Below are 59959 nucleotides of genomic sequence, written 5' to 3'. Positions count from 1 at the left end.
TTTTTTTTTTCTTTTTACAAGGTGTCATATTCTAGACTAATCCTTGGGTCTGTGATCCGGCCCCTCTTCACACAGTCCGGTTAATCGCAGGATGTGCCTCCAACTGGCCAGGGTCCGAGCGCTCCCCACCTGGTCTGACAAAGTGCCATGCAAGCCAATCCAAGTTGCACCTTGCCTTCCAAGAATAATCCTTGCCTTCCAAGTTCCCACTTGCCTTCCAAGAATAAATCCTTGCCTTCCAAATGTTCCCTTGCCTTCCAAGAATAAATTCTTGCCTTCCAAGAGCCCCATGTTTCGAACTCACGACCTCTGCTCTGCCAGATTTGACAGCGTCCGTCCTTTGCTAGTGGAGAAGTGCCCTGGGGGCTTAAATGCCAATCTTAACATTACTTAATGTTGGGATAGACATTGTAACTCTTAGTCTAACCAGTTTGCAACTATTTGGCAGAATTTATTCATAGGTGCATCGTATTTGCATTTAAAATCCGATATATTAAATTTGTGCAAAATGCTTACCATTTTGTTTGCTTAATTTTAGGCATGAGTGGCAATCTGAGATTCCATAGACTTCCAAAAATAATACAATGCATTTAGGCTATACAGTTGAATTGTAGGTCTTGACAGTTTTTAACTGACTTTCTTGACAGTATGGCATCTGTGTATTAAACTAGACCAATCCTAGCCAATTAATCGGACACATAATTTTCCGGTTTACATGAACAACATTCTTTAAAAAATATAACATATATTGAACATAACAGATTATGTTAAATATTGTTCGTCTACACAAGCATCATCTATATTTAACATGTCATTAATGTTATCTTCCATCTCATTGTCAAAACTAATGACAATAATATTAGATGGTGGGACGTTTGGAATGTAGTCATCATCACCTGAATTGTATTCATAAGGTAGCATATAGGCAAACATGTTATCAACTTCCACGTTCAACAAGGGAGAGGATGGGAAGGAAACCTCTTTCAAGTCCAGGAAATGAACCGGTGAAAAGATATCCTCCGATTACTAGGTTGATCCACATCATCATCGCCTGAATCAATTACAGTGTTGAACAAATTGGGATTCAAGAAGGATATGGTGATACTCTTAAGTCTTGTATGCAAACTGTGCATTTAGGCGAAGTGTAAAAGTATGATAGAAGTTATAGGCTCATGATAAAAGATTAAAATCTCAAATCTGTTTTAATGTATTATAGTACACAATTGTTTGCACTTATTGTGTTACATTTATCAACTTTTTTGTCAATTTCATTAATCATACATTCATTTGGTGCAACCTTTTATCGACATATTTTAGTAATTCATTTTCGTTAGTCGTTATCAACTTGTTCTTTCGACCCCTTAAGATCTGAATGTCTAGAATATAGCTAGATTCACCCCAAGTCTTTCATATGAAATTATTGATCGCTGACCACATTTTCGTAGACGATATAGTTTTCCGAAAAATTACATTTTTATCCTGTACCTTTTTTATGGTCGCTTGGTTCGTCGAAGTTATGATCAAGATCATGTCTTAATCAACTCGTCGAATGTCTTGCATATGTCTGTTTCAATCCAAAAATGGATCATTGTAGTTTATAGACAGCTGTTTTTTTTTTTTTTAAGAAAGCGACATAAAATTTCATTAAATCCCCCACCCCATCCAAAAAAATAAAATAAAATAAAATAATAAAAAAATAATTCTTAATCAGATTATTGTACGTTAGGCTATAAATATGAAGTAACATTTAAAGTACACATGTTAAGAAAAAGTAATGAAGAGTCAAGTGCCTCGTTCAAGATCTTCTTGTGCAGCCTGCAAGGCCTTAAAGAGAAGATGCGCCACAAATTGCCTGTTTGCTCCGTATTTTCGTAAGGACGAGCCAAAGAAGTTCGCCAAAGTACACAAGGTGTTCGGAGCCAGCAACATTAGCAAGATCCTTAATGAGGTGTCAGACGAGCAACGTGAGGATACAGTGAATTCGCTTGTGTATGAGGCTGAGGTGAGGCTGAGAGACCCCATTTATGGTTGCATTGGGGCTATAGCTTCTCTGGAGAAGAAGATGGTTGAACTAGAGCATGATCTGATGCTTGCTCGAGCTCGTCTTGCATTTTGTGTTAATCAGCGCACGTCATTTTTGAATGAGCATGAGAATATGGCCCCTTGGATTCATGATACTCCTGAGAGTGGTATAGTGGAGGCCTTCAACCAGGATCTATTTTCCTTTAATCAATTTAGCCATCTTCCATTTCTTTAACTCTCTCTCTCTCTCTCTCTCTCTCTCTCTCTCTCCCCCCATATTTTATGTTTCCATGACATAAATTTAATATTTAATGGAGGTCATTTGGATCAAAGTGAAACTTCATTTAATTGTGCCTGCAAAATGGTATGGTGGCCTTCAACCAGGATCTATTTTCCTTTAATCAATTTAGCCATCTTCCATTTCTTTAACTCTCTCTCTCTCTCTCTCTCCCACCCCCCATATTTTATGTTTCCATGACATAAATTTAATATTTAATGGAGGTCATTTGGATCAAAGTGAAACTTCATTTAATTGTGCCTGCAAAATGGTTTATGTGAATATCAACCCACAGTTGCTTTTTTTTTACTTCTTATGGTAGTCATAGAGTTTTTTCTTTCTTGAACATGATCAGATCAGATTTTCTTAGTTTTCTTCTTCCCTAGCTTTGTTTCCATAGGGCTCCAGAGCAGGGAAGGGAGACTTGATTTTTAAGACCCCGAAGAATTTCTAGTACCTGGGATTAGACAGCATCAAGCACATAAAGAGGTGTGTGATATATGTCGACTATCATGTCTAGTACGGCATTCCAAACCTATTTCATATGATTCCCGGATTCAACAATCAATGAAAACAATTTTCATTATATTTGCATAATAGAGTACACATTACCGAATTAGTCGATAAGTGGATTCATCGTGAAAATTTTGAGACCTGACCGAATCGTATCCATGGTCACTGATAAGACCAGATTAATTTTTCACAATCTTAATTATTTTGGCCCACTGTAAAATGTAATGTTAACTGTCACATACTAATGGAATGCCTTTTAGCTTAGGCATGTGAAAGTTTATCAAAATGGGGGTAAGACAATCATATTGTTTGCAACTTTGCATTGATTACAAGTCAATCACTAGATAAAGCACATTTTCCACTACGAATTCGAACAAGCAACCGAGAAAGTTGATATGCAATAAATCATTGGATGGTTGTTTCTGCGGCTTCACAAATAGAAAACTCGCAACTGAATTTGGGCTTTAGAGGTCGAAAAATCCATTCTTTGTAAGATATGTAATACGATCAAAACACTGTACATTATCTAAATCGCTATGCATTCTCAACTCATTTTGTAGGAAATACTATGAACAGATCTTGGCAGCATAACCCTGTGCAGAGAACACAAAATAGGCAAAAATACATAAACCAAACCAAGAAACTAGCTCAGAACCACACAACCCTGTTTTTGAAATTAAGATCAGAACCTGATTGCTCTGATTCAACATAATACTATTGACTTTCCTTCACAAGTCCTCGTAATAGCTAATGCCCCAGACGATGTTTCCATTGCCTAATTTCAATACAGAAAAGCATCCAAAGCATCAATGAACACCTAAAACAAAGGAACCCCGGCACTGATTTGTGTTTTAGTTCCAAGATGGGACCATAGCAAGATCGTATTAATAATCGAATTCACAGATTGTAGTCAAACGAATCACGGGCGCAAAAATCTTCTGACAAATTCCAGATATTAAGAATAACTCCCAATTCTACTGTATCTTTGGGCAATATTTACTGGTTCAATCTCATCCTTTCTGAGGCAATTATACACATGATTGCTAGACTTCAGGTAACTGAATTAATTGTTCCAATGGTAACTGAACTTAGGTCCATGTCTTTAATTGGTCACTGAAATTTAAAATGTCGAATTTTGCTCACTGAACTTAGGTACATATTTTTAATTGCTCACTAAAGTTTTAAATGTTGAATTTTGACCACTGAACTTTAGAAAATATTGTACGTTACTCACTATTATTAATGTTAAACATTGAAAAATATCGAGTTTACAGTGAGTAATTGTAACGCCCTGACTTGCATGGAGGGAAACGTCACTCAAATCATTGTACCTTAGCATTGGACTTAGAAATTATTTAAAATAATAATTTAATTAATTACTCCTTTAACGGAAACGTAAACATTTAGTTTTAAAAAAATTTCCTTAAGAACCATATTTTTCCTAACATGCAGTTTAGTATAAAATTATAAAATAAACTTGTTTGCATAGTTATCAATGTCAAAATTTCATAAAATTTTAAGGAAAAATAGGGACCATCTTATAATATAACATATTCAAAATTTGGCTTCCGTCAGTAACATATAAGGCGTTAAAATATTTCCCAAAATCCCGCTAACACTAATTAAACAAAGCTGTTTTCCTTTTCTATCTCGTAGGGTAAGTGTCAATAAATTTGTTCGTATAGCTATTGACCTTGAAACTTCATCAAATTTTAATATGAAGTAGTAAACTCCTTATAATATGACATAATCAAAAATTCGCTTCCATCGGCATCATATGAGGTATTAAAATATTTCTCAAAACCCAACAACGACCCGGTTGAAAGGTAAATCGGTGCAGTTCACTTAAAATGACATGTAAATTCCACGGACATCAAAACCACGTGATTTTAAATTTATTCAGTAGTTAATCCATGAAACTATCAAATCCAATTGGTTTCATTGAAATTCCAAGTAACGGTCGAGTTAGGAAATTTTGAAGTCAAGGCAGAAGCTGGGAATACGACGACTCTACCTAGTGCAGTTTACTTTATACAACATATAAAATTCTACCAATATCGGATTGACATGATTCTAAGTTCATTCAATAGCTAACTTATGAGACTATCCAACGCAACTAGTTTTGTATAAAAACACCAAGTAACGAAGGAGTTATTAATTTTTAAAAATGAGGCAAAATTTGAATTTTTTTTAAGAGACTGCAAAACTTTAAATCGCTAACATATACTTTTTTTTGTAAACAGTGGTTTGTAAATTTATTCCTATGACACATGTCTATGTTCAAAGATAAATTCATTCATAAAGAATGTTAGTAGAATAGATCCGCACAAAACATCCATAGAAATCTAATTTAAAGAAAACGTAAACATTTCATAATCAACTAAAGATATTAAACCACCGGCTTCTCCATGACATGTCGTATCATCTTTTACCATCATCCATGCCCCAAAAAAAATCTATTCAACCTGTAGGAAGAGAATTAACACATAAATTTGAAACTCAATAGATATCATTAGTGCATTTCATTGTCAAATTAGAAATTTCAAACTATAGATTCATATCATCGAACGTAGATGAGTTTATAACAAAATCCAATTACTATAGCATTATCATAACACGTAGAGCCGTAGAATGATTATTCAAAGTGTTGTAGTGCAGAAGCACTGTACCCGGAGGTCCCATTTCATTCAATCATTTATCGAAAATCATAATTTGAAACGAAGTAAACACTTGCACCTCTACCTACCTTGAATTTTCTTGGATGTCAAAGAACAAAATGTGTAGAAAGCCTTTCTTTTTCTCACCCTTGTTATTCTCTTAGTTTAAATTGACATGAAATATATTTTTTTGAGAGAAAATGAGATGAGATTCGGATTAGAAGATGGGTGTTGTGAAAAAGTGACTTCCACTTCTTGTAACCTTTCTTTTTAATGAAAAACTAAGTGGGGGAGTTGTTTTATCATTAATTTATTAAATTTGATTTTTTAACTAAGAATTTGAAGAGTCTCTAAGCCATAAAAAATAATTCATGTAAAATTTTTATAAAAACATCTACATGGTAATTCGAACATGGGTTGCCTATATGAAATTCTATGTAGATGACCATTGTGGCAATCCAGTTATTCAGTAAATATTTGTAATCAAATTGTCTATATTGCGCAGTCTTTATCCTGGTACGGATCTTATCAATAGCTTCAACTGTTCTTTCATTGATCTCTAGTCCCAAAACTCTCTTTTCTCCAACTTCATCTCAATGAACAGGTGATCTACACCTTCTACCATAGAGAGTTTCATACGGTGTCATTCCAATAGTTGCTTGGAAACTATTATTATATGCAAATTCCACTAAAGGTAGATACGATTCACAACTACCTCCTAGATCCAGAACACAGGCCCTTAGTATATATTTCAAAGTTTGAATGGTCCTTTCAAATTGACCATCAGATTAAGGGTAATATGCTGTATTGAAATTCAATTTCGTTCTCATAGCTTCTTGTAAACTGTTCCAAAACTTTGACGTAAATCTCGGATCCCTATCAGACACAATGGACATAGGGACACCATGCAATCTTACAACTCTCTAATGTACAACTGCGCCAACTGATTTAGACTAAACGTCATTTTTACAAAAAGAACGCGAGCTGACTTTGTTAGATGATCCACTATTGCCCATATAGCATTGTGTCCTCTTGCTAACTTTGGAAATCTTACCACACAGTCCATTGCGATATTTTCCCACTTCCATTCAGGTATGTCCAATGGATTTAATAATCTTGCTGATCTTTGATGTTCTGTTCTAACTTGTTGGCACACTACGCATTTTTCGACAAATGAGCTTATACTTCTTTTCACGTTCCTCCACCAAAATGTATATCGGAAGTCTCGATACATTTTCGTACCACCAGGTTGTGGGGTGTACGGGGTGCAATGAGCCTCCTCCAATATCTCTTTCCTTAAAACTTCATCCTTAGGTACACAAATTTTTCCTTTAAATATTAGTGCTTGATCAGAAGCTATTTCAAAATCCTTTCTCTTACTAGGACCAATCTCGTTCTTGATCTTCTGCAAAAATGGGTCTTTACCTTGTGCTTCTATGATCCAATCTGTAAGAGTGGGTCGAACTATCAAAGTTGCTAAATGAGCAGTGACTTGTTCTAGTGTGGTAATCACTTTAATTCGCAAATTTTCCAAGTCTTTGATCAACTCCATTGGAATAGTAGGTAATGATGCCAACTCTCCCATCGACTTTCTGCTTAGAGCATCAGCATCAACATTAGCCCTACGAAGATGGCAATGAATAGTGATTACATAATCATTTACTAGCTCCAACCATCATCTCTATCTCATATTCAATTCCTTTTGTGTAAAAAAATATTTGAGACTCTTATGATCCATGTAAATGTCACACTTCCCTTCATATAAGTAATGGCGCCATATTTTTAATGCATGAACCACCGCTGCAATTCTAAATCATGTGTTGGGTAGTTCTGCTCATGTTGTTTCAATTGTCTTCACGCATAGGCAATTACTTTTCCATGCTGCATCAGTATACATCCCAAACCGTGTTTGGATGCATCACTATATGTAACAAATCCTTCTGAACCTTCAGATATTGTTAATTCACGTGCTGTAATCAATCATTGTTTTAGCTCTTGAAAGTTTTGCTCACATTTATCTGTCCATTGAAACTTTATTCATTTCCTTGTCAATTGTGCCATTAGTCCAGCTATTTTGGAAAATCTTTCTATAAATCTCCGATAGTATCCAGTCAATCCCAGAAAACTTTGAACTTCACCAGCATTAGTCGATGTCTTCCAATTAGTTACCGCTTCAACCTTTATTGGATCTACTTCAATTCCTTGGGCAGTAACTACATGACTGAGGAATCCAACTTGTTCGTGCCAAAATTCACACGTTTTAAATTTGGCATATAATTTTTCCTTACGCAATGTTTCTAACGCTATTCTAAGATGCTCTTCATGTTGATCTTTACTCTTTGAGTAAATTAGAATGTCATCAATGAAGACTATAACAAATTTATCCAAATACTGATAAAATACTCTATTCATTAGAACCATAAATACTGTCGAAGCATTTGTCAATCCGAATGGCATAACTGTGATCTCGTAATGTCCATAACGAGTTCTGAAAGATATCTTAGGTATATCACTTTCCTTAACCTTCAACTGATGATATTCAGATCGTAAATCGATCTTGGAAAATATCTTAGCCCCTTTTAATTTGATCAAACAAATCCTCAATTCTCGAGAGAGGATACATATTCTTGATGGTCAAACGGTTCAACTCCTGATAGTCAATACACATCTGTATACTTCCATCTCTCTTCTTTACAAACAATACTGGTGTGCCCCATGGTGATACACTTGGTCGAATAAAGCCAATGTCTAACAGTTCTTGTAACTAGATTTTCAGCTCCTGAAGTTCTTTTGGGGCCATTTGTATGGAGCTTTAGATACTGGTGCCGCTCCAGGAACCAAATCTATTGTGAATTCCACTTGTCTATCTGGTGGGATACTATGTAGATCTTCTGAAAACACATCTATAAATTCTTGTACCACTGGTACATCCTCAATCTTTATCGTTGCAAGTTTTTCTCCAAAGATATTAACTAGATATCCTTGAGATGTTTCATTTCTCAACATTTTTTCAGCTTGTAAGACTAATACTAGTTGGAGGTGGGGTTTGATCTTTATTCCAAGGAAAGAAAATTGTTCCTCTCCTGATTTCTGAAAAGACACTTCTCTTTCTCTACAACGAATGGTTGCATAATTATATCCTAACCAATCTATGCCCAAAATCACATCAAAATCTTTCATCTCTATCATATACAAATTTGCTTCAAATGTTCTTCTCTCAATTTTAAGATTCATCGACCTAGCGATCTGATCTGTGTTCAATGTTCTACCTGAGGGAATGCTAACTTCTAATATACTCTTTGACTTATCACAATTAATACTAGATTTAGCAATAAAATATGTTGATACAAAATCATGATTAGCTCCTGAATTAAACAGTACACAAGCAGGTGTATCAAATATCAATAATATACCTTCTATCACATTTGAGTTCTCCTCTGCATCCTTCTGAGTCATTATAAACACTCGTGCTTTCCCTTTCTTGTTCTGATCATTGTTATCATCATTCTTCTGAGCAAATATAGGGCAATCCTTAGCAATATGTCCTGGCTTACCACACCGAAAATAGGCATTCTTTTCATATAAGCATTCCCCACGATGAGGCTTACCACACTTGAGACATGGCGCTACTGCAGCTACTATATCCTTACTAGCCCTAGGTTCGGTATTAGCCTTCTTATTCTGCCATTTGCCTTTTCCTTTGGCTTGACCATTCCATTTTCTTTTTCCAATATGTCCTTTGTCCTCTTGGTTGTGCAATTGATAGTGTTACTATGCATTTGCCTCCTGATACCAAATAGCGTGAGCTCGTTCCAGCATCTCACTGTATGATGTGAAACAATGTGACATAAGAATCATGCTTAGATCTGGGTTTAAATTTGCTTAAACCTTCAAGTCTTCTTAATTTTCATGCCCACCAGGTGTGGAACATACCTTGAGAGTTGGTCAAATTTTCGCTCATAATCAATCAGAACATATTACCTTGCTTGAGCTGAAGGAATTCATTCTCCTTAAAATCCCTTAGAGACTAAGGAAAATACTTGTCCATCACTTCTTCCTTGAATTGTTCCCAAGTTAACGCCAATTGCTGCCCTGGAGTCCTAGTTCAGGACATCGAATCCTACCAATGACTTGCATCACCAGTAAACATAAACTCCGCATACTAGACCTTTTGGGCATCAGTTCGATGTAATTCCAACCCAAAGTCATCATCATGCTCCCATTCGGGATCTTCCTCTAGGTCTGATTCAAACGGAGGTTCGGGCTCGGGCTCAACCTCATCATTGGACTCAATTACTATCTCTGATTGAGGTTCTAAGCTCTCACTCCTTTTGTCTAGAAGGATCTGACAATATCTACCAAATTCAATAGTATTTGGGTGCTCTTGAGGGTTACTTTCTAGCATCTCATCCCTGACCATGACTCTCATATTTTCCCATTGAGGAGGAAGTGAGTGTATGAGGTTAGTCATAGCCTCGATATGCGTGATCTCCAGTCCCGCATCTACTGCTACCATACATCTCTCGTAAATGTCATGTACGTGTTCAACAAATGGAAGAGACGGGTCAGTCACATAGTTCTCATAGAACTGAATAATGGACCTACGGTTTAACGCTGCTCTACAAACTGTGGCCTTTCTAGCGGTCTGATAAATGTCTGTCACATAAGTGTCCAATTATGTTTTATCTCTGTTAGTGATATCAACTTATAAATTATGCTCTTGAGGTTTTAATATAATGAGCAATCATCATTTCTTCTTGTATATTTAAACAAAATATAACTTACATAACATATTTAATTCTTAACATCAAAAGTATTTTTCATAGATTCAAGCTTAAATGACTTATAAAAGATGCTCAAAAAATAAAGTGAAACATAATATTTTATTCCATACCTTGGGTTCGTCGGATGAGTTCAACTGATGGATGTAAGATGTCATGGAGTGTCTTAAATGTTTCATTTTTCTTATTTCATAAATAAGATGTACTAAGTCTACAAAATCAATTAAACTCATGCTCTGATATCACGTTGTAATGCCCCGACCCGCATGGAGGGAAACACCACCCAAACCATTGTACCATAGCGTTGGACTTAGAAATTATTTAAAATAATAATTTAATTAATTACTCCTTTAACGGAAACATAAACATTTAGTTTTAAAAAAAAATTCCTTAAGAGCTATATTTTTCCTAACATGCAGTTTACTATAAAATTATAAAATAAGCTTGTTTGCATAGTTATCAATGTCAAAATTTCATAAAATTTTAAGGAAAAGTAGGGACCATCTTATAATATAACATATCCAAAATTTGGCTTCCGTCGGTAACATATAAGGCGTTAAAATATTTCCCAAAATCCTGTTAACACTAACTAAACAAAGCTGTTTTCCTTTTCTGTCTCGTAGGGTAAGCATCAATAAATTTGTTTATATAGCTATCGACCTTGAAACTTCATCAAATTTTAATGTGAAGTAGTAAACTCCTTATAATATGACATAATCAAAAATTAGCTTCCATCAGCATCATATGAGGTATTAAAATATTTCTTAAAAACCCAACAGCGACCCGGTTGAAAGGTAAACCATTGTAGTTCACTTAAAATGACATGTAAAATTCCACGGACATCAAAACCATGTGATTTCAAATTTATTCGGTAGAAACTCCATGAGACTAGCAAATACAATTGGTTTCATCTGGAAATTCCAAGTAACCGTTGAGTTAGGAAATTTTGAAATCAAGGCAGAAGCTGGGTATACGACGACTCTACCCAGTGTAGTCAAAACCCAACAGCGACCCGGTTGAAAGGTAAACCATTGTAGTTCACTTAAAATGACATGTAAAATTCCACGGACATCAAAACCATGTGATTTCAAATTTATTCGGTAGAAACTCCATGAGACTAGCAAATACAATTGGTTTCATCTGGAAATTCCAAGTAACCGTTGAGTTAGGAAATTTTGAAATCAAGGCAGAAGCTGGGTATACGACGACTCTACCCAGTGTAGTTTAATTTATGCAACATATAAAATTCTACCAACATCGGATTGACATGTTTCCAAGTTCACTCAATAGCTAACTTATGAGACTATCCAACGCCACTAGTTTTGTATAAAAATACCAACTAACGAAGAAGTTCTTAATTTATAAAAATGAGGAAGAATCTGAATTTTTTTTAAGAGACCACAAAACTTTAAATCGCTAACATATATATATATATATATATATATATATATCGGTGGTTTGTAAATTTATTCCTATGACACATGTCTATATTCAAAGATAAATTTATTCATAAAGAATATTCATAGAATAGATCCGCTCAAAACATCCATAGAGATCTAATTTAAAGAAAACGTAAACATTTCATAATCAACTAAAGATATGAAATCACCGACTTCTCCATGACATGTCGCATCATCCTATACCATCATTCACGCCCCAAGGAAAATCTATTCAACCTGTAGGAAGGGAATTAACCCATGAGTTTGAAACTAAATAGATATCATTTGTGCATTTCGCTGTCAAATTAGAAATTTCGAACTATAGATTCATACCATCGCACATAGATGAATTTTCGACAAAATCCAATCACTATAACATTATCATAACACATAGAGCCGAAGAATGATCATTCAAACTATTGTAGTGCCGAAGCACCGTACCCGAATGTACAATTTCATTCAAACATTTATCGAAAATCATTATTCAAAATGAAGTAAACACTTGCACCTCTACCTACCTTGAATTTTCTTGGACATCAAATAATAAAATGTGTAGAAAGCCTTTCTTTTTCTTATCCTTGTTATTCTCTTAGCTTAAATTGACATGAAATATATTTTTTTGAGAGAAAATGAGATGAAATTCGGATTAGAAGAGGGGTGTAGTGAAAAAGTGACATTCCACTTCGTGTAACCTTTCTTTTTAATGAAAAACTAAGTGGGGAAGTTGTATTATCATTAAATTTATTAAATTTGATCTTTAACTAAGAATTTGAAGAGTCTCTAAGCCATAACAAATAATTCATATAAAGCTTTTATAAAAACATCAAATGGTGATTCGAACCTAGGTTGCCTACATGGAATTCCATGTAGATAACTATTGTGGGAATCCAGTTATTCTTTAAATCTTTGTAATCAAATTTACTTACACTTAATCTCTTAAATTATTAGGCTTTTAATTAACTTATGGTTTGGACTTTCAAAATCTTAAATGGGTTAAGCTTCCATAGCTCGTTTCTGGAATGAGCTAAACTTGTGGTGCTAGATCATCATAACATAATAGCCTAATTTCATTTTATTTTCTCGGGCTTCTACAATAACGTACAATATTTTTCAAAGTTCAATGCCCAAAACTCGACATTTTAAACTTCAGTGAGCAATCAAGGACACATACCTAAGTTCAGTGATCGAAATTCAACAATTTAAACTTCACTGACCAGTCAAAGACATGGACCAAAGTTCAGTGATCATTGGAACAAATAACTCCAGGTAATTCTTACCAGTAAAACGAGCAATATAATCAGCACTGAACCCATCAAGTTAGGGTGCAGCCTTCATAAAGAAAACAACTCGCAACATATCAAAAAGAGCCTACATACCATGAAATGAACTCTCAGCTTTCCTATAATTACATAATGCATAAACAGCACATCATTAGCCACAGACTACCTCGTATAAATGTATTCTGATTCTCACTCAATAATGGAGAAATAAATCCTATTTTCTATCCTATTAATAATGATCTCAAAGGTACCTCTATCCTTGATAGGGTAAACATAGATAATCCTCAATAACAGAAGAAATGTCATTTGTGATCCATGGGTAAATGAAGTTAATTTTCTTTAGCATTGAGAGGATTTGTTTCATTAAGAAGTTTATGTGTATTCTTGGCATTTCAATTTAAATTTATGGAGTCCTTGTAACAAATAAAAGAAAATCTATCTTACACATCATTGCTTGTGGAAAAACAAATTCTTATAAACAAAAATGGTTCAAATCAAAAGAATCCCACAATTTTCCACCCATTTTCCATACCCCATTCTCTGCATGTCCAATTTGTGTAATTGGCTTCTCATAAATTTTGGTTTGTTATTAGTTTACGTAGTTTATTATTCATTCAAATTAAGTAAATATCTTAGGAATGTTAATGACACACTCCTTCAAGGCTTGACTTATAAAGAAGGAAACCAGAGCTATGTAACTTCACTATATAGTTGCCTCATCTTGAACTCCAATTGAATATCGAGAAATTAATCGAGCAATAAAAGAAGGCATATAGCTTCAACAATTGTTGAAGGAACATGAAATTTTAGAAAATGATACTGACAGGCGAAGTGCATTTCATTTGTGTACAAATTCAGTTTATCATGAACATACTAAAACATTGACAAAGGATTAAGGAGAACCCTTAGAGTTGGGATGGTTATGCTTATGGAAATTAATCTGCTTACACTCCTACCGTAAATGTTTTGCTGAAACCAAGTGTTGATATTGAACGAAGAAGTCTATCCTGTGAACTCAACCCCCTAGGTAAAGACTAAAAGAGTGAAGGTAGCTAAAACAAAGAAGGCTCGAAATAAATGCAAGGCGAACCATCCCCTTAATGGTGGCAAAAATCGTTATTTAAACACATAGATAAAATCTGAAAAGCATGACTTTCAAACCATTATATAACATGTGAATACATAATAAGATCAATTACCAATTCATCTCTAAAATCTCGTCACGTGTCATTTTCTCAAATGACTCAAAGCCGCAAGGAATTCTATAAACAATCCTGTCTAAGAGAAGAATGTTGGAATATAGTGGTGTTAATGAAATCGAATTAACGCATACCGTATATGTAGTTTAGATATCGAATTTAAGCATACCGTATATGCAACTTACCGTATTTACAGGAAGCTTACCGTATATGCAGCTTACCATATTTGCAACTTATCGTATTTTCAGGCAACTTACCGTATTTGATAGCTCATCGTATATGACAGTGCAGGTCACCGTATATGGCAGCTTACTATATTTGTCAGCGAAGCTCACCGTATATGCGTAAAATTAGCACAAACTATTTTTATTAAAATTATATATATATATTCTAACATAAATATAAAAACATGTAAATTGCAAACGTGTAAATCGCTAAATAAATAAATAATTTGCAAGAATAAATTACAAATATGTAAATTGCAAATGATAAATAAAATTTCAACCCGAGGCTTATGCGAGCACAGTTTCTTTAAAACAAATTCGCTCCCTCACCATAAGTGCTTGAGGTCTAATCCAAGCGTCTGTTTCTCAGAATACAACGGTAAAACCTGTAGAATCTGAGCACCACCGAAACTACTTCGGCGAACTGAGTTGGTATTCGAACAATATCACCACCACGACTAGAGATTATGCATATGCAGACAGAACAAAATTATACAATATACAGACCATAAAATTATATAGAACTTGAGTATTTTCTGGTGCGAGACAGAGAGATTTTTTCACATATTAGAATTGCTGGAAAATTGAGATTTAATAGAACATAAATATGTCCAATAACTCCATGGCCATAAACACTAGAGCCACTTTAGTTTCTGCTGGAGTTTTGGCAGCTTTTGGAAACTTAAAGGTCAATTGAAGAAAACAAAAAATTGTAAAATATGGACACTCTAAACAGGCCAATTTTTGCTCTGTTCGGTCCGACATTCATGTTGGCAGGTCATGCCCGCACACAAGTTCAAGGTCCGAAGGCAATTTCGGACCGTGATTTGCACCCCCTACGCGCACACGTGGAGTGAGCCTCTATGCTACACATGATTACACATTTCCAATGTATAGTCATATTTAAAGTGGTTCTTGCTTTCATATTTTTCCTATGTGGGACTAACTTCAATTTTTTCCCACATAACCATCTTCCAGTGGTCATCTTTGAGCTTCAATTTCTCATTCACCCAAACTTCATTTTTGGCAAATAAATATATGATTTTGATACTCTCACGGAGGAGAATACGGATCAACTTTGATCTTCCAAATTCGACCAACGGGTGCCACGAAAATTTTTGCCAAAAGTGAGTCATTTACTCATTTTTTCCGACAATCCTCCACATGAATGAAAATTGGAAAAGACCTGAGACCGTGAGACACGAGACTTGGTGACCGTGTGACACAAGACTAGGTGATAAAGTTCAATGGTTGAAGCCTGTATAAGATAGATAGGTATCACCCTTTGAACCTTCCCTTGTGAAAGTATATTTACTTTACTAGTTGACCAATAGACATGTTGTCCCTGAACTGTTCTGCTATTTATGTAAACGATGATATACTCCACACAGGATTCTTCCTAACACAATTCAGTTCTCATTATTATGTTCGTTTTGGCCATAAACATATGCCTGGTTCTGTGAGAGTTCTTAGGAATTGAGCCCCCACACAATTCTCTTAGAAGCGGGCCCACTTCTCTCTCACATAGGTAATTTCTTATTACAAGTAACCCGCATAACTTGACTCGAACTTCAACGCATAAGAATCTTTAAAAGCCTATTGCTTATCCTTTATCCTTACGAGCATCACTGTTATATCATAGGGATGGATAGGAGGAAACACCCCCACAATGATTTTATTAAGCTTTTACAATTAGGTTGTCCCTTAGAAATCTTGGGATCTCCAGTCAACTAGGTTGGGTTTCCTTTGTAATGACTTATCCGTTCAAGGGCTTTAGTCTCATTCATTTCGATGATTTTCCAACTAACTCTCTATTTAGCCCTTTGGTTAACGGATCCGCAATGTTATCTTTTGACCTTACGTAGTCAATAATGATAACTCCAGACGAGAGTAGTTGTCTTATGGTATTATATCTATGACGTATATATCTAGACCTACCATTGTACATGTTACTATGTGTCATTTCTATTGCTGATTGACTGTCACAATATATGCAAATTGCTGGCACAAATTTTAACCATCTTAGAATATTCTCTAAGAAGTTGCGCAACCATTCAGCCTCTTTACCACATTTATCTAGAGCTATAAACTCAGATTCCATCATAGATCTGGCTATAACTGTTTGCTTAGAGGATTTCCACGATATAGCTGCACCTTCCAATGTAAACACAAATCCACTGGTGGACTTTGAATCTTTTATATTAGCTCCTAGATTACTCGTGTATCTACTTAGTTTACTAATTGTATAGGCTATGTCTAGTCTTGTACAACTCATCAAGTACATTAGACTTCCAATAACTCTCGAGTATTCTACTTGAGAGACACTTTCACCTTTGTTTTTAGATAGATGTTGACTTGTATCTATTGGTGTTCTAGCCAAGCCATTATCATCCTTATTGAACTTTTTCAAAATTTTGTACACATAATGTGACTGACTTAGAATAATCCCATATGATGTTCTTGAGATTTTACTCCAAGTATAACATCAACTAAACCCATATCTTTCATGTCAAACCTCGAATTCAACATATTTTTTGAGGATTCAATCATATTATTGTCACTACCAACAATAAATATGTTGTCAACGTAAAGACATAAAATGACATAACCATCTTTAGTGTCTTTGACATAAACACATTTGTCACACTCATTGATTTTAAATCTCATCTCTATCATGATATTATCAAATTTTTCTTGCCATTGTTCGGGTGCTTGTTTCAAGCCATATAGTGACTTCACCAGTTTACAAAGTTTCTTTTCTTGCCCTGGTGACAAAAATCCATCGGATTGTTCCATATAAATTTATTCTTCTAAATCTCCATTTAGAAAGGCAGTTTTAACATCCATTTGATGTACTTCAAGATTTCGCAAAGCGACAATCACAAGTGTCAACCTAATAGATGTTATTCTTGTCACTAGAGAATACGTATCAAAGTAATCAAAGCCTTCCCTTTGTTTGTAACCTTTTATTACTAATCTGGCCTTATACTTTTCGATAGTTCCATCTGCTCTCATTTTCCCTTTGAAAATCCATTTATAGCCTAGTGGTTTGCTTCCTGGAGGAAAATCCACTAGCTCCCATATATCATTCTACAATATAGAATCTATCTAACTTTTAATGGCCTCCTTCCATTGATGTCCTTCCGAGAAATTCACAACCTCTTAATAACTTTGAAGTTCACTTTCTAGCATATAGGTCAGAAAATCAAAGATTATACGATTTTTTGTCCTTTCCCGTTTGCGACCATTTTCAATCATAGACTCACATGTTCGTTAGGAGGAGCTTGTTTCCTCTTTGGACTTGTACGGAAATACATGTTCAAAGAATGAAACATTTCTTGATTCCAATATCATGTTTTTGTGTATGTCTTGATAATCTATCTATAATAACAATATCCATATCCCTTCTATTACTTATGACCACGGATGATTTAAGATTCAAACATATGTAATTTGAATATCATAATTATAACACATTGTGATTAACAATTTACGAAGACCTTAATCTACAAACTCTATTATTTAATTTAATAAAAATATTTATTTATTTTAAATAACATATCTAGCATAATAAAATACATCAATTTCGTATTAAAAGTGTTTTATGTCCAAAATCGATTGAGCCTAAAACATAACACTTATAGTTGTTGTGTCCACGATTAGGTAGGGGGTGAGGATGGATCATTTTGTCATTTGAATTGCTTAAACTTTGGTCAAAGGATGACTTTCAAGTCTACTAACAGTCTTCTAAAGCTGTCCAAAGGATCTCACACTGCTTATTAATTTTGAGCTTTGTTATTGCAGTGCCAAAGTGAAACGTTTTGCATTCCATCACTTTTTTAAGAGATTCGAAACCCCAAATTAAATTTATCCTTGATTATATCATGTTTCTTTCAAAATTCTCAGTTACAATTTTGATTACATTGTGACGACAGTTAATTTATATTGACTATAGTCAAAACAGTTCTAACTCCAATGAGATCAGACTGAGAGAATGGTATGAAACTGCACCAAAAAATTGTTCAAGATAAATTCATAATTCTCAAAATTTAAATTTAGTCAACTGGATGAATTCATTTTCACCAGATGCCAAGTAACTAGATCGAGTACAAACAACATAACATGGAGAAAGGGATGAAAAAAAAAAAATAATAATAATAATATGACGGGACACAAGCAAACAATTACAAAATTTCAACTAAACAGCAAGTTCAGTTTTGAGAATTCAGGATATAATGCCACTAATCACATTGGCACTTGTTCTTTTAAAACACAAATTATCCTTAGCTTGCAGCTACAGCAGCCAAAAAATGCTCTGCTACCAAAGAATATTACAAACTATATCCACAACCTATTACAGACGACACCACAAAACATTATTTTAGAACTTTAACTAAACTTTCACCTTGAGCTAGGGAGCTTCCAGAAAAGTGAAAAAGCGGTGAGCATCAAACAAGAAACACAAGACAACAAGGCATAAAGTGCAACCCATTAGTGTCCACTTTTCTCAACAAGTAAAAACTACTCGCTATGAATTTCCAATCACGAGATCATCCAAACATCAGTAGGACCCCATTGGTGGCATGCCAAAAGGTGGCATTGGAGGCATTCCACCCATTGGTGGGGGTGGCATTTGTGCGGCATAACCTCCTCCCATCCCACCACCCCCCATACCTGGCATAGGTGGGGCAGGCAAAGCAAGAGGCAGCAACTGGGCATACATATTCTGCAACAAATTAATAAAAACATTGAACAAATAATAATAATCAATATATCAGGACCCAGGTATTCATAGTTCAATATATCAGTACAGGTACATGAGTATAATTAATTCCAGTGAAAGCATGCATTGCTAAATCAGTCATGCTACCACTGAACCAAAGAAGAGCAACCAATTCCCTGACTGATAATAAGGAAACAGAGAGAGTTTCTTTAAGTTACCTGTTGTTTGATAACGTCCTTCTCCTCATTCTCTTTAGCCTTCACTTCATTAAGAGCATCAATTTTGTCCTTGATTAGTTCATCAACTTTGCCTGTGTATTCACGGATAAACTGCAGGCAAAATAATAATAATAATAATAAATATAAATAAAAAGAGGAAAATATGATATGAAAAACGAAGTTTGTAACAAACGCTGCCAAAGAGCAAAGACCATCCTAAAAATTGGGTATGTATCCTAAAATTTGATCACATACACAAATCTTTAACCTAGCGCCACAAGAAAAATGATAAATAAGCTTATATACAACTTCGGGGAACTCTATAAGAAATCCCCAAAGACACAAGCCATGGGTACAAGAGAGAATAACCTGCAAGAGATATGGGAAGGCAAAATCGATCATATTATTCATCCAGGCAAGTTCAAGAGCAACATCCGCACGAATCAAGTCGTAACAAACAAATAGGCACGATGCAAAGCATTCCTTTTTCCCCTGTGGAATCAAACAAACAATAATTAGACAGCAAATTTTTACCATTGACAATCTCTCATTATATAATTCCTCAAGAGTTGCATTACTTAGGACTCTTCTAAAAGCATTGAAATAACCATGTCAGACACCAGATATTTGGGCAATGGAATGGCCAAAGTATAAGCACTCAAGAAAAGGGGATAGAGTTCATTATTATAATTGAAAACATCCATTTGGAAAGAGAACTCATTGATTTCAATGCAGCTAATAGCTGTATATCAAATCCTCTAGTATAAATATCTTGATTTTGTGACTAACAATACCTGTTCATTGAAGTAACTAATAAACTAATAATACCTGCTCAATGAAGTATATAAGCAACTCCTCAGCAAGTTCCCGGTCACCAGATTGTCCTACCCGCTTTTTTGTAAATGTAGGATGCCACACGCCTCATCTCAAGGAGCTCATGTTTCTCAATCTGTCACGAAATAATATGAGATATTACTTGTTAGCCTTTAGTAACTAAAATTAAACAAAGGTAGAAACTATACTTCACCTTCTGTGCAAGGCCAATCTGATCAAAGTTATCATGCAACTCAATGGATTCACGCAGTCTATCATAATCCTCCTCCTCTACGTATATCTCATTGAGAGCTTCATTAACGGCAGACACATTATTGCTCTGAACTGCAACCATGTATGGCTTAACAAGACGTAAGTGGCCTGCCTAAACAATACAAGGTACAAAGTTTCAGCACAAAAGCTCAAAATTTCAAATCAAACATTTCATGAAACGAGAAGGGAAATAACTCATTAAGCAGGAGTAAAAACCTTTCTCATTATGTCAACTACACGGGTGTGGTCCACGCGAAGAGCTAAGACATTTAGAACATCATTAATGAGTTCAGGGTGCTCTTGCAAATAGAAGTGCACCGCCTTGTAATATAGCTCCACATTAGCAACTTTGACAATAATATCTTTGAATTGCATGTGATCCCAAGCTTCCGGGGAATGATTCATGACGGTAGTGGCAGCATTATCAAACTCGTCATATTGAATATACAGGTATGTTAGTTCCTGCCAGTGCTGCTGCTCATCACATGCTCGGATTAGCTTGGGAATGTTGAGGCGGGTAGAGAATAATTTGATATGCTCCATGAGCTTCTCATGACGGTATCTAGCATATAGGACACCAAGCTCTGTGAATATGCCCATATGTGCACGTTCCAATCCTAAACCACTCTCCATAAGAGATATAAGCTCATTAAAGCATCCTCTGTTCTGGTAATACTCACTAACCTCTTCCAAGTCATCAACCTAAAAGAACCATATTGATAAGAAAACAAAATCAGCACTTTCAGAAATTGCTGCACAATGTACTCTCTAAGATGCTCATGGAAAACTAAGCAAAACAATCAACTAGGACTCAACCATACTGAAAGGAGTCCTCCAATAATCGAGTCGTGAAGTACCTGTACAATGATGTTAAGACCACATATTTGAGCCAACCGGAACTCCTCTGCATCAACACAAGCAAAACAAACTTCTTTCCATGTCTTTGCGCTGTTAGCTTTCCGAGCTGCATCAACAGCCCCTTGAAATTGCTTCAACTTCACTAGGGTGACTGCCAACTTGGCCCAGTTAGATATAAAAGCAAAAATTATCTTTGCCGCCTCATATAACTCTTCATCATACAAGCGATCACCAACACTGGGGAGATTGGCAACATTTGGCATGAGAATGAACTCTTCAATGTCTCCCAGCCTATCAATCTTAGCAAATGCATAAATGAGCTCACTGTCCACCTTCGGCTCCTTTGCTTTCTGCCTAACCATCAGAAGATATTTCACCAAGTCATGAAAAACATTTGCGTCCTCAGCAGCATGGATAACTTCCAAGAAATGAGTTGCATCATCTGCACGGATAAATGATTCGATTGCATCACTCACTAATCCTTCCTTTAGTTGAGCTTTAGCCACCTGACTCCAAACAGCATCTTCTTCCACACGGTATGCAAATTCCACTGCCCTGTTAATGTCTTGAACATTATCCAACAACACATTGACAGCCTGTATGTTCAAATTGAACTTCTTGAAGATAGCAAAAGCTTCTTCATACAACTGGGCTTCCACCGCCACCTCCCCAACTGCTGGTCCATCAAAGTTGTCAAGTCTATTAATATAGTCCATAACTCTGGATGGATCAGCCTTAATTGCAGTCAAGATTAGCAAGTTTTGCAGGTTAAAATTCCCACTGAAAGCAGAGTTTTGGAGTACAATCTTTTCAAGCAACTCAATTAGTTCATGGGGAAGATCAGCAGTCATGAAAGCTTTAACAGCAGCAGAAACTTGTTCTGGGCTCTTGCTTTCGGGCAAAGCAGTAGATACAACTTGATCAATGAGCTGCCTTCTATATTCATTTTCAGGGTCAAGAACTTTGGCCCAGAGATCACCATCCATCCTTTCAACAACATACCTGAAGTAACAGTACAGGTCAATAAACTTCCAGAACTGATATGAAACTAAAGAACAAGGCTAAAACTAAACAACTTACAGACCTGGATTGCAGTTTGAATAAAGAATTCTTATTTGTTACATTAATAAGTTCATCATCACACTGCCCTCTTCGATATGCAACAACAGCAAGGGTCGGGTCACGCTTCTCACAATATTTACCCACAACACGTGAATCATAATATGGGTTGGTCGTCAAAAAATGCTCTGGATTGTTATTGCTATCAATTATGATTTTACCCAGAGCATTGTGGACATGCACATCTTGGCTTCCTTCACTCACAAGATGCTCCAAAAATTGAGTAAGTAGGCGAAGTCGATTCCTGAACACCACATATCATATATAAGGACATGAAGATAAAATTCTATCACAAAATCATGGAAGCAGAAAATATACCTTTTCTCACATTCCTCAACGAGAGGCTCTACTGGAAGCAAAGAACGGACAGACAGGATCAGACCTTTGATGAAATCTTCAGGACACTCATCATCTAGGAGTTGCCCAACAACTAGTGGAGCATTTCCTGGATTGACCTAATTCAGAAAGACAGAAGGTTCACTAGCAAGGACAAGAAGTTTCTCAAAAAGATACCAGAACCTTGACCGAAATTATACCTTCTGCACATAACCTTCAATGTAACGGAGCATGTTACTTGAATACAGATAGTGTGTTAAGTCTGGAACAAAACCAAAGCGGTCACACACATTGATCAGTGGTCGAGCATCTGGAAGTTTGGCTTCCATTAAAAAGTTCTTTGTCTTCTCAGGGTCATAGAAATTTGATTCTCTTGTTACACGCTCAACCTCCTTAATTTGTCCAGTCTTGGCAGCAGCCTCAATGTACTTGAAGTGAATGTCAGGATCCTCGCTGCAGTAAAGCAAATATTAGCACACAAGCTAGCTAGCATAAAATGTATAACAGCTCAGCCCATAGTACAAAGTCTCTTGGTTTCTTCAGATATTACCTGGAGCTCAAATATGATCCCAAGAAGAAATATAATCCTTCATACGACTTAAACTGCTCAAAGATCTTTATGCAAGCTTCAACCCCCAACTGCTCACAATATTCTTTTGCAACCTACAGAAAAGAACTAGTCAATGATGCTAATAACAAATTCACTACCGGAAAGTGCAATGACATACCAAAATTTTTATAGTTCCAAACAGTTTTTACATGGAATAGGCCTTTAGGTAACTTTTCCATTGACAACAGAATCAACCAGCTTAGACCGAAAAAATCACTATGGCAACGAATTCAATCCTTACTTGCACAATTATCTGAAGGTTTCCTCTCAAATTGACCACGAGAAGATCCTTCATGCACTCTAGTGCCCATTCCCGGGAAAGTGTCCCAAAGAATTCCACAAGAGCCTGAAAGTCATTACATCACTCAGCACTAAAGCAACAAACATTAATGACATACACAGTGACAGGAATTCATTAACCTGTGGCTCAATTGCATGAGTATTCACAATGACACGTTTGATATCTGAAAGTTCAGTGTAATGCTGCAAGCATCAAATATTCTTCAATCAATAGGATCAAGTTTTATACATACATGTGTATGTGCTTGTACATATACATATACAAACACAAAAGTATAAGTGCATTTAACAAAATATTACTCACACACACGTATTCATGACTAAACATTTAACCTGAAGTGCTCGAATGTAAAGACCAGCTTTTTCACAGAGTTGTCCAATCCGCGGTCTGTCATAATGACTAAACATCCCATTCGCTAAAATAGCATCAGCCACATTAGGAAAGGTTACGAGATTGATTTCAAGGACCTGAATAGAAAAGGCACATAATTGATGCCAAATGTCGACAAGATGAATATAATGAACTGGATCAACAACATAAGAGCAAACTCTAAAATTTACCTTGGTTTGCAGGAACGCATGTTCTGGCAAATTTGGTTTCAGAACATCTAACAAAAATGCAGTTGCTTCACGGATCAAGTTCCTCTGGTGAAAGTATGATTGAAAAAATTAATAAAAGGTATTCCCAAAAGTAATAGTCTTAAAACATTTGAATCATTACTGGTGCTTCTAATAGTAGAAGAAAGCAAACCAGGACAACCAACGAAACAATTATCCCAATAAGACCAACAATTTTAATTTTCTCATTAACAGTAACAACAAATCTCATACCTGAAGAAATAGATCAGTAATGGTATTGTAATCAACTGGACAACCTCCCTCCATTTGAGACATCATGAGGGCAAAATTAACAGCTCCCTGGAAACACCAGGGTAAAGATCTACATCATTTCAAATGTACAATGCCATATTCGAATAAAGAAGAATTACTCAAAACACCAGAGTAAGTCATGGTCGTATTCCAAGCATACCTGTGGATCTGATCGAAGAATAGTTTGCAGAAGGAACAGATAGTCCGGCGTATATCCAACCTGCACCAGCATAAACATATTGTTCATCTGTAATAACTATAAACTGAGGTAGAAGTCGAGAAAAATCATGTAAATTTTCCTTATGAACTGATAGTTTTGTCACATACTGTAATGTCGTAATTATCCTGAAATAAACAGGAATAAGAACATCAGAATGATTGGGCTAGTAACCTGCTTGGAGTATATCAAAATTTTATCGAACTCCCTACGCTCAGCAAAAGCAGCCACAACTTTTGGAGTAGCTCTAGCTTTGATATATATTTTCAGTGCAAGGTCGTTGTCCACAGTCTATAAAAAAGGACCAGGAAAGGCAGGTTCGTGTTACAATATAGAAAATGGAAGTTTTACAAAATTTGAAATTGAAAACAATCTATGGGAAAAGAAATTTTAGATTTTATAGCATATCTAACCTTAACAAGGTCTCCAAGTTCCTCGCTACATTCCAGCTTATCCTCAGCTAGCCAGTTCTCCAAGAGATTCTTCTTGTTTTGGTTCACGACCAAGCGAGATAATTCCAAAGACTCAAACGCATTGAGCTTCCCTTTAGTTAGAAGGGTTCCAAAGTACTGCAGCAATGGTGGCGTTTGCCCAGCTTGAACAGGAACGCTCTGCAAACATCACATCATGTTAATTATGCCTCCTCTCCCACTAAGTAAATATTGAATGTATTCATGAAATATGCCCTATAATATGTTTATGGAAAAGTTGATTCCATTTAAAGGGGGAGAAGAAACATGCATGTGGAATTTGGGAAGGTTTTATAAACAGTTTTAATTGTAAATATATAGCATGAGCGGCAGATAAGTGGGTACTCATGGATCCCTCGAAATGTGTAGATAAAAAGTGGCTTGAGGGTTCATAATCCATTTATAAACATGAGCCAAATATAGCCTCAATCTTATAACCAACTACATTTATGCCACCGAAGAATATGAACTACCTGAAATTTGGCTACTGTATCAGGTGTCCGGAGGATGCCTTGAGGAGATTCCGCAGCAAGCTCAGCAGCCTCTTTATACTTCGTCTGGGCAAACAATTCTTGGAAACGCTGGACAACCTGAGACATTTTATGATTGACAGAAAGGGTAAGTTACCAGTATCCAAAAGCACTAGATAATTGAATGAATGTAATCATTTCGGGCTCAGTTTTAGTCATTAATGAGACAAAATATGTAATAATAGAGAACATGCTTATTCAACATAGAATCCAGACCTTATAATAATAGAAATCCAGCCTAATTTATATTGCTCGTAAGAAGAAAAACATGTGCATAGACACATTGCTAAGCAAAATTCTACAAGTAAAGGCATTGCTAGCTGCCTTCCCATCAGAAACAAATCTCAAAAGACAAAGGAGCATAAAGAGACCGGATTGACGTACCAAATTCTCTGCACCTGGCAAGTTACCTCTTTTAGCAAGATTGACAGCAAGCTCCAAATTGTTCAACTGACAAATAACCAGTAACACTCAATAATTGTAGACAAAAAAGTTTCAGATGGATATACCATAAATGGCTGTATACATACTTGGCCACTGATAAAAGGGATGATTGTTGTTTCATTTACTGTAGCAAGTAAAACCTGGCCTCGCCTATTGATTGCATAGAAACCTCCAACAGAAGAAGCTTCTGAAGTAAGAAAGATGGGATCCGGACTGATCCTATTTCTGTAAACTGCTGTGGCAGTTTCCAAATCATAGACAAAGAGAAGTCCAAGCTTCGTAATCACATATATCAAGCTATATTTATGGGAAATCTGCAAAATTGCAAAAGGATAGTGCTAAATGAAAGTAAAATGCAGAAAGTATTCCTTCAATTACTTAAAGACAAACACAATCATAGCTAGAGGAATCGTATGAAGAAATACCTGCATGGCCACTGGAAAGTCATCGGCGAAATCTGGAGGGAAAAAAAGATCTGCTTGTTTTTTTGTAAAGGATGGTTTCCCTACAGAAGATTTTGAGTTAAGGCCAATAAGCAGATGATATTAACTTTCAGCATGTACCAACTAAGATTCATATAATGATGCATCCAATCCAGAATCATTGACAATCTGAAAAAAAAAATAATAATAATATATCCACCTGGCTGAGCTCCAAGCTCAATGACATGCAATTTGGATGTAATCTGTCCAGCATTATAGGTTTTTGTAGCAAAAGAAATAAGTAAAGAATCTTTATCATTTCCAGGAACCTGCTCAAGGCATACAAATGAATACAATGAAAATAACTTAGAGAAACTGCAAATGCAGAAACATAGATAAAAAGAAATCAACATCTCAACTTAGAGAAACTGCAAATGCAGAAACATAGATCAAAAGAAATCAACATCTCATACTCGGAATGAGGCAAATGATGCAGCATGCCCTTCAAGAGCTTGACTCCGTTGCTGATCAACGGAAAATAGTTGCATATTTCCTTTGACCAGTTGAGTCCTCTATAAGAATGAATAGAAGAATATCAAACTAGTAAGATGGTTGTGAAGGAAATTAGTAGATAATAACAAAAGCTCCAGAGAGAAATTATACAGTAAACAAAAATGTGCAGAGACTTTGGCAACCACATCATCACATATTTAACCATAAACCAAGTGTTCCAAAAGGAGGGTTAGAAATGATGGACAAAAAATGGAACAAACAGTTTTTATAATGGCTTTACTCAAGAAAAGCAGATTAATTTGGAAAACAGTGTCTAAAAAGATATATCAGATTGTGGATAGAATTTGCACTTAATTAAGGTAAAGAACTCAGGCCAAGCAAATAAAATTAAGCCCTCAAAAACTCAATCCAATTACTGAAGCAACTTGCAACGTTAATTGAAAAAAAGTAATTAAATTAGTAAATGCTCTGATATAAAAGCATTCTTGAAGTTCAATAATAACATCCAGGTTTACACGAGACTGCCAATTACAACTACCTCTTCCAAGAATCGATTGTGCTACATATAAATAATAGTTTACACAATGGTTTACACACACTTGATGTGGTGAGATATAATTGGGTCAAAACTTCTTCATCCAAATAAAAATAAAACACACTTCCCTAATCTCGTTTTGACGCATCATCTATATGCAAACCATCATATACAAATAGCATTATTCTCCAAGACTTGTGAAAACACGTCATAGTAATCAAATAAAGCAAAGTAGGAAAATAAAAAATAAAGTAAACAATACTTGAACGAGAAATTTCATAAAACAAGATTTAAGGGTGAAAACTTCCTCAAGAAGATTTATGAAACAACCATTACCACATGCTAAGTTTTCCAAATTAACGCCATGGCAATACAACTATAAAGCCAAAGCCTCTTCACTATAAAAATGGTAATGGCTATCATATTTTGTTCAGTCTATAATTTGTTAATTGAGCTAAATATTGCACAAAAGTATATCACGACCTCGACGACCTATGAAGTGGTAAGACGGTTTATAAGTTGTAATTCAATTATATAGGTTTTCTTTTAAAGAACTTCCCATTATTGTAATTATATCCAGATAAATTGCTAATTACTAGCATTGTTTAACAATTTGTTTGAGACTTATGCCTTGGGTCCTGCCATGCGTCAGTCATTAGGCTTTCATTAAAAGCCTCAAATTTTAATCCTTAAGTGTCATTTGAAGGCTTATGCCTCAAGTTTAAACTAAGGTGTTCTTCAGTTTATCTTGCCTTTTCTAGGCATTTATGTCTAGAATAAAAAAAACAAAAAAAAAAATTATATATATATATGTGTATATATATATATATGTGTATATATATATATACGTGTATATATATATATATATATATATATATACATATATATATATATATGTATATATATATATATGTATATATATATACGTATATATATATATACACACACACATATATATATATATATATATATATATATATATATATATATACACATATATATATATAATTTATTTTTATTTTTTTATTTTTTTTTTGAGTTGCACATACACAGAAGTGAAAGGGGGTGCATGTACAAGGAAAAAGGAAAAAGGGAACGAGAAGATACTATTGCAAGTGAAGGTTGATAACAAAGAATGACAGGAAAGTGATGGCGATGAGGTGGAATGTAATATGTCAACTATTTTTTTAAAGTCCTACAAGTAGATGATAAAGGAGACTTTCAGGTTGTTTCTACTTCTACTTACAGATTACAATTTTGATACGTGATTACTAATATGAAAACTTATAAGTGGTTAGTTTAATAATCTATGATTCATTTACTAGCTAGACTGCTAATTTTGTTAATCTGATTTATTGCTGATTTTTAAGACTGTTTATAAGCTTATTATGATCATATTTTTGCACTTTATATTATTTTGAATTAAGTATACATAATATCCCATAAGTTTCTATATATTCATTGATGAAAGCTAAGGGACCAAATTGGTACCTTTTCATGGTTGAAGGACCCAATGTGCATTTTTTAGAATTTAAAACTTCGGTAAAGAAATGATCATGAAATTGTCATGCTTCGATAATGAAGAGATTATGGGATTGCCGTATTTATATAATTACTAATATGGGTAATTGCGTAATTCGTTGAGTGATTGATTACACTCTATATGGAAAAACGTGGGACATTAATAAGGGAATGATTGTTGGTACCAAAAATGAATAATGGGGTCGAACCTTAGAGACCCCCTATATATAAACGCACCCCCCCCCACCCCCCGCAATTCCACATAACATTTTCACATTACAAAGCTTAGTACACACAGTGTCCAAAGAATTTTGGAGTGAAAGTCTAGCAAGACAATTTTCTCGACTTACCTTTACCTTCTTTCATAAGTGTAGTAGTACGAATTGTTCTTTCAATATTTGAATTACGAAAATTTATGTCATGAATATGACGATACGGAAATCCAAGTTATGATTATAATATAGGTCCTATATGCGTTAAGCTCAAAGGACCGAAGTTTACTAGCGCTACGCATAGGATTTATAGCCACGAAATTCGAATTTTAATTCCCGTGTCTCCATATGTAATGATTTTCTGTATTTAAATATGAGATGTAATTCGTTATTACTCATTTAATGATATTTATGTCTCACGTGTATTGTATATGTTAAATGTTTTATAGGTAACCAAAAATGTGGGTTTGAGGCAAGCAGAGGTGGATTGTGCTTGCGTGGATGAAAAGGAAAAAATAAGAGGGTGTTTGACACCCATTTTTATGTAAAAATGCATTTTAGAATAGTAAATTGATAGAAAATGTGTGGTTAAAAAATAAGGAAATTTTTTTTTATTTAAGTGTAATATTATTTTAATAAAGAATATGTAGTTGAAAAGAAGAGAGAAAAATGCATTTTAAAAAAAATGGATACCAAACGGGACCTAAATTATATAGATAAGTATTATAATAATGTTCATTTTATTATTCTTAAAATTAATTTTAAATTCTCGTACGTTTAGAAAATATTATGCTTTTGTTATGAAAGTATTCTTTCACAGTACATATATAATGATACCAAAAGTAAAAGTTTGGGTCCTCTCAACATGGCATTAGAGCGGATCTACAATTCTGTCGACTCCTTTAGAGGGAAAAAAAAAGTCCAAGGTTTATTATATTGCCACTTTTCAAACTCCGATGCTATCGAATCAGAAAAAAAAAATGTAAATGCATAAATATTTAATGTTATGATCATATGATGACGATTATATTATAATCATGTTCATTATGCTTACCTATATTTAGAACGTGCTAGTTTATAAAAAATTAAACATGTCTGTGCACAATGATATGAATAAATATGTACAAAATTATATTTAAGCAAATTAGAATTTTTTTTAGTTATGAAAATGTGCTTATTTATGTACAAGTATCCCAAAATCGAAGACTTGTTTGATCAACTAAAAGGGGCCAGAGTATTTTCAAAGAATGACTTGACATCGAGATATCACCAATTGATGATCAAATCTAGTAATGTCTCAAAGGACTTCAGAACTCGGTATGGTCACTACGAGTTTTTAGTTATGCCGTTTAGCTTAACAAATGCTCTTGGAGTTTAAATCACGTTTTCTATGAATATTTGGACCAGTTTATTATTGTATTCATTAATGACATCCTTATCTACACTCGTTGTGAGAGCACAAAAAACATTTAAGTGTTGTGTTAGGGATCCTGAGAAAGGAATGACTTTCTGCAAAATTCAAGAAGTGCTAATTTTGGTTAGAACGGGTGATCTTTCTTGGTCATGTGATCACAACACAAGGAATAGAGGTAGACCCTAGTAAAGTAGAGGCAATATTGAATTGGTCAAGGTCAAACAATGTGGAAGAGCTTTTAGGGTTTAGCAGGATACTACAGAAGGCTTATTGAGGGATTCTTCAAAATATCAGGATAATTAACACAGTTAACTCGTAAGGGTGTAAAGTTTGAATGGACAGAGAAATGTAAATGCAGATTTGAGGAATTAAAAAGTTAAGCAATGCGCCAGTTCTAACCATAGCTAGAGAATTGGAAGGTTTTGTAATCTGTAGTGATGCATTCAAGCTGGGTATTGGATGTGTTTTGATAAGACAAGACAAAGTAGTTGATTATGCATTGAGACAGTTGAAACCTTATAAGCAAAACTATCCCACAGATGATCTATAGCTGGCTGCAGTAGTTAATGCCCTGAAGATTTGGATGCACTATTTGTATGGAGGAAAAGTGCGACATCTGTACAAATCATAAAAGCCTTAAGTATATCTTTACTCAGAAGGAAGTATTGAGGCTACATAGTATCCCAGTTTCAATAGTATTATAGGAACCTAAGGTTCACATCAAACTTTTGGAAGAGTTTACATCAGGCTATGGAAACTAAATAAAACTTTTGTATCGCTTTCCACCCTCAGACGGACGGATAGTCTAAACAGACAATTCAAACATTAGATGATATGCTGCGATTGTATCACAAAGTTTGGTGGACATTAGGAAAAGCATTTACCTTTAATTGAATTTGCATAAAACAGTACCTATTATACCTCCATTGGCATGGCACCATATAAGGATTTATATGGGAGGAAATTTAGATCGCCTATTCATTGGGATGAAATTGGCCCAGAAATTGTGGAACAGACAGTACTAGCGATTGAAAAAATTCAAAGTTAGCATGAAGAAGGCTCAAGATGGACAAAAAAATTATGCAGATAAAATGAGAAAAAACTTGATATTTGCTACAGGAGATAAAGCACTTTTTAAGGTTACACCTATGAAAGGTATACTACGATATGGTAAGAGAAATAAGCTCAAACTAAGATATATTGATCCTTTCGAAATTTTAAAGCAGACTGAAAATGTTGTATATAGTTAGCTTTGCCACCAAAGCTCTCAGCTGTACACGGTGTCTTTTCATGTATCAATGCTCGAAAAGTATTCCCTAACCAAAATCGTGGTGAGACATCAACACATTAGATATTTAGCTGAACCTGAGTTACGAAGAAGCACCAATATGCATCATAGCTCTGAAAATGCAGAAGCTTCGCAACAAAGAGATACTGCTGATTAAAGTATTATGGCAACATCATTCAGTAGAGTACGCCACTTGGGAATGCGAGGAACATATTAATAGGTTTCAATCCCAAATCAATGGTAAAATCTACTTGTAATTAATGAAAACGCAAGACAGAAACAAAAATTATGACGTATAGATTGAAACTAAATTACAAAAAAGTGAATCGGAATACAATTAGCCTTTCAAGAGTGCTGTACTCTCCACAATATAGTTTTCACCCACTAATTTGACGTTCTATTTTTTGTAATTCAATTTCTATCAATGCATATCATAATTTCTGTTCCTGTCTTGTGTTTTCATTAATCACAGGTAGATTTTACCATTAACCTAGGGTAAAACCTATCAAAATGGTATCGAAGCAGTTGAGATCAGGGAAAATGACTACAGATCGAGTGGTAGCCTTGGAGACGAAAATTAATGGAATTGAGCTGGAAGTACATGAAAATTTGAAAACACTGAAATTTGAAATTAAGAAGGCAATGTCTATTATAATGGAGAAGTTTGATTCCATGATGGGAAAAACGGGACAAGCAGGAGCGGAACAAGGTCGAGCAGCAGCATCACCTGAAGCTATCTTCAATTCTCAAAATACACTTGAATTTAATGAAATTGGGATAGTTACAGACAGCTTGAAACGTAGGGAGGAATCATGATAGGTGCAGCATCGAGGGCGGAGATTGGAAATGCCTGTTTCGAGATTGTCGACACTTCCAGAAGATGCTGTTGAAGGGAATGGAGTCAATGGGCTAAAACAAAGGGATTCGGGTAGAAGGGAAGATGGTAAAGCCTAAAGGGACTGGCCAAACTATGGAATTGGCCCAAATTGTTAAGGATTGCAATGAAGGTCTAAAGCAGGCCCAAAGATGAATTACAATCACAGCCCAACACCCATTGTTGTCCCAAAAACCACTGCAATCACCGTACGATCACTCATGCTAATGGAAAAAGCCCTCCTCCAATTAAAGGTTGAATGAAGCTATGTTTAGGAAATATATGGTGAAGGCATTCAAAAAAAGAGGGCAGGTGATGTTATTGGACTTGGAGAATTTGAATTTGAGAGTAGAAATTGAAGAGACGACGACAAAGATTCCCAGCTTAATTGTGCTCTTACTGCAACAATATCAATTGGTATTGGCAGCTACCTTATCTGTTTTGATTGAGAAATGCAAAGAGGATGTTGAATCGAAGGGTTTACAGAATCAAGTGGTGGCTACTGCTTGTTCTCAAGTTGTAGGCCACAAGTATGCTAGGAACGTGATAATACTCGGTGCTGATTAGGGAAAATTTTTTGGCAATTAGAATGGTTATGTCAACCCTAATGATGTGTCCAAATTGACTGATCAACAGATTGGGAAGGGAGAGATCAATGAATGAACCTGGAGGGGCCGAAACGATGCACTTGTTGAGAAAAGTGAAAAAGTTGAACCCAAATTGGATGAAATCAACGTAGAAAGGTGGAGATTAATTGAAATCTTATCATTACCATAGCCGAGGGAGAAAAGGTCTTTGCAGGTCACGAAATAAATCTCTGTGAATTGGCCGAAGCAGGAGAAGAACGATGGAAAATTAATGGATTTCGTAGGGTTGGACTATGATGAGAAACTAGGCGATATTCAACAAATGGGCAGGCCTAGTTAGCTTACAGCCCATATAAGAATAAAACAAATATTACAACCCAAACCCAAACAAGCACTCTATCAAGTTCCACGCAACCAATCAGTATCGAGATTAATTGAAATCTTATCATTACCATAGCCGAGGGAGAAAAGGTCTTTGCAGGTCACGAAATAAATCTCTGTGAATTGGCCAAAGCAGGAGAAGAACGATGGAAAATTAATGGATTTCGTAGGGTTGGACTATGATGAGAAACTAGGCGATATTCAAAAAATGGGCAGGCCTAGTTAGCTTACAGCCCATATAAGAATAAAACAAATATTACAACCCAAACCCAAACAAGCACTCTATCAAGTTCCACGCAACCAATCAGTATGCGAGCACTCCCAGATCAACAGCAATTACATCTCTCTGGCCGACGATTGCAAACAGAGGGAGTTCGCAATTCAAAAAAGCTGTCACATGGTGGCTTCATTATCCAATCTACTAAAGAATACCTGACCCAAAAGAGTAATAAATTGATTTCATCCTCAAATGGATGGAAAGGGAAGAAAATCAAACCTTTACCTACAAGAAATGTGCATCGACTGATTTTGTTATTACGGCAAGTTGCGGTGGGTACGTAGTCAGAAAGAATCTATAAATAAAGTGGCAACCAGCGGTGATAGAGGGGAGAAAATTGAGTAGAGAGTGTGGAGAGACTAGCCCTCTCGAATGGCTGTGTGTTTTCTTTTCCAGTATTGTAGTTCTTAATTTCATCAATAAAATACAACATTTCATTTCTATTCTGGTATTGTTCATCAACTGCAGCTAGGGTCCTAACAAAAATGCGATCAAAGAGTCCCCAACTATTTGATAATGATATCTAAGGTAGTTTTCGAGGACCAAAATTTATTACAAGAGGGGTAGATTATAATATCCTAAAAGTTTCTATATAGTCATCTATGAAAACTAAGGGACAAATTGATAACTTTTCATAGTTGAAGGACCTAAGTGCACTTTTTGAATTTCAAATTTTGGTAAAAAAATGATCATGGAATTGCCATGCTTTGATAATGAAGAGATTATGGGATTGCCGTATTTAGATTATGGAAAGTAACTAAATTTCTACTTTGATTAAACATGAATTAGGCAACTTGGCATAAATTATGAGAATTAAATTCCTATATACATGGCTATATAGTGTACGTATACATACATATACATAAGTAAATTTAAACCAAATATTTAATTATACGGCCATACCTTATTGGTAGCAATTATATAATTATTAATATAGTTAATTGGGAAATTAGTTGAGTGATTGATTACACTCTATATTAAAAAACGTGTCACATTAATAATGGAATGAATGTTGGTACCAAAACTAGGTAATGGGGCCAAACCTTAGAGACCCCTATATATACCCCCTCACACACAACTTATCTTGTACTTTGCATCTCTCTTTCTCTTAACACATCTTCCAAAAAATCTAACGAAACAATTTCCTAGATTTACCTTTACCTCCTTCCATACATCTGTAAGTGTAGTAGTACGAATTGTTCTTTCAATCTTTGAATTATGAAAATTTATGTCATTAATATGATGATACAAAAATCCAAGTTATAATTATGATATGAGTCTATACGTGTAAGTTCAAAGGGCCGGAGTTTAGTAACGCTACACACGGGAAATATAGCCGCGAAGTGCGAATTTTAATTCCCATGTCTCTATATTTATATTATGATTTTCCGTATATAAATATGAAATGCAATTCATTATCACTCATTTACTGAAATTTATATCTTACATGTATATGTTAAATATTTTATAGGTAATTAAAAAGGCGGGTTCGAGGAGATCGAAGGTGGTGAAAAAAGGAGAATAAATTATGTAGTTAAGGATTTTGATAATGTTAATTGTATTTTTCTTGAAACAAATTTTAAATCCTCGCATGTTAAGAAAATATTATGTTTTTTTCTATAAAAGTATTCTTTTGTGGTACATGTATAATAATTCCAAAGATACAAAATTGGGTCATTTCGGAATATACTAGAATGTCAACAATTACAACTCAAACAATTAAATAATATTATTTTGTTGACATATTAACATGGTCATGACGATTACTACAAAAAAATGAGTCTCTAAAAGAATTGAAATAAGAGAGAACACCAGAAACCTCAAGTGCACTAAGTCATGGAGAGAATTGAGGATACATTTTGCTGAATAATTTAAAAATCAAAACTTACAAGTCTTATCACTGTACCGCAAACCAAGTGTTTTATGTGAAGAACTCATCACTAAAATATGATAATCAATCAATTAAGAAAAGACCATCCCAAATACTATTTAAAAAGAAGGAAAGCAAATGAGCATGCAACGACATTCGGAAAGAACAATATTAGTACAAGGAACATACAAAATAAATTTTAAAATGCGAGTAGAAAATGAGGATGATGTAGAAATGTGCAAAAGGGGGAAGAGAATAGCTCAGCAAGAAGTGCAACAGCACCTTCTAAAATTATTAGTTTCGAATGGTAATTATGCGCCATCACAATATGGGATTCAATCTCAGTTTTGGTGAAACACTAAAATAATGAAAGCAATTGCACACCTCAGGCGAACCAGGAGCAATTCCAATCAGAACCAACCACTTCTCAGAAGGATCACATCTATAATTGATAATTTGGTTGTTTGCTAAATTAGCTGTTCTATCAAACATCTTTACAGGCTCCGAATCACCTATATAGAGATGCATTGAAAAGCTTAAAAAACAAGCATAATAAAGAAGAGAGGAGGGGAGGGAGAGAACTAATAAATTATAACAAAGGCAATATAAAGATATCTCACCTTCAATTGACCAGTGATACACAGATGATTGTGTTACCAAACCCAGCATCTTTGGGGTAATCCACTTCCAAAAGACTACCTGTTAAGAAGTATGTTCCAGATATGCAAACATCAAGAAACTGCTTTATAGAGGGAAAATATGTCATTTAATACTTAGGGAAAGAAATAATGCATTCTAACATACCTGCTCAGGCATCTGATGTGACTTCATTTTTGCTTTTGCCTCTATATTAAATATTTGCAAGTGATCTTGAGTAGTTCCAGGAAGTTGCGCTATGACAAATTAACTAAAAGTCTCAGTAAAAAAATTAGATCATATATGTGTGTGTTTGTGTGTATCTATATATAGATATGGGTTTACAAGTAAAATAATATTATTGAAGAATGTGTAAATGAAAACGAGTTTTGAAAAAATGAGTTTTTGGAAAAATGGAGCCCAAACAGGGGCTGTTTGCGGTACGATGACTTACCACACTGCCCCTGTTTGGGCTCCATTTTTCCAAAACTCATTCTCAACTGCACATTCCTCCATAAAATTATTTTACATATAAACCCGTAACATTCCAATTTTTTAACCCCACATTCTCCCAAAAAAAAAAAAAAAAAAAACATCAAAAAATATATTTTTCAAAAATGGGGCTCAGGCAGGAGCTAATTTAGCAACTTCACAAGTTACATTTTAAATAACTATCACCTAAAAATGTTTCAGCCATGATTTGAAAAAGATCACTAATATTCTCTAACTCGCATACTAATTTGACACCATTCAAAGGAGAGAGTTGTCCACTGATTAACGGTGTGCAGCATGCTTAATAACCATAAACATAGTAAGGAGCCATCATCCTCTCCTTTCTAATGAGCAGTGACATCTGTCACTACTTGCCTGCCTTATTAGTATGAGCACCATACATGATAAACATCTACAAGTTCCAACTTCCACCTAAATCTCCCAACCAATATCTATAAACGTCCACGCAATTTATATCCATATATTTATTATTTGAATATCAAAAAATACTTTTTGCATAATTCGAGTCCAAGACACGATTACCATTTTTATAAAAATGCTTAGCAGCATTCAAGTACCTTTTAGAGCCAAAATTCTAGTATTTGGATTCATAAGAGCAGAATCTGCAGTAATGGGACGCCTCAACGGCTGCATTGGCATATTCATATCAATGATCACCACACTGTTCTGAGGTGCCGTCTCACGAACACATATATACTTATCGGATTCCATTGTAACATTCGTAAAAGTGATGAACTGAGCATTGATCCCTATGCTAGGCAACTGCAACACCATATTAAACAGTCAGAATCCAACTCAACTAACAAAAGCTCAAATTCCCAAAAAAGTTTCACAGATTTGAAATTAATTTGCACAATAAAGATCCAAACAGTAAACCTAAGTTACTCATGCAACTAAATGACTGTCAGTTTACCATACCAAACAACTACCGATTCAAATTTAATAATATAAGCCCCCGTTTGGCCCCATTAAATCTCGTCAGATTAACTTAAATTTTTCGCTCTTCTATTTTCAACTACACAATCTTTAATAAAATAATATTAGACATAAAACACTATTCCCCGTTATAATCAAAATTAATGGGCCCAAACGGAGACTAAATAAAAAAGCAACCAGACGGTTGAAAATGAATGGAATTCGAGAAATTCAGTAATAAACAATCCAGAAATCGCGAGAGATGACAAGCCGATATTGTCAGGTACCGTGAGGACTTCTTTCATGGAAATCGGAGCGTTGGCGGCCGCCATGGCAGACGGCGGGTCGATGCTTCAAATGAAACCTCCGGATCTTATAATTCAAGAGTCAGCGACGAAGAGAAACCTTTGAAAACCTCCGACAACGACAGAGTAGCAACGAAGAAGAAAGAGAGAGATCTAGAGAGAGAAGGAGATGGTCTTCTAGAGAGAGAATGGTGTTTGTATCTGTATATATACACGACAAAGAAAAATGGAAATTACGAGCAAGAGATCTGTAACATTGGAGGGAGGAGAGAGAAGAAAATAGTGCGATTTGGAGTGCGGTGTTTGTGGTGCTGGAGTTCAATCGTCTGCGGTTATCCATCCTTCAATTATGCTAAGTAACTTGGAGATTAAGACAAGTTCGGCTTGAAAATTAATTTTTTGATCGTTAAAGTGAAAAGCGGATTTTACCGGTGAGCGAAAAAGTCAAAAAATGGGTTGAGCACGTCAAGCCTCCATTTTCTTTCATTTTTTTTCTTTTTTATTTTCAATCACACAATTTTTCACAAACTAATATTACACGTAAATCGAAAACTTTTTATTATTTTCCAATCACATATTCTTTAAAAAAATACTATTTCGAATATTAAAATTTGAAAAAAAAAATGAGTGCCAAACAGAGGCTAAGTAAGAGTAAAAAAAATTAATTTTTTTGGATGAAAAATCAGAACTAAACAGGGGCTAAATATTTTCTACAAAATTAACCATTGATATTGGCTTAAAATGTAGCCATTGATAAAAACTGAAGGAAAAAAATTGTTTATATGTTGACAAGATGATGTAAACAATCACAAAAATTTTACATTGAAGATGTGTCGCAAAAAGAAATGTAAGGATATTTTGCACAATAACATTAGAAAATAAAGGCATCTTGCGCTAATTACCCCTTCACTCAAATTGCAATTAAGGTAAGATTTATAATTAATCCCAAATCAAAGGGTAAAGTATAGCTTTAGATTTGTTCGGTGGGGGAAGGTCGGTTTTAATTTTTTAAATTTCATTTTTTGAAGAGCCCACAAAAATCGTGAGGGATGGAACTTTTGCTAGAAAAAAGTGTGAAAAAAAGAAAAGAAAAGAAACCAAGAGTGACGCCTAAAACGGTGGCGCCTCCCCTTTTGATGGGTCTATGCGTCTAGCCACCATTACTTGCGGTGGGATTTGGTGCTACAGCCTACAGCCACCCATTTCCTTGGCGAGATTCCACTTGTCAAATTTATAAATAATAATAAGAAAATGTAATATATATATTTTTTAGTTTTCTAACAAGCTTCTATTTAATATACATTGTTATCAACAAATATAAACTATGGAAAATTGCAACAACGGTTCCTAACCTTTCACTTTTTTGCCGACTTTATCCTGACCTTCATTTTATATCACCTACAGTCACAAATCTTTCAAAAATATACATATGAGGTCCAAATTGACCGTTAATGTTGACCAATAAAATTGAACTTTGACCAATTTAAAAGAGTAAAAGGGTAACTTTGCTGTTAAAACTTTAAAACAATTAAAATAAATAACCAAAACATTATAAAATAAAAGGGAAAAAAAATATTCATCTCCTTCCCCACCCCACTCAACCCAACCCAACCCAACCCAAAATTCTTCATTCCATTTCTTCAAATTCAGGTTCCGCAGTCATTCCTAAACCTAATTCTTGGCAACCTCCGACTTCTGGCATTCAATCCAACTTGCAGTCCCAATGCCCCTTGGGCTGAAAACCCAAACCCTGGCTGGGGTACAATGCAAACAAATCCTAACACAGACTGGGGGACTCAAAGACCAAGTATGAACTTGAATTGGGTGCCTGTTCAAGTGCAGCCTACCGGAAATGCAACTTCTGATTGAGCAGTTCCTGCTGGAAATTCTGAAGCTACAGTTCAAGGGCCCGCGTCTGAAAATTTACATCCTGGTTGGGTTGCAACTCCAAGTTGGGGTGATCCAAATGGCAATACAGGAACAACAACTCAACTTCAAGGGCCAGTACCTGGTTAGAGTTGCTGGTGAACAGTGGTTCTTCTGGTTTCTTGAATTTTTTTTTGGAGAGAAGATGACTGAATTCAATGGAGAGATTGAAAGCAAACGGGTGAAGAATAATGGGTTTAGATTGATAAAAGAGCCCTTGATGTTCCTTGCTGTTTTCCCCATGAAAGTTGCTCGAATTTCACTATTTTCTGCTGCTGTAAATGCTTCTAATTACTGGGATTTCTATGAATCTATCTGAATAATTTCTTGGTTAATGAATGAACAAGGGATTCAATCAAGAAGCAGACAAAGGGATTAAATCAAGAAATGGAATGAAGAATTTGGGTCGGGTCGGGTCGGGTTGGGATGAAGAGGAAATGGTGGCTAATAGCCACCCACCCACTTTTCCACATAGGCCTTTGACCAAAATTTTTGTAATAAAAAAGAAAAAAGAAAAAGTAATCTAAACAAAATTGTTATGGTTGAAAATACTCCCCTCATTTGCAAATCAAGAGGAGAAATAGAGAGAAAAAAGAGGAGGGAAAAAAAAAGTAGTTCGGATCCGCCACCTACCGACGACCTGGACCTGACCCACTTCGACCTCTTTGGACACACCTCGATCAACTGGAGAATGTCATTTTCTGGAAGGTTAGACATGTTCTTTATAAATAATTTTTTTGAAAATGTGAAAGTTTGAATGTTTAGGACTTTAATATGAGTTAAATTCAATTTTTTATGGTTAGAATGGAAGAAAAGATCGAATTTGACGTTGAAATGTTAGAAAAACTGAAAAAATGAGACGGAGTTCGTCGGAAATTGAGTTTTTCGGAGAGCTCCAGCCCGTTACGGACCATCTCGGTCCGTAACGAACCATCAGGTTCGGGTCCGGACTCGACAATGGTTTTTTTTCATGAATTTATTTTAATTTTTATGTTAAAAAAATGTAATTAAATATGAAATAAATATTATGTTAAGATAATGAACGAAATATTTAAAGATAGATTAAATAGAATTTTAATTTTTTGTTTTGACTTAAATATATGTTTTGTAATTAAATATACGAAATAAATAATAAATATATGTTTAGTAATTAAATAAGTTTAGTAATTAAATATATGAAACAAATAAGATATATCTTAAGAAAATTAAAATAATTAATTATGGAAAGAATTTATATAATTAATTAAAGAAATACTTAAATGAAAATATTAATATATTTTAATTCAAATAAATAATCGAAATAGAGTAATTAAACATGAAATCAATAATATACATAATTAACGAAATATTTAAAAAATAAATTAAATTGAATAATAATTTTCTTACTTAATCAATTAAGATAATTAATTAAAGAAATGGTTAAATGACAAATCGAATTAAATATTATTATTTTTATTGAAATAAATAATCGAAATAGAATCATTAAATATGAAATGAATAATATACATAATTAACGAAATATTTAAAAAATAAATTAAATTGAATAATAATTTTCTTACTTAATCAATTAAGATAATTAATTAAAGAAATGGTTAAATGACAAATCGAATTAAATATTATTATTTTTATTGAAATAAATAATCGAAATAGAATCATTAAATATGAAATGAATAATATACATAATTAACGAAATATTTAAATAATAAATTAAATAGAATAATAATTTTCTTACTTATCGAATTAAGATAATTAATTAAAAAAATAGTGAAATGAAAAATCGAATTAAATATTATTATTTTTATTCAAATAAATAATCGAAATAGAATAATTAAATATGAAATGAATAATATACGTAATTAACGAAATATTTAAAGAATAAATTAAATTGAGTAATAATTTTCTTACTTAACCAATTAAGATAATTAATTAAAGAAATGGTTAAATGAAAAATCAAATTAAATATTATTATTTTTATTCAAATAAATAATCAAAATAGAATCATTAAATATGAAATGAATAATATATACATTCTGATAATTAACGAAATATAATTTTTAATGAAATATTAAATAATCAAATATGTGAGAATTTTTTTTGTTTAACTATTTTAATACGTGATTGGATGAATCTATTTATTACTTTATTAATATGAAATCTGATTGGTTAATTTTGAAGATACGATGTTTTATTTATAATCTCTTGTATATGGTTTTAACATGTATTATTTTTGTAGGATGGAATATCATATGGACAATGATTTGAGAGCTCATTTGGGAAAAGTTACGACGTATTGTATCTTTTCCAGTTATACGACAGTGATTGAGGGGTTGGATGAGGAGCACATCGACATACTCCATCGGTCGTTTTTATGGTCCTATTCGTTGAAGGACATGCAGTTCTCTGGACAGATTATTGATTCGTTATTACTCCGGCTGCTTAAACCAGTCGATGGCGATCGACTTTTTTTTGCTATGGGGGACGGGAAGGTATCGAGATTCTCGATCCTTGAATTTGCCATCATTACAGGCTTGAGTTGTATTGGAGAAGAAGCGAGAGCCCGTATTATACCAAATAAAAGATTATTGTATTTATATTTTGGAGGTAAAGGGCCGGTTACACCACCACAGTTTGATGATACATTTAGGAGATGCGATCACATGTTAGATAAGCTGAAGCTAGGATTGGTGTATATACAGGAGAGTATATTGAGCTGTCGACATCGTAGGACGTCGATTGACATTTTTTCATTGGATGTTATTGATAATATCGATGCTTTCAACAGCTTTCCATGGGTTGAGATGTTACACCGATACTCTCCACGTATTCAGGAGGATACATACTATGCCAAAATCGGAGAGGGGCGACCGCAAATATGATGTATATGGCTTTTGCATGGCTTTGCAGGTAAATATTCAGCTTAACGTAATGCGTGTTAAAATTTTTTATTAAATTTATAAATAATTTTTTTTTTTTTGGTAATTGTTGCAGTTGTGGGCATATGAAGCTATCCCTGCTTTGGGTAGCAAATGGGCGATCAGAAGGGAGACTAGCTACCTACGAATGCTTCATTGGCGAGCACATGAGAAGCCATCGGCTAAAGATTTGACAGCTATCCTCGACGATCCTCAGGTGAGTATTATATATTTGCAATTTATATTGTACGTACATTAACTCGGCTTGATACATGCTCGTTAACATGTTGAAATATGATATGTCAGCTCGAGGTTCATGCCGAGTTGGTTGTTTCAATGGAAGAGGAGGATCAAATATATGTACGTGAATTACATGTTCGATCTATTGAAAATGATCCAGTGTTTGAGTCCGTTCCGGATAGAAATAGGGTACGTTTATTTAAGATCATTATTTATTCTGATTTATAATATTCATATGTGAATTATTAATATTAATTGTCTTCTCTGTGTAGGAGCATCATCCAGTAGAACGACGAGCACTTCCACGTAGGAGATCTCCTTCACCTCCACCGATGAGATCTCCGTCGCCTCCACCGGTGAGATCACCTCTACCGCCATTATCACATTCTCCGAGGAGATCTCCGTCTCCCGCACCCGCCCACCTTCCACGTGGATCACCTGCACCCAGTCAGACCCATCATTCAGATAATTTCTTTGCACGCATGACTGGTATTATTAGAGAGGAGTTGGGAACGATGCGACATGATTTAACGACAGAGGTAGTAGCACTGCGAGATGAGATTGGAGTGCTGCGACGAGATTTAGGAAAGCTTTATACTGAGGTTGCAACACTTTGGGGCGATGTAGCAGGCTTTCAAGGTTTCGTCAGAGGGAGTGTCGGGGAGACTGGTGTTCCTCGAGATTGGTGGGCAACGGCCGCAGGATTCGATGAGTTTTTTTATTTGGTGCCGGAGCCCAGAGGGAGGGGGTGGAGGTCGGGTCGGAGGTGCCGGAGGAGGCCGGGATGGCCGGGGTGGAGGTGTCAGAGGAGGTCGGGATGGCCGGACAGGAGGTGCCAGAGGAGGTCGGGATGATAAAGGGGGTGGAGGGAGGGACAAGGGTGCTAAAGGGAGAGACAGGAGTGCCGGAGGGGGTGACCGAGGCGGTAGCAGAGGGGACACCAGAGGTGGTAGTAGAGGGGGATAAGGGGGTTGCGGAGGACGAGAGGACACCAGAGATGACGGATAACGATGTAGTATTCGTGTCGGAGGAGGCGACGGAGGTGCCGATGGGTAAGAAGCATGCTAATGATGCGCTAGAGCTGATGGTCGGTAAGAGATCAAGATTGCTGTCACAGTACATTGTTTCCCCCATACACGGCCGAGAGGAAGAGAAGGGGGTTTGTGGATGGGACATTTCCCAATCTTTTTCGTGACGTCGACCCGGTCAGACAGAAGGCATTCGATGATTGGTTCAAATCCCTTAAGTCCGAGTAAGTATTTTTATTATTTTGCTACTATTTTTTTGTATTTTTCGTAACTTTTTTTTTGTTTCAGCATATTGACTTGGCTATGGAATTGTTACGCGATCGGGCTCAGAGATACCCGAGATCTTATGATAGTCCTAGTCGAGTTATCCTGAGCTCTGAGTTTGTTCGTATCGTAGATATTGAGCATCACGAGCTCCTAAGCAAGGGGAATGAATATGTTCTGTCCGAGTACATGCTAGAGTGGGTGATTGGGCTACAGCCAAAGTGCGAAAAGCCGTGGATGGATTGTACACATATGTACATTCCAGTGATCACAAACTCATACTGTTTTTCAGTGGAAATCGTATTTGCTAATTCCACTATGTATGTGTACGACTCTGATCACAGCTGTTTGACACAAAATCTACTGGAGCCAATGGTTGTGATCGAGCCCATGATGGCTAATCAGGCGATGATTCGAGTAAATGACAGATTAGCTATTGTGCGGAACATGACGACGACAAAACAAGAAAGATCGTAAGGACTTAAAACTTTTTAATTTTAACATTTAATTTTCAATTATATGTTATCGAACTAATATATTCTTCTTCGATTGTAGGGGCGATTGTGGCTTATTTGCAATAAAGTACATAGAGTTTTTGAGCATTGGTCGCAATGTTGATACAATAAATTAGTCTTGGATTGATATGTGGAGACATAAATTAGCTTGCGACTTGTATGAATAAAACTGTGATCCTTAGTGCATTGTATATTATTTTATTGAAATGTAAATGTTGTTTACTTCAGTATGATTCGTGTTGTAATGTAATAATTTTTTTAAATATTTAATTAACAAAATATTATTATTTTAATTTATATTGTTGTTATGTCTGTAATCTCTCCATATTGTCAGTTAATATATATCGTTGTCTCACTTGTATTAAAAGAAAAAAAACAAAATATTATTATTTTTATTTACATAAGTAATCGAAATATAGCAATGAAATATTAAATAAACAATATACACACTAAGATAATTAACGAAATATAATTTTTAAAGGAATATAAATAATCAAATATACGTGCCAAATGAAGGTAATTAATGAAAAAAATACTTAAACGAAAACTTGAAGTAAGTGCTATTATTTTTATTCAAATAAATAATCGAAATAAGTAATTAAATATGAAATAATTAATTTTTTACTTAACCAATTAATATAATTAATTAAAGAAAAACTTAACCAATTATACATTTATTATACTTAACCTATTTTTTTATTCAAATATACTGTTAGAAAGAGTAATTAAACAATGTGATTAAAAATACATCCGATTTAAATTGAGAAAATTAAAAACATATTACAAATAGAGAATACATATGATTTATATAGATACTACACATCCGTCGAGTCATTGTTTAGTGGGATCTGACTTGTACAAAATCGACGTGTATGCCCTGTAGCGCCGCACCTCCCGCACTTACGCATTTGTGGAAACTCTCCTGTAGATAGTATTCTAGGCGTCCGTCTACGACTAGAAGTACGCGGTCGAACTTCAGATGGCAAAAAATTATTAAGTGCTACAATATAATTAGGAACTTCCCACTCGACTTCATTTGGTAGAGGAAATATAGTTTCGGAAATATAATTAGGAACTTCCCACTTCCAGAGTTTTGAATAGTCGATCTTCCTGTGTCGGAGCTAGCACACTAGTGCAATTTTGGGATTCCTCACGTCGGTCATAAAATCACTGTTGCAACTTGCTACGAATATGTTGAATCGTTGCGAAAATTGGTAACTCTCGATCCTTCTTGAATAATGCCCGCATTATTCGACGTCCTGAAAAATGTGACCTTGCCCAATGTTCGACCCCCATATTTGATAGATATTCCCATGCACTTTCTAATTTATGTTTTATTTCTCCCATGAACTTCGTAAACTCTTCAAAGCTGTAAGCTTTTGCAGCTCTCCTAAACAATGCAACGATGTCACTGCCCCGGTACCTAGTCTTCAGGTTGCCCTGAATGTGGTACATGCAATAACCATGATGTGCTTCCGGAAAAACTTTGGCTATACCATTTATTATTGACTGCCCCCAGTTAGTCACAAATGCAAAGTGCTCGATGTCCCCAATTGCGTCTCTCAGCTTCGTGAAGAACCAACGCATTGCTAGATCAGTCTCTCCATCGACAATGCCAAATGCAAGAGGGTAAATTTGGATGTTGGCATCTTGACATGTAGCAATAATCAACTTCCCTTCATATCTAGCATTCAAGGCTGTACCATCAACTAGAATTAGAGGTCGCATCGCATTTCGAAAATCTCTAATGCATTGTCCAAGAGCCATAAAAAAATACTTGAAACGATTCTGCCCATCGGTTTCAATAAAAAACGCCGAGTCAGAATTAGTTCTTACCATGTTGTGGCAATACCTAACCAATTTGGGCATAACCCTCCTCTATCGAACCTATTAAATCTTCCAATGCACATTTTTTTACCTTCTAGGCCTTCTGGTAACTCATAACTACCCCATACTCCCGATGGATGTCGTTGATGATATCTGTAGGTCTGTAAATCGTCTGTGAGTCATGAAATTTGTGCATTATTTGTCGACCAATAAACCATGATTGAGCTTACCTGTGATCATTTTGATGAATACCCACTTCACAAGTATGTTCCCGCACATACTTGCGAACTACAAAGAACTCATTTGTATCCATTTTTGTCGCTTTCAAACGCCAACTGCAATTGTTGTCCACACAAATAATTGTGTATGTAGACTTGTTTGATTTTTTTTACCTTAAACTTAAAATTATGTTTCATTGCAATTCGGTGCACAGCTTCTTGCAAATCTCTATTCGTGTCAAATAATTGATTGACATGTAAATCTTCATCATCAGGAACTACAAAACAATTAGAAGACCGTGTACTCGGCCCAGCATGTGAACTCCCACCAGACTTATGTCTCTGTCTGGATAAAGGAATGGCCTTTCATTCTCGTTGTCTTGAACTTTTTCGTAAATCTTTTGTGTAACGGTGACATCATGACGAGTAGCAACTGTCCCAGGAATAACCATATCATCATCATGAGCAATCTCAACAGTATCCCAAAAATCATTCTCGTTACGATCCTCTCCATAAAAAATTTCGTGTTCACCATCGGGGACATTTTTCTTCAACAAAGTTACGCAAATAGGAGTTGTCTTTCGACCTTGGTTCAATTGAATTAAATGCTTTATTTGCACTTCAGAAGTAACATTCAAAGGTGGAATCGAAATTATTGAATGCTTTTGAAATAAAAATCCCAATTCCATATCATACTGAGAGGAATCGAAGTTAAGCATGTTTTGTATTTCATTGTACATTTTCGTAAATGATGTATTTTTTGTTATCGAAATAGCAGCAACCCCTTCTCCTTCATTCGTCCATTTTCATTCCCATTGACCATTTTCTTTCCTTTGAAATTCGCCGTAATAACAGATTGGGACACATACTTTTGCTATAGCTGCATTACGAATTAAATAATTATTAGCGACATCATAGTAATCATAAAAAATATACTCAAGTTCGTTGTTCTGGAAGTGTTCCATAGTTTTTTACACTATAGAACACAATTAGTAACAAAAAAAGAATCAGTAAGAAAATTTAATTTGATTATTTATTTGAATAATTTGAATTAATATTTAATTCGATTTTTCATTTCACTATTTCTTTAATTAATTATTTTAATTGATTAAGTAAGAAAATTATCATCCAATTTAATTTATTCTTTAAATATTTCGTTAATTACGTATATTATTCATTTCATAATTATTCTATTTCGATTATTTATTTGAATAAAAATAATAATATTTAATTCGATTTTTCATTTCACTATTTCTTTAATTAATAATCTTAATTCGATAAGTAAAAAAAAATATTATTCAATTGAATTTATTCTTTAAATATTTCGTTCATTACGTATATTATTCATTTCATATTTAATTATTCTATTTCGATTATTTATTTGAATAAAAACAATAATATTTAATTCGATTTTTCATTTCACTATTTCTTTAATTAATTATCTTAATTCGATAAGTAAGAAAATTATTATTCAATTTAATTTATTATTTAAATATTTCGTTAATCATGCATATTATTTATTTCATATTTAATGATTCTATTTTGATTATTTATTTGAATAAAAATAATAATATTTAATTCAATTTGTCATTTAACCATTTCTTTAATTAATTATCTTAATTGGTTAAGTAAGAAAATTATTATTGAATTTAATTTATTTTTTAAATATTTCGTTAATTATGCATATTATTCATTTCATATTTAATTATTCTATTTCGATTATTTATTTGAATAAAAATAATAATATTTTATTCGATTTTTCATTTTACTATTTCTTTAATAAATTATCTTAATTGGTTAAGTAAGAAAATTATTATTCAATTTCATTTATTCTTTAAATATTTCGTTAATTATGTATATTATTTATTTCATGTTTAATTACTCTATTTCGATTATTTATTTGAATTAAAATATATTAATATTTTATTCGATTTTTCATTTTACTATTTCTTTAATAAATTATCTTAATTGGTTAAATAAGAAAATTATTATTCAATTTCATTTATTCTTTAAATATTTCGTTAATTAAGTATATTATTTATTTCATGTTTAATTACTCTATTTCGATTATTTATTAGAATTAAAATATATTAATATTTTCATTTAAGTATCCCTTTAATTAATTATATTAATTGTTTCCATAATTAATTCACTAAACATATATTTATTATTAAACATATATTTATTATTTATTTCGTATATTTAATTACTAAACATATATTTAAGTAAAAAAAAAATTTTAATTTCTATTTAGTCTATCTTTAAATATTTCGTTCATTATCTTAACATATATTATTTATTTCATATTTAATTATATTTTTTAACATAAAAATTAAAATTGATTCAGAAAATAAAATAAAAAAGAAGAAAAATTCGGGTCCGGATCTGGACCACATGGTCCGCAACGGACCATTTAATGGTTCGTATGGTCCGTAACGGACCATAATTAATTCTGGCTATCGGTGCCGACCTTCAATTCGGTTCTAATATTATTTTCTCTACCATTTAAAAAAATATACGACTTCAATAGAAACAAAATTAAATACTAGGAAAAGATACTTACCAAATTAGTGCTGAAATTTAAAGAAATATTTTTGTTGAGGTTGATAACTGATAAGTTTATGAAATTTTGAGGTTGAAGTGGATGAAAAATCAAAGAGTTTTTATCGTGTTAGGGTAAACTGATGAAAAGAGTGACTTCGTTTTCAAATCTCAATTGAGAGGTGTTTGGATTTTAATTTGTAATTTAAGGATATTTTGATCTTTTTAACAGATTTCTATTTTTATAATTGTATAATTCATTTAAGGGTATTTTTGTCTTTTACACTAAAATAGGCCTTTGTGGTGAATGTCAAATTTTTTTGGTTAAAGTGGAAAATTGGTTGTTTGACATGGCTAATATTAAAAGTACCCCTGGGATGAAGGAGATGAATAGTTTTTTTCCCTTTTATTTTTATTTTGTTTTCATTATTTATTTTAATTGCTTTATAGGGTTAAATAGCAAAGGTTACCTTTTACTCTTTTAAATTGGTCAAAATTGGTTAAAATTCATTTTTATTGGTCAATCAACAATCAAATCAATGATTTCCATCAATTTGGACCCCAGGTGCATATTTTTGAAAGGTTTGGGACTATTGGTAGCATTAATTGAAGGTTAGGATAAAGTCAGCAAAAAAGTGAAAGACCTTACCGCTGCTGCAATTTTCCCTATAAACTAATCCTATTTAAACTATTATTTAATGTAGAGGTATATTAGGAAAATAAGAAAAATTTATATTTTCAATTTATATTAATTACATTTTCTTAATATTTGTAAAAATATATAAGTCTTATCTTTATGGGATGGAGGGAATACAATCTAAGTAGTCATCCTGCTAGAAATTTGATTGAGAAACCATACCTTGTCAGTGGCAATACACACTTCCTGCTGCCTATAATAGTGAAATAACGTTCAAAAAATCAATTTTTTGAGTTGAAAAATCTCTCCCAAACAACTCCTGAAAGAAAATTCTAGAATGATACGTAAATTTTAAAGAGGCAGTACATTGATCATAACGATAAGGAACAAAACATGCAAATAAACAGTACTTGATAACAATATCAAAAGACGATCGTCAAAAATATCATATCTACTATATTAACATGGGGCTTTATATTTAAATACTGTCCTGGCACCATGGTTTTAGCATATCCAGCACTCTTCGCCTTTTCCCATTTTTCATTATTTGAAGGGAAAGGTGGACATCTTTAGCACCAAGTTGTAATATGTAGTGGCCAGGTGCACAACAACCATGCATTCGTTCTCTCACCCAAAACAAAAACCAAAGAATGAGGCAATCAAGTTAATAATTGGATAAAAGCAACCAGCAGTCGAGATAACACATTTATGCAAGCAAAAAGTGTGCCCAAAGGGACAGGAAAGCAATGGAAAAAGGTTAATGACCACAAAACAAAGTCGACGATCAAGGCTCACACACACCTTGCGTTAGATTGAATATCTAGCCTTCTATGTAGTGTCTTAATTTTCAGCCAATTTTTTAGAAATTTATCAGAAAGTTATGATTTGTTTAAAAGTCAATACATCATAATATGTCAATGTGTTTTTACCTAGTTTCATGATGTCATTATTTGCATCTAACTATTACCTAATATATTGAATATATCACTTCTCACTCTATTAAAAGAGTGAGTTTCCTCTGGCACTGTTCATAGGGTTGCATGCCATCTCTCTCTTTTTTTTTTTTTAACTACTATAATCTCATTATTATTGGAATTATCTAGGCTCTTCTACCATTCTTTCAATCACCGTTTGTCTCGTTTTATCACACACCGCGCCATGCTTCCTTCATTTCCCCACACAAACCCATCATTTCTTCTTTTCTCTTTTCTATTTCGTTTTCTTCTTGCATATGTTGTTGTTCAGCTTTCCTTTTCCCCTTTCCCTCGTGAAATTGACGATCTATAACCAATAATCTGGTTGCTGCCGTGTTGGACTCATGCCTTTTTCTCCGTTATGTAGAGCTTTTTCTCAATCGATGAGGCAACTATTTGAATCAATTCCAAGAATAAATTTTTTATTTTTCAAATTTTGATACTAATTATCCATTAATTATTTTCCTCACTCAGTGAGCTTTTTTTAGCGTAAATTTGTTAACATTTTAACTTTTTGATTAAAAGTAACTCGGGTAAATTTTTTGTGATCTTTCTCAGGTCAAAACAGGTTTAACAATGAAGAAAATTGTTCCTTGTGTAGTGATTTTTGCGTTTTTTGCATTTAGTGTGATTTTCTTCTATTTTAATGCGATTATGTGTGTATGCTATTTAGATTTCCATTTTTTTTTATATGTAAAATGGTTTATAATTTGAACTCTTTGTAACGATTTTTATGATCTTCCACAGATTACAAATGCCAAATTCTGAATCAGGCACTATCCTTTTTCTGAATAATAACAATAATTTACATTCACTCTCAGTGGCGAATCTAGCATCAATGTTCAGCTAAGGCGAATGTTGACTTTGACCGTTGAATGTCGACAATCAAAGATCATAAAAGCCTGGTCCGATCGGCGGCCGATCGTTTATTAAAATTAGATTAAATAATATTAAAAATTATTCAATATATATGTAAATGCACTAAAATCTAGAAATTATATATATAGTTCAATATATTTATGTAAATGCACTAAAATCAGATACAAGATCATCCACATTGAATTGAGCCCGAGACTTCTTTGTGTTATTTAACAACTCGAGTGCTTAGCTAGAAGCAGCGACCGGACTAGAAGCACAACTAAAACTAGGAGAACTACGCATAGACTTTCGTTTCGATTGAAAAAACCGTTCCATAATATGCAAAATGTCCCAATTTCATTTTCAATTAGAATTGATTAAAAAATTAACAATTCAACCATTTATTAACCATCATAAAGACTTTCCAACTTTCCACCATTTATTAAAAGCCCCAACTTTCCTTATCGAACTTCTCCCACTACAGAATTACTTATTTACTTTCCAGTTTCCACCATTTATTAAAAGTCATAAACATTTCATACCAACTTAAATCACAATAAAAAAAATTCATAAAAACTTAAATTAAAACTCAAAAGGACGGGACTATTTACAGATAAAACCTAAAAATACCGCAAATCTCTAAATTGCCCAACTTAAATCACAATAAAACCAATTCATAAAAACTTAAATCAAAACTCAAAAGAACGGGACTATTTACAGATAAAACCTAAAAATACCGCAAATCTCAAAATTGCCCAACTGAAAACGTCACAATAAAACCAATTTCAACAAAATCCCCAAACAGTAAGTAAGTTGTAAGCAAGCAATTCAAAAATTAAAACCCTAAAAATTAATACCAAATTAGGCAGAGAGAGAGAGCATAACAAATTACTCAAAAAAAAAAAAACCAATAATTAAACATAAACAATAAACATGCCCCAGTTTAATGTCATACTCGAAAATTGAAATTGAAATGATAAATTGATAGTGATTCACACATACAAATTCACAATCGTACCAGTTGGGAGTTGCGGTTGCGGGCTTCCACCTTGCGGCAATGGGGACTTCTTGCTTCAGCACACCATTCACGCTCGTCGCTCACCAGGAAGGAATTGGATTCTGAAATCGCTTGAGAAGTGCGAAGTTGGGAGCGATGTGAGAAGTCTGGAGAGTGGAATGGAACTAGACCTCTGCCCGAATCTGTGGTAATAATCTGGTTTTTTTTTTAACTATTTGGGCTTCTGAATTTGGGCCAGCCTAATTAAAAAAAAAAAGTGCCCAAAACATAATTTAGGATCACAGGCACAACCGGAGCCAGCAGGGGCAAAGTGCGAACTGGCATCAATCTGCAACTCCATCACAGATTCATAGACTCGACGGTGGTTCCGGCGAATCCAGCTAGGGCGGCACACCACCTGCATCCGCCACTGTTCACTCCTAATGATGGCTCATGCTTCTTATGTGATTTGAAGGGAAAAATCTTGTTTTTGTTTTTCATTTAGCATGAAACTCGTGTAGGTTACGTCTTGGTTGTTAGGGTAGTCTCATGTGGAAATTCACTTTTCTTTGCTCAACTACATGGCAAAATTCTAAAACAATGAAATATATATATATATATATATATATATTTATTTATTTATTTATAAAAGCAATAGCATGTTCACTTGTAAACATATAGAAGTTGTACGTTCCTTTTTACAATTATAATGATGAAATTGGAGGAAAGAAAAATACATGAAAATAACAAATGTAATGGTTCGCACTAAATTAGTACATATGTTATCCTACGAGGAGCATAGTAACATATATTTTACCATAAAAAGTGATAAAAATAAGTAACATACATGTTACTCTAATTGGTGATGTATTGGTGAAGATATTGTTTATATTAGAAGAGAAATATAATGAATTTGTCTTGTGTTTATGGGCAATTATCCCAAATCCACCTTTTGGAAGCTCACTGCCTCTCCAAGTTCACTCTTCATAGCTCAGTTTCTTGTAGTGCCTCAAAATGGCGGAATCCGTATTACTAATATTAAGTTCACTCCTCGTATAATAGTTTCTAGAGAAGCATTGGATTTAAAAGGAATTTAATGTGGATGTCGAGCTAGGCAATGACAAGTAATGATTGACTTTAGGGGGTAATGGTGCAGCTTAGATATACCATAGCTACTGGGGTTGACAAAGTTAGAGAAAGGTGAACCATGACTAACATTTATCGGCAGAGTTGAAATTTTATAAAAAATTTTTTTTTTTTTTTTGACATAATTGGAGGATACAGTTTGATTTATGATGCATTGAGTTCGGTAGTTGACTTTGCTATGTATTTTCATGGTCATACCTTCAAAAATGTTAACAAACATGTATAGATTTGTTAGTGAGCTTGGATTGGGGTGCATATAAATCTCCCTTAAAATTAGTGCAGGGCATTTTCAATGGTGTTTCCTTTGTGTTCCACTGTTCAATTGTGAACCTGAAAAGGGTTGGACTAACATGTGAAGAAATTGCTTGGGTTCCTAGGCATTTGCTGTAAAAGAATTGACCTTTAGCTTTTATTATTGCTTTGAAACCAGTGATTTCATCATTTCTTGAAGCATAAAATTCATGATAGTTTGAAGAAAGGGTTCGACAGAAAGGGCAAAATTTTCAAATTCCAAAATCCCTACCTTCAAAGTCAACTTTAGAGAGTAATGCACCTCTTAGACACATAGACAAATACACATATACTGTCCCTGTCTGTTTCTCTCATTTCAGTATCGGAATTAGCATAGAACTCCCTGAAACTCCTTTCTGCACGATTATTCTTTTACTTCCTTTTTTTTTTGGTTCATCAGAGTTGTTAATTGGGCAAAACTGGTACCTTTATTAACCGGTGGAAAGTTGAAGTCTAATCAAATCAAAAGTGAAAAGTGGATGAATAGATTAAATGGGATACTTGTAGATCAAATGGGGCTAGGAAAAATAATTCAAACAATTGCTTTTCTTAATGGACCTTATATGATCATCTCTCCTCTTTGTACTCTTTCAAAATCGATGAATGAGATTGCAAGGTAGTTCTTGTTTATTGCGGTGCATGATATGAAAGTGAAGTACTGAAAAAAGATCTACTTCTCTGATAGTTCAAGTTATACCCTTTTGCACCATTTATGTTCTTCAATCTGTCATTTTTTATATTTTTATTTATTATTATTATTTTTTTTTTTGGCTTAGGTTTGTACCCTTACTTTATGCAATCATCTACCATGGTGATAAGAAGGCAAGGGATGAAATTAGAAGAAAGCACATGCCCAAAAAAATAGAGCCCACATTTCCTATTGTAATTACTTCTTATGAAGCTGCACTAAGGGATGCGAAGAGACACTTGAGGTATTTGAACTGAAAATATGTTGTGGTCGATGAGGTTTATTATAGTTTTGTGAATCTTTATAATTTTTATTTATTTATTATTATTATTATTTTTTTTTTTTACAAATTTTGCAAATTGATATCTTGTTTTATTTATAAATCTTCTTCACGTTAATTTTTTTTTTTCCTTCATGTCAATTGAGAATTAAAATTGGTTTTATGATTGTATGGATATTGACTCTCTCTTACCTCACACAAGCATGCATACTCGGATTTTTTCTTTATTTTCAATAGCTTGTAATGTAAATAGAAGCTACTTGAGGCAGTTATTTTCTACAATTATTATGGAGAGTCGTAATTTTATTAGCTGAACTGGGAATTGGAATTGGAATTGGAATATACTTTGTGGGATTTAGGAATTGGGTTTTTATGGATTAATTGGTAAGAAAAGGAGAATATATGTAAAGGTTAATATGGGAGCTGAGAATATATATAGGGTTTCATCACTGGCAAAATTCTGAAGTTGCTAAAAGGTAATTGCTTTACTGTTAACGTTAGTTTTAGATATTTTAATTTTTATATTCTGGTCTTCATTGGTTCATCCTATCTAGGTGAGCTTATAAAGCACAAACAGATTATTAATGAAAAATGGAAGCACCATCTTCATCACACAACTTCAGAAGGTACTCTTACTCCCTATTCTTAAACATATATTTTTTTGTGATCTATGATTATTTTTGTGTAATCTTCCCACTTAATGGTATTGGCATCATGTACATGTGATAATATAAAGAACTATTAATTATTATGTTTCTAAGTTTGAGTTTTTATTTACTCTTATGCCCATTTGGACAAGCTACATTTTCTATTCACCTTTAACTCCTTCATTTAACGTCTGTGTATTTTTTCTATACCTACGCTATTACATAGTCAACTACACCGTATCACGTGCCTTGCACGTGCATCTTACTAGTTGTATACAGATTAGTTGGAGTAAGTTAGCTGGAACTAGTTAACTACTCCATTGAATTTTACATTTGTTACTCCAATTGGGTGTGACATTAAGATGCTGCTAATAAATTATTAATGTAAAAATTTCTTGAATTTCAAATCCTTGTAAACCCAACATGATATACATATTTGGCTTGCCACGGCACCAAAGATATGAGTTTTTTTTTCCCCCATTGTTTACAATTTCATCCAAGAATGTATTTCCCAATTTGCAAACCCGCGCTGCATTCAAATTACTCCATGGATGCTACAATGTTGCCAGCTCCCACAAAATCACACCAAAACCGTATACATCTGATTTTTTCATTTGATGGTTCATCACGGAGAACTTTAGGTGCCATCCACTCAGGCTATCAAAATCGAAGAAATGGTTGTTGGAAACGTAATTTGCAATTATTATCTAGATTCATGAATTATAATTATACATGCATTTGTCCATTAATGTACTAGAGGAGGAGAAACGTATCTATTCAATGTTGGTTCATGAGTTAGGCTAGATACATGTTAAATCTTATCTATAAATACCCATGTAACTCAAGCCATTAAAAGTATCGAAGTCACAAAAATTTACAATATAATATCTTCTCTTCTATAATCATAAAAAAGTGCAGCAGCACTATATTACGTATAATTTCGAGCATTCGATATCCCTTCTCTTTCATTCCGTTTTTAATCAATCCCCAACAAATTTTTGGTATCAGAGCTTAGTTCTCTATACGTATCTCAAATTTTATTTCCCCTCTCCAAAGCATGGCAGCAAATCATGTTTCTACATCCATGTTTTCCTATACTCCTAACCAAGTTCCCATATTTGAAGGAGAGCATTTTGATTATTGGAGTAGTCAAATGGAGACACTCTTCATTTCGCAAGATTTGTGGGAAGTTGTTGAAGATGGATTTCCAGAACCTGAAGATAATGAAGAAGAAGAAGAATGGACGGAGGCTCAACAAAAAGATTACAAGAAAATTTTACGGAGAGATGCAAGTGCTCTTAGATTTATACAACAAGGATTAAGCAAGACCATATATCCTCGAATTCACGGTGTCAAAAGAGCCAAGCAAGCTTGGAATATCTTAAATGAGGGATTTCATGGCAATGACAAAGTGACATCTCTAAAACTTCAATCTCTTTGGAGGGAGTTCGACAATTTATCAAAAAAGGATAATGAAGTTATGCAATTCTATCTAACTCGAGTCTCTGAAATAGTAAATCAAATCAGAAGCCTTGGCGACACAATTGAAGAAAAAAAAGTTGTTCAAAAGGTCCTTCGAAACCTTCCCGCGAAATATGATTATATTGTCGCCGCTATTGAAGAATCAAAAGATTTGTCTAAATATACTTTTAACGATTTGATGAGTTCCCTGCAAGTACATGAAGAAAGAATTGGCAGGTTCTCAAATCAGCCACTTGAGCAAGCATTTGAGTCCAAAATGAAATTTTATAATTCAAATTCTAAACAGCGGCAAGAAGGCAGAGGAGTATCTTCCCAAGGAAGAGGAGGTTCTTTCCAAGGAAGAGGAAAATCATCACGAGGACGAGGATGATCATTTCGAGGAAGAGGAAAAGGAAGAGCACAAGGCAACCAATCAAAAAACTATGACGGAAATCCAAATCGTCAAGCTGGAAATGCAAATATTTTTTGCAAAATTTGCAGAAAATCAAATCATGAAACAAATGATTGCTTCTACAAATGCAAGAGATGCAAAAATCCTAACCATTCTCAAAGAGATTGTTATTACCACAACAAAGATGAGAAGGATGAAGCAAAATTTTCCAAAGATGAAGATGAACAGCTTTTCTCTTGTATGACGGCACAACAACAATCAAAAAATGTGTGGTACCTAGACAGCGACTGCAGCAGTCACATGACTGGAAATAAAAAAAATTTCATTGATCTTGATGAGAATTTCAATTCAGAAGTGAAGCTTGGTGATGGAAAGTTACCTCGCACTGAAGGAAAGGGAACTATCACTGTTCAAACTAAAGGAGGTAACAAAAAGCTCATTGGTGATGTTCTTTATGTGCCTAATTTGACTAGTAACCTCCTTAGTGTTGGACAACTGTTACGCAAAGGATATTCTATTTTTTTTATGATGAAAAATGTAGAATATTTGACAAGAAAAGCAATTTCACCATCGCCACAGTTCCTATGAGCTCCAATAAGGTGTTTCCCATGAATATGCCTCTTTAAGAAAAGGTGGCCTTCACAGGTGAAAATTTTGATCAATCTCAATTTTGGCATTTGAGATACGGACATCTTAATATCAAAGGGCTGCAACTTCTCAAGCAAAAGAATATGGTGATTGGACTCCCAGAAATTGAAGCAAAAACTCAAGTTTGTGAAGGATGCATATATGGCAAAATGCATCAACTTCCCTTTTCGAAAACATCTTGGAGAGCTAGAGAACCTTTGGAGGTTATTCATACGGATATTTGGAGTCCTTCGAGGACTCTCTCTCTTGGAAACAAAAGGTATTTCATTTTATTTGTCGATGACTATACAAGGATGATGTGGGTTTATTTTCTAAATGAAAAGTCCGAGGCTTTTTCCGCATTTCTCAAATTCAAAGCTCTAGAGGAAAAACAATCTAGTCATCAAATCAAAACCCTTCGGAAAGATCGTGGAGGAGAGTTTATTTACACTTCGTTTATGGAGTATTGCAAAGATAATGGTATTCAGAGGCAGCTCACTATTCGGAGGAGCCCCCAACAAAACGGGATAGCCGAGCGAAAAAATCGCACCATTGTTGAAATGGCTAGAAGCATGATGATCGGCAAAAGTCTACCCAAAATATTTTGGGCGGAAGCGATACACACAACTATTTATATTTTGAATCGATGCCCAACAAAGGCCGTTCGAAACCGAACACCGTTGAAGCTTGGCACAAGAAAAAGCCCGTAGTTGATCACTTGAAGATTTTTGGCAGCATTGCATATTCTCATATCTCTACTCCAAATAGAGATAAATTTGATGAAAAGGAAGAAGCTTATTTTCATTGGCTATAGTGATGAGTCAAAAGGTTATCGCCTTTACAATCCTATAACTTGCAAGCTTGTGGTTTCAAGAGATGTTATTTTTGATGAAATGGGATCATGGAGCTGGGAAGGAAATTCGTCCAAATTGATATCTCAAGAGGAGTTCTACGATGCATCAAATTTTGAGGATGAACTTGGTCATGTTAGTCCACCTCAAAGTCCAAATCCTCGCCCACCAAGATCGCCGGTT

The 59959-nt window shown here is 34.3% G+C and overlaps 5 protein-coding genes and 1 pseudogene across 5 annotated transcripts; 4 read left to right on the top strand and 2 right to left on the bottom strand.

The window, feature by feature from the left end:
* Window positions 1–1746: 1746 nt before the first annotated feature.
* On the top strand, window positions 1747–2770 carry LOC111386124 (LOB domain-containing protein 21-like). Its single transcript, XM_023010560.1, has one exon. It carries the CDS (start codon window positions 1775–1777, stop codon window positions 2255–2257), a length of 483 nt encoding a protein of 160 aa, XP_022866328.1. The 5' UTR covers window positions 1747–1774; the 3' UTR covers window positions 2258–2770.
* Window positions 2771–18560: 15790 nt separating this feature from the next.
* On the bottom strand, window positions 18561–38751 carry LOC111386148 (annotated as a pseudogene).
* Window positions 38752–40043: 1292 nt separating this feature from the next.
* LOC111386143 lies at window positions 40044–42724 on the top strand. The gene is made up of 2 exons (XM_023010596.1): window positions 40044–41070; window positions 42596–42724. Exon 1 carries the CDS (start codon window positions 40289–40291, stop codon window positions 40679–40681), a length of 393 nt encoding a protein of 130 aa, XP_022866364.1. The 5' UTR covers window positions 40044–40288; the 3' UTR covers window positions 40682–41070; window positions 42596–42724.
* A 43-nt stretch (window positions 42725–42767) lies between these two features.
* LOC111386146 lies at window positions 42768–44043 on the top strand. Its single transcript, XM_023010600.1, has 3 exons — window positions 42768–43266; window positions 43351–43491; window positions 43581–44043. Exons 1-3 carry the CDS (start codon window positions 43114–43116, stop codon window positions 43740–43742), a joined length of 456 nt encoding a protein of 151 aa, XP_022866368.1. The 5' UTR covers window positions 42768–43113; the 3' UTR covers window positions 43743–44043.
* Window positions 44044–44821: 778 nt separating this feature from the next.
* On the top strand, window positions 44822–45561 carry LOC111386149. The gene is made up of 2 exons (XM_023010602.1): window positions 44822–45279; window positions 45362–45561. Exons 1-2 carry the CDS (start codon window positions 44846–44848, stop codon window positions 45435–45437), a joined length of 510 nt encoding a protein of 169 aa, XP_022866370.1. The 5' UTR covers window positions 44822–44845; the 3' UTR covers window positions 45438–45561.
* Window positions 45562–46406: 845 nt separating this feature from the next.
* Window positions 46407–50801, bottom strand: LOC111386145. Its single transcript, XM_023010598.1, has 2 exons — window positions 50767–50801; window positions 46407–48246 (listed from the first exon to the last, which is right to left on the bottom strand). The coding sequence occupies exon 2, from the start codon at window positions 47188–47190 to the stop codon at window positions 46489–46491; it is 702 nt and encodes a 233-aa protein (XP_022866366.1). The 5' UTR covers window positions 47191–48246; window positions 50767–50801; the 3' UTR covers window positions 46407–46488.
* Window positions 50802–59959: the final 9158 nt, after the last annotated feature.

Source organism: Olea europaea, unplaced genomic scaffold (assembly GCF_002742605.1).
Source record: "Olea europaea var. sylvestris unplaced genomic scaffold, O_europaea_v1 scaffold343, whole genome shotgun sequence".
In the NCBI taxonomy this organism is placed as follows: domain Eukaryota; kingdom Viridiplantae; phylum Streptophyta; class Magnoliopsida; order Lamiales; family Oleaceae; genus Olea; species Olea europaea.
The sequence above is the reverse complement of the archived record's forward strand: the minus strand, read 5'-3'. Positions and strand labels throughout refer to the sequence as shown.

What these genes read in the sequence shown, in the direction of transcription:
- LOC111386124 (XM_023010560.1), top strand. Translation starts at nt 1,775, where the DNA reads ATGAAGAGTCAAGTGCCTCGTTCAAGATCTTCTTGTGCAGCCTGCAAG.
- LOC111386143 (XM_023010596.1), top strand. Translation starts at nt 40,289, where the DNA reads ATGCAACTTCTGATTGAGCAGTTCCTGCTGGAAATTCTGAAGCTACAG.
- LOC111386146 (XM_023010600.1), top strand. Translation starts at nt 43,114, where the DNA reads ATGTTATTGATAATATCGATGCTTTCAACAGCTTTCCATGGGTTGAGA. An exon ending in GCTTTTGCATGGCTTTGCAG is followed by an intron (nt 43,267 to 43,350) that starts GTAAATATTCAG and finishes TAATTGTTGCAG; the next exon opens with TTGTGGGCATATGAAGCTAT. An exon ending in CTATCCTCGACGATCCTCAG is followed by an intron (nt 43,492 to 43,580) that starts GTGAGTATTATA and finishes ATGATATGTCAG; the next exon opens with CTCGAGGTTCATGCCGAGTT.
- LOC111386149 (XM_023010602.1), top strand. Translation starts at nt 44,846, where the DNA reads ATGGAATTGTTACGCGATCGGGCTCAGAGATACCCGAGATCTTATGAT. An exon ending in ACGACAAAACAAGAAAGATC is followed by an intron (nt 45,280 to 45,361) that starts GTAAGGACTTAA and finishes CTTCGATTGTAG; the next exon opens with GGGCGATTGTGGCTTATTTG.
- LOC111386145 (XM_023010598.1), bottom strand. Translation starts at nt 47,190, where the DNA reads ATGCCCAAATTGGTTAGGTATTGCCACAACATGGTAAGAACTAATTCT.